The 72089-nt window shown below is 39.1% G+C and overlaps 1 pseudogene; it reads left to right on the top strand.

The window, feature by feature from the left end:
• Window positions 1–57460: 57460 nt before the first annotated feature.
• On the top strand, window positions 57461–58557 carry LOC143385977 (OTU domain-containing protein 1-like; annotated as a pseudogene).
• Window positions 58558–72089: the final 13532 nt, after the last annotated feature.

Genomic DNA, 72089 nt, shown 5'->3' with positions numbered 1-72089 from the left:
TCCATGACCCTGGAAAGCTTATTTGGTGTTCTCCCACAGGAGAGGAGAGCTGAACCTGAAAATGTTCTCAAGTGTTCTGGAAGTCTACAACCCAGAGGAGGACGCAGTCTGACTTTTATTTGTTTAAATGTTTGAGTTTAACAATGATATCACCAGGAGCTATTAAGCATAATATGGGATGAGCTAATTTACAAGTTTTATTAACACACGACATTGGACATTCCCCGATTCTGCATCTCATTATGTGGGTGACTTTGGCTAAGGTTTATTTAATGATGTGAGTCTCAGTTTTCTCATCTGTAAAATGGCTGTTATAAACATAGCTTCTCTGATTACCTCACTGGGGAGTTGTGTAAGGATCAAATGACATAATGAATGTGAATATATATATATATATATATATATATATATATATATATATATATATATATATATATATCACATTGAAACTACTCTCTAAAAATAAAGTACACGGCATGAGTCACTTTTGAAAAATATCTTCATCCCAATTGTGAGCTAAATAGGAAGATTCTATCCACAATAGAGTTACCAGACCAACTACTGACATAGGAAAAAGCCCTTGACAGTATGGGAGAGAAACAGTTTATTTTTCAACAAATAACTATTAAAAGTGCAATGACTGCAAAATGTTCATTAAAGGTCTGAGCTCGGGAATTGAATCATTTGGATTCAAATCCCAGCTCTGCCACTTGTCACCTGAGGATCTTAGTCAAGTTGCCTGGCTTCTCTGTGGTTTGGTTTGTATACTATGAGGGATGTGGTCATTATGAGGATTTAATGAGTTAATATTTAGAAAACACTTGAAATTGTGTCTGACACATGTGAGTGCTACATAAACACTTATTTTAAAAGTTATATGGCAGGTGATAGGTTATAAGTCAGATTCTGGAATTAAACCTCTATACTTGCTAATTGGAGAAGGTGAGTACTATTGATGCCATACCAAATGTAAGTTTTAAAAAGTCTTTGGGTTTACAGACCTAAGTGTAAATATTTTCGCTTTCAGCATTTAGTATAAAACTCACACATAAGTCCATTGCAAATACTTCCTTTAGACAACATCCAAGCCAATGTTTAGGTCTGTGATCACAGATTTGACCTCGGACTGGGCAATCCACTTAACCTCTTCATCCTTCAGCTGCTCTCTGCAGAAGTGCAATAAAAAATGCTGGCTTCACAAGGGTGTCCTAAGATGAAAACAAGATAACATTTGTAAAACTTTGACTGCTTGCTGGGAGAGGCGCCACCTAAATGCAGATTATAATTATTAACATCATCTCATATTCCACTGGAGACTGGTTCAAATGCCATTATCCTATTAAATGACTAAAGCCAATCTTAAAAATTACAATGTCAGGGGCTTGAAGAGCTAGGAACATGGTGCCAGACATCTTCCTGTGTGAAAGTAGTTGAGATGGTGCCACCAGACTCTGCTGTGTTGAAAGTCACTTGGAGCACTACCCAGGTTCCCCTTGGGTGGAGCCTAAGAGGGGTGCTTAAGCACTTTGCAAGGATAGCTCTCTTGGGGTTCCCATCTGTAGCTCACAAATGTTAGCAAGTCCACAGGAATCTGGAGCGGAAAGATTTGGAGCATGAGCTTCCTACCTGAAGCTCATTAGACACTTACAAAGCTCTTTAGAGAGGTTTAAAATTTTGTGGAACTCAGTGACTTTAATCTTCTCTCACCTATCCCAGGTTTTCATGGGAGAGACAGTAGCTGACATGTTCAACAAGTAAATGAATAAACTGAAAGAGGTAGAAATAAGCAAAGTGACTTTAGGTGGTACACAGATGTAATTACATACACACACACAGTGTGTGTGTGTGTGTGTCTGTGTCTGTGTGTGTGTGTGTGTGTGTGTGTGTGTGAGTATGTGCGCGTGCATGCACATTTATGAAAGTTAATACAGGACATGAAACCTGTACATTCATGAATATTATTGCTTTGGACAAAGATAAAGTTGGTATTGAAAAAGATGGCTGGTAGAAAAGAAAAAATGTATTTGACTTAAAGAGAAAACTTAGGTAATTAATAGTAATAGAAAATAATAATGCCGTTTTTAAAGCAAAAATCACAACAAAAGTTAAAGAAACATCCGAGAAGAAAGATGAGAACGTTTGTTTCTTGTTTTCAAATTTCCAAGTATGGGATTTAGATCCCAGGACAGAAGTTAGAGAAAAATGATTTCTTCCATCTGGATTGATCACCACTGTTTGGGAAGCCTTTTTACATGCTTTTAGTCATTTTCCGGTCAAGCATGATTGTTTCTGTTTAATGGGTGAGGAAACAGACTTAGTATCCTTGAAAAGTTGTGCAATAGCAAACTGGCAAGTGAATAAAAATCTGCATATATTGAAATACTGTTTAGGGAATGGAATCATATGTTAAGTGCTTTTTACAAAATAAAGAACTATTTACTGAAACTAGTGGATACCCATTTAACTTCTCTGAAACCGGCAAATATAACGGTGTTCCCATTTGTTATGGGTCTCTCATCTACCCTGTTGCTGAGCACTGTGCTGGATGAGGGGAACCTGGTGGGGGTCACCTGGTTCGTTCTTTCAGGGACTTAAATCTGGACAGAGGGAACACATAGCCAGCCCATTCAGGCCCCCCAGTCACATTTTGCTTGAATAATGGGGGTATGAAAGTGGTTTTAAAATGTTATCATTTAAGTATCTGAATATTTCACCTAAAAATCTGATGCCTGACTTCTCTTAAAATTAGGCATGACCAAGTCTGAATTCCTGCCTAACAAGACTTCTGCTGGGGCTCTGTGCTCTCTCTCAAGTCTGATAGAGCCCTTCCCATCTCTCATATCTCCTTTACTTATTTGCTTTGAAGGCTCAGTTGCAAAAAGCAGGCAGACAAACTCTCACCAATGAGCTCTCCCTGGGGAATGATCAAATGAGCCCAGGCAGCAGTCTCCTAACATGTGAGACACCCAGGTGGGGTGAGTCAACCATAGAGCTTAAGGTTAAATATTAAAACAAATATAATTTTGTAGGCTATCTGAAACAGGTTTTCACTTCTTTGTTGACAAAATTCTTGTGCATTATTTGCCATTCATATCACAACTTTGAGAAGTAGAAGAGGCAGGAATCATCATCCACATTTTACTGATTAGGGAATTGAAATCCAAAATGGAAAGAAGTTTCCTGGAGGTGAAGCCTGGGACTAGAGTTGGGTACCAGAGATTTCTTAAGAAATTTCTCTACAGGAAAATCCTGGCAGGGCAGAGAGCAGCAGGAGAGGGAAGGCAAGAATGTAGCCTCAGGGAAAGGCCACTCTGGCCTGAACCCTTGAGTGGGCTCTGAAGTATAACTGCACCACAGAATTGCTCTTGATGAGCCCAAGTGCCAACTTTCTGTACCCCTTATCAATCATTTGCTGGCTGTGGCCTCCCCTCATTAACTTCCTGGGTGAGATGACTCCTCTGTTAGCCCAGGGCAATTTCCCCAGAAATAGGGGCATCCCTGGGCTTTCAGCAGCCCAAACTGAAGCAGCTGCAGAAAGGTTCACCAGCCCAGTTAATAGGATCTGGGAGGGGGCGCCACCACAGCATCTTCCACAAACACTCAACACATGGTTAGAGTGAGATCCACCCAAAGGCATTCTCCTCCAGCATGGTGTGCTTCAGGGGGTGGAACTTTAAGAAAACTCACAAGGGTTCCTTTCCAAACAGAAAAGGTCTCAGTCTACATTTTGAGCATCCATGAGGACAGTAGGCGTCTAGATATATATATATATATATATATATATATATATATATATATATATATATATGTATTTCACATGTGTATACACATATAAAATATCTTCTGCAGCAAATATAGATACAAGGTATGACGGTTCATGTTTGTCTGGAAAAAAATCTCTTGCCCCAGAAATGGAAAAGCTTTGTGTTCAAAGGGTTTAGAAAGTAAATCCTTCTTCAACAGAGCCTACCCACTTGGGCTTTGTCATAAGAAGGAAGAAAGAATTTTCAAGAAATATCAGGTCATCCTTCTGGCATATTCCTACTTTGTTCTGAGCTCAGAAGTGCATTTAATCAAGTAGAGAAGTATGGGTTTTGCTAAGTGTGAATAGAAGAGAAAAAGGGGGGAATTAATCTAAGGTAGTATAAAACAGAGTTGCATTTTTAACCTTTAACAAATTTTTAGGTAGTTTACATAATTCTCCTTATTAAAGGATACTAATTGTATGTATATCCCTCATGGTGGGAGAAGTTCAATATTAGCAATTATGTCTGACTAAGGAGAAAATAAACAGGGAAACGTCCAAGGTAAGACAGCTTATTTTATTTCTTCCCTGATTTCTGTCCACAACACCTTCAAGATACCATTCCAAAGCTATTATGATAACTGAAATATTTTACATAATGGAAAGCACGGGCACCTCAGATCTCCTATTGCATGACAAATGTTTAATTAGAAAAATAATAGGATGGAAATGAAATTGGTATTTACTATGACTGGAACAGAGAATTGTCCTACAGAAGAAAATTCAGTTTTAATTCACCAAAGGCCAAAAGAAAAGGGGGTGGAGGGGGGAATCAAATTAGAAAGAAAAGAGTCTTAAGTGAATGCTGGAGAGAAACCAGAGACTAAAGTGTGTGGCTTGTGCCTGTAATTGGGGTGGAATCAATCTTCCAGTGACTCTGTGTCTGTGAAACACACACACACACACACACACACACACACACACACACACACACAAACACACATATACACAGCCCAACACAATTATAATAGTAATTATAAGAGAAGAATGTGGTAGTTGAAGAAGTCCTTTTAATTGCTTCTTTAAAAAAAATTCAGGTCCACTAAATGTTGCATCTCCATCAGATTAGATAAACTGTATACCAAATTAGCATATGGTCCAATTCTGCACTGCATTAGCAACTTAATTATAACTGTGAAATAATTCAGTGTGGAACCATATGCTAAAATGTGGTAATTGATATTGTATGGTTTGGGAAGAACTCGTTGTGTTTTCCCCTGTCTTTTTGAGTCACTATTGATAACTGTTTCCTTTGGTCAGCGAGTCAGAGGCCATGAGATTCTTCCTTATCACAGAACACCAATGAACCGCTGGCAAAATCCCTCCTTTTGCCATTTCTTTGTAGTTTTCCATTTCCTTAACAGGAATAATCTTGTCATAGTAAAAGTGATCAAGGCTCTGCACAAGATGGGTCCCTGAATCCTTTGTTTATCTCAGCTCTACTCTCTTGGGTGCTGGGTACTGGGTTGGGCTTCTGACTACTTCCTGTGCAGTAATTACCCAGGTGCTTTGTGTGAGAAGGGCTGTCCCTGTTCTTATGAGCTATTGTCCTCAAGCAGTGACAGCTGTCACTGGTGGCTGGTACAAGAAAGGCAGCCCGTGGGAGGGGAGGAGGAACAGGCAGGTAGGATGCGGCTGGAGGAGGTAGGTCTCTCTCTGAGGCCTATATTTTGTCTCTGGTGAGCAGAGCTTTCTCTCTTCTCCCTGATGGTTGTGACTTAAGCCACTTTCCTCCCACACCCTTCCAGCAAGATGTGCTGCCCCATCTCAGGTCCAGAACAATGAAGTTGGCTGCCTATGGACTGAGACCATAGAAAGTATAAGCCCCAAAGAAACTGTCCCTCCTCTGTATTGTTCTTGTCAAGTCTTCTGACCACAGAAATGAAAAAAGTTGACTAAAATATGAGATAATAGCAGAATGTGTGGGAAGGTAGGTGACCTCCACAAGACTGGAAAATACAAGTTCAGCAGGAACCATCACTTTGGAAACAAGAGTGTCAGGGAGGAGCCGCATGACCCTGGAGCCTGAGCTGCAGGCACAGTGGTGGCAGGAGCCCTCTGGCAGATGTACTACCTTGTGGGAGGTCCCTTCCTCTCAGTCTCTATTGCTAATACCCGAATCCAAGCCAATATCACTTCATATCAGGACTATTAACTGCAAGGGGCTTTTAACTGATCTTCTTGTTGTATCCCCTCAAATCCACCCTCCTCACAATTACCAGAATGATCTTTCCAAATGAAAATCAGACAATTTCCTCATAGTGATTAAACCCCTTCACATCAAGAACCAAAGACAAGCTCATCAACAAGACCTCCATGAGCTAGCCCTGCCTGCCTCTGCCCCATACCTCATGCCCTGGCAAGAGTCAACTGCTTGTGTGCCCATTCCACCAGAGTGCTTTGGATGCATTGTCACTCAGCTGGGGTCTAAGATCCTAGGTGTTGCTGTCAGCCAGATCTGGGTTTGACTGCTGGCCCTGGCATGTGACTAAGTTTGCCTCCTGGCCCTGGCATGTGACTAAGTTTGCCTCCTGGCCCTGGCATGTGACTACGTTTGCCTCCTGAGTCTCAGGTGTGGAGCGAGGATGATCTGCTTCACAGGACTATTGTGTGAATGAAATAGCTAATTTACAACACGTGTCATAGTTCCCAGTGTGTAGTAAGCGTTGGGTGTTTTTTGCCTATTCCTCCTGTTATTATGATGATGTAAGTTTTAAGACTGAGCATGGTCATCTCCTGGAGGTTTTCCCTGTTCTGCCTTCGTTTTCATAGGCAGTATTAAACATTCCTCTTGAGTGCTTCTTATTCCTTGGGCAACACTCCTGTTGTACAACATTGTAATTATTATCTTGTCCTCAAATATTACTTCAGACTGTGAATCTCCTGAAGGCAAGGACTGTGTTGTCACAATCATTGCCAGATCCTGGATGTCTGGCACCATCCCTATCACCCATAGGTGCTCTGTTTGGGTTAGTGCTCTGAGGGGACATAGCTGAGTCAAGAAGGAGTAGGCTTGTAATTTCCATGCAAAAGGAAAACATGTACAGACACCAGAATGAATCCAGGTGAAGAGGGAGAGTTACAGAGGGTCACACACCCTGGTGGTCAGATGGCAGGATCAACTGACATAATCTGGATCACGGGTTCAGGAGGGTGCAAGGGCAGGACAGTAAGTCCTTGATTCCCAAGGAAGTATGTTCTTTATCTTCCTCTGGGAAGGGAAGTCCCTTGTATTCCTCCTGACTAGGGTTGGGAAGAAAGGCAGGAAGCAATTTACAATAGCCAAAATATGGAACCAACTTAGGTACCCTTCAACAGATGAATGGGTAAAGAAAGTGTGGTAAAGATACACAATAGAATATTACTCAGCCTTAAAGAAGAATGAAATTATGGCATTTGCCAGTAAATGGATGAAGATGGAGAATATCATGCTAAGCAAAATCAGCCAAGCCCCATAAAACCAAAGGTTGAATGTTTTCTCTGATATGTAGATGCTAATTCATAATAGTGGGTGGGGCTCAGTAAAAATGGAGGTACTTTGGATTAGGCAGAGGGGAGTAAAGGGAGAGGAGGAGATCTGGGGTTGGGAATGATTGTAGAATGAATCAGACACTATTACCCTATGTGCAGATATGATTCCACAACCAGTGTGATTCTACATCATGTACAACCAGAAGAATGAGAAGTTATACTCCATTTATGTATGAAAAAGAAAGGCAGGACGCAGGGCAATTTCTCATAACAAAAAGACAGTAACTTTTTAAAAACCTGAAAAATCAGCCAATCAATCTCAACATGTTCTTTTCCTAATTCAAGATGTTGTAGAAATAATGTGTTCTTTTTCGGAAATTCCACCTTGGTGGTCCACAGTGAAAGAGACATCTCCTTGATGTGTTCTACATTATAGTTTTGTCATTTCAGATTTTGACTCCAAAGAAAGCAAACAAGCCTGAGATGGCCTACAGACCACTGAAGGTGCCCCAGCTTAGTTCGAATCACACAGAACAGAGCAGCGTGTTGAAAAGAAAAATATAAAATCAGCAGAGATAAGCCTCCTTTCTGCTTGTGGGTCACAAGATTTATGTGCATTCTTTATGGGAAAGCCTGGTTTGGGCATTTTTCCATGTGACCAAAAGAAAGAAAACAAAGTCGGATGGACAGAAAGGCAGGAAGTTCTGAGAGCTGCTTCATGGTTATTGTTACTAGGGAAACCAATTCTTTTGTATTCATGTGTTCGGCAGACGGCCATACTGCGTCTCCAAGGCTGAGGCAGAATGGCAGGAGGGAGAGGAAGGGATGAAAACAGCCAGACAGACAAATACAGAAGCTGTGTCAAAGTATGTTGTTGATTTAGTCATCAACCGTACTTTCTAGTGACGTTAAAAACGAGATCGTTGCCAGCATCCAATGATTCAAAGAGCTATTGGGGGTTTGTGTTCCTTTCTATTATCATATTCACATACTGTCCACTCACTGCAGAGCAAAGCTTCTCCAGAGGAGACAAAGATTCCTGAAATCTAGTTCCATTTTGAGAAAATATTACGGTATGAAAAGAGCCTCTAGAATTGATCTCTGTTTTCCCTATTCCCAAAGCCTCTTTCATTTAGTATCGAAAGATGGTGGTGGCAAATGACTTCAAAGGTGACATTCTCTCTAGCAGAGAGTGGGAGCATTTAACAAATTCTCTGAGTATCTGTCCTAAAATATAAAAGAAATCCATTCCACACAGAAATCAGAATCCTACAAAGATACCCATCATCCCACAGACCTGTTTATAGTTTACAGGTGGTGATCAATTAATGGGTAGACAAGTTCTTCAGCACATGAAAATGCAAAGTCAAGAAATATGAAACTTTTAGTCACTGATCAGAGACTCAGAGTGAAAGCAAACTGGAAGGGGCTGGAGAAGAGGATCTAATCTAATTCTCATATCCCCTCTCCTTCCAATCCCCCATCCCCATACAATCATTAGCACAGGACTCAAAAAATTGCAATTGAGATGGTGTCTGACTAGTTCTTCTCCTAGTAAGGATCTGGACAAAGGGGTAGGTAAGAACTCTCTTTTCCAGAAAAGTTATCTAAATTATAATGTTTCTTAAGTGAAAAATCAGAATGTCCTGGCCCTGTTCCCTCTGATCTGCATAGCTGAGAGGAACTCAGTGGGGCTTCGAGGGGTGGCTCCTGGTCTGGAGGTACTAGTATCCACCCAACTGGATTGCTCACTATAACAGCCCAGCACGAGTTCATGTCACTGACATCCTTTCCACATAATCAGTCAGTATTAATTGGACACCAACTGTATTCAAACCCCTCTACTCGATATGGTGAAAGAGGTAAAAATGAGTAATGATCAGCTGCAGAACTCAAAGAACCCACCATTTAGTGAATGATAAACAGAGTGAAAAATTTAAGTCTAAGCCCATCACATCCTTCCTTGGCATTCTTTAAAATTTGTCATCTGACCTGAATTTCCCTGGCTCCTGGCCACCCTCCAGCTTCATCGCCATGGACCTCTGGCTTGTTCCCATGTGCCTTCACCTTCTCCTTCGCTCAACCTCCAGATCTCAGTTAAAAAATCACTTCTTAAGGAAGCTTTTTAAAATTCCTCAGGTCAGGCCTCCTGCTTTATCTTTTAATTGCACCCTCTTTTTTTTCCCCCGTTGTTGCAGTAGTTGCACTTTGATCACGTATTTGGGGGATTGTTTGATACCACTTGTCTTCCCCTCTAGACTCCAAGCTTCATGGGAACAGAGACTGAGAAGCTTTTGCTCATCCCTCCATCCTCTGTGCATTGTAGGTCCTGGTATAGAGCTGACTCTTGGTAGGTGTTTTTTAAGTAACTAAATATACGTCCACATGGCATGTTAGAAGGAAGAGGATCAAAATCCTCAAGAGCTTTTAAACAGCCAGGCTGCAAGACAGTGGTTTCTTTTCTTTAAAAAATTGCTATTCATACATACAGGGCCTTATGAGAATGTTTCTGGGATGAATAAAAGAATGAGTGAGTGAATGGATGATAGGCAAAATCATCTCTCATTCTCTTTTTTGTTTGTTTACATGATTATTCATTACATAAGTAGCAATGTTCATAATGTGTGTGTGTGTGTGTGTGTGTGTGTGTGTGTGTGTGTGTGTAGCACAACTTGTGAAAGATGAGCAAAGAGAAAAAGAAAAAAAATAGCCAATCAAAAATTCAAGATGCAACTGAGGGACTCTTCTTTGTCATTTATAGGAAAAATAAATTCTGACCTGCACACTTCTATAATAAAACACTGGAAAACTTTAATTTTCTCAAAATGAGCTCTTGGTAGCTTTGGTTATAAATGCTGGCCTGATAAACTTGTGTCTCACGTATCTTTAGAGTTGCAGCTTTAGTCTCCATGTACCAGTTACTGAAAGGCCTCTCCCAGTTTACTTGGGAATCTACATCTATAAAGAGATGATTCCAATCTCCCATGACAGCTGGAAAGCAGACACCTTTAGCACTCAGTACTTCATGATTTGTAGTGCTTGTCACAGTCCTCCTTGAACTTTTCAGTGGCTGGGAGCTCTGAGAGGGCAACCCTACTCTTATTTTATCCACCTTTCTTTTATCAGCAACTAGCACTATGCCTGGCAAAGTGTAGGCTCTTGGTAAATATTTACCTATTGACTAACTGCAACTAGCATTCATTATGAGCTAAGCCTTGTGTCCTGCATTGCAACATGGATTGCTTCCCTGAATCCTCACACGACCTCTATGAGGTAGTTGCTATTGAGAAAAAGTGGGCACCATCAGGAATGGGCCCTGGTGCTTGCTAAGGATGCTATGGATGATCCTGAATGCAGAAGACACCAGAGCCGGGAGTAGAGCAGGAAAGGACCTACAAAGATACCCTTGGCGACATCATGGCAGGATTTGGAGAGGGATGAATGGGAGTCAGGAAGAATCACTAGACGTTATTTAGATGGAAATGCTAAAAGGTGGAGTCTCACAGTAGCAGTGGAAATACCAGTGCTAATCACTGTCTAGAGCTAACTAAACTGTGAGAATTATCAGTTACCCAAGGTATTCTGTGTTTTGATTTAATTGGTTTAATCTTTAGAAAGCTCCAATTATCTTTCTCCACAAAGGATTCTGTATGCAGGTACTTCTCTGTGTGAGGGTCCTTTCTTGAAATCTCTCTTTGGATACATGTAAATTCTACTAGTGCTCCTCAGCTGTTAGACATTTAGCATTTCTTTTCATGGAGGAAGAGATTTTAATCAAAAATTGTAAAACTCTATCTTCTCTTTGTTTCTCAGTCCCATGTTTCCCTCAAGTGTCAGGCATCTACTCTGGCCCTTCATATGTGCCATAGGATTCTGAAATTGATGGTTTCATGTTTCCTCTGATCCCTCTCCTAAGACAGACATTGGCCAATGGTGATCCCATTGCCATTCAAATAAGATGAAGCATCCCATGTACCAGAGACGATACCATGGAGTCACTTCAGAGTAATGACACAGTTTTGTTGCCTTTCCTAACAGGCCAATTGTAGTGAAAGCCATTAACAATTACTGAGGACAAGCAAACTTTGATATCTAAAATTAGTCACAAAAATATTTTTAAATAAAAATGTCTAAATTCTAGGTGTATCTTAAAATGTGTTAATGTTATAATGCCTTTAGAAAGGTTTAATCAACCTTGGGAAAAGGTTGTCATAAAATAAGAGAAATAGGACATTGAAGAATTAAAGGCAAGTCAGCCAAAGGCCATATTCTGCTTAAGTATATGATCATAAATTCAAAATGTTCTTTGAGATTTTCTGATCAAAAAAAAAAAAGACTTCCTCTTGCTGCTATAGTTAAGGCAGTCTGTTCGCCTGCCCACTCTGTATGGACATGAATAAAGTTTTTGGAGAGAGGCAGCTGGCAGCTCTAACAACTTCATCTCTTTTCTTGGGAGGCTGAGAACAGAGGAAGTTGTGCAGTTGCTAATTGGTGACTTTTCTTCAGGTATTAGTTTTCTCTTGCTCATGTAATTCTCAGGATCTTAGCTAACAAAAATTCCCCCAATGAAGCATCTTTACTTCCTGAAGGTGAATCTAAACAAACACCCTCGTGGGCAATGGTTACCACTCACATTTTGTTTGCCACAGACAGCGGCCTCCTGGCAGTCCTGGAGACAGCAACAAAGGAGATTCATGTGGCCATCTGTCTCCAGTGGACAAAAATGTTTATGTCACTCTTAGCTGTAGGATTTTGGCAGTAATATTGTTGATACCCAGGAAGGAAAGATGTGACTAAAATTAAGAGACCCAGAGCTGGAAGTTGACATGATTCAATAAGAATAGCTGTCACCACAGCCTCCTGTCCAGCACTCATCAACAGCAGGGAAGAGAAAGTGAATGCGATGGATGTGGAGGAGTGTTCTGGAACAATAGATGGCTCTCAGCATTCACAAAAAGAACAGTATTAAGCCCCTCAAAATTGAATGTACATTCCCTTCACAGCTCTTTCCAAAGCTTTGTGTGTTTCAATCATTTCTTTTCTGGACAAAATACAGTACTCTAGGATTACTCAAAGTTCTTTCGCGTTTTCTGCACAATTTATTTTATATAGTATAAATTATTCACTGAATCAAAAATGTATACAAAATCTCTACTGTTTTTCTCTTGAGTAACACTCTCCCTAAGGATGCAAACAATGGGATTTGTGTTTGAGCATGTTGTGAAAAATAAGTCTTAATCTTTAGGAATGAATCACATGTGACTCAGTTATTTTTAAACATAAATAAGTAAAGCCCAGAGAGAGGGGGGCAGAGAGAGGATGGTGTAAGGGGAGAAGAACAAGCAATGCATATTCATGAACCGTAAGACATAGTCTAAATATAGAAAAGGAGATGCCAGTCATCTTTGAGGGCTGCATATCTCATTCCTCTGCACCACCCCCACACCCCTATATGCACCTTCATTTGTCAGTCTGCATATAAAATCGCTGCACACCTAGAGTTCCTTTACATTTGGAATATTGATTGCATACTGTCCTAGCTACAGCCACAACACTGACATGCCACAGAATCAAAACCTGGTAGGGCAGAGATTTTACAGCCTTCAATGTGGTGGGGTTGAAAACTTGATGGTCTGTCCCCAAACATGTTATTTTAGTTCCCTGTGAAACACTTAAAGCTAGATGATTGCTTACTTAATTCTTCGGCACAGCAGGGCTTTTGAAAATTAGTATTAAAATGCTACTTACCTACGCTAAGTCAGATCCAAGCATTAACAGGTCTTAGAGACTAGAGGTGGGGAGAGTGCTGCTTGTTGGCTTCCTGATGAGGATTACTTCTCCTCTGGGACAGTGACACAGTGACTGCCTGGCTTTGGGAAGCAGGAAGCTAATGACAGAGTGCCAAAGTCTCCCATAGCAGGCAGTTTCCTGTGAGGCAAATGGGACTCTGGGCAGTTATCACCTCAGGATTCAAAGCAATGGGCTATGCAAAATTTCCCAAGTGGTTACCGGGGATGACATGTAGTTGCAGATATTCATAAAAACAGAAGACCTAGCTCCCAGAATTCCAAGAAAGTTTCCAGCTGGGAAGTTTTCTCCCCTGTCAAACAAGATAACTCTGATGAGCAAACAGCACTTAGTAGTATGAGGCCTCTGTGTTGTTCATTTGCAGATGTGTGGTGGTTTCAAAGTGTCTACAAATTCTTCAAAATGCCTCCTGTCAAGAGATGGCATTTAATTGCCTTCCCATTAAATGTTGGGCTGGGTTTAGTGACTTGATCCTGATTTAGGGAAGGAGCAGCAGTGATTCTATGTGGTTTTCAAGGGATGTTTCATGAAAGACACTGGAGCTCCTGCTGGGGTCTCTCTCCCTCTCTCTCTCTCTCTCTCTCTCTCTCTCTCTCTCTCTCTCTCTCCCCGCCCCTACTCCTTTGCAGAGAAACCACATGCTGGAGAAACCATATATTGAAGGGCCTTGTAGACAACACAACCCCAGCTATTCAAGCTGTCCCAGCCCATATGCCAGATAAGGGAATGAAGATGCTTTTGAATTGACTTCAACCCTAAAATCATCTGCCTGCAAGAGATCTGCAGCCAGAACCACCCAGACAAGCTGATTCAAAATATTGGATCCATAGGAATCACGAAAAACTGAAAGAAAAAAAAATTAATGTTGGGATTTTTAGTCTACCAATTTTTGAGGGTGATGTTTCACAGTGACAGATAATTGGAATTTTTTTGTTATCTAGAAATGAGATATTTCCATTACAAAACTTAAAACATGGGTCATGTGTCCCTTCAGCCCTGTTGACCCAAGGGGCCCTGGATGGAAGGTGAAGATAAGAATGGTTTTGAAGAGTCTGTCCATGAGGGATTAAAGGAAAGTGAACAACATATATCAGCAGCTAGAAGAAAGGAGACCCTAGTTAAGAAAGTCAAGCAATACTGTGATCTGTGATAGCATGGGAAATAGAAAATGTCCTTAAGGAAATAATAAGAGATTGCCAGGCAGACTGTTGAAGATGCTACCTGGTTCTTGCTGCTGTAGGAAAACAAGAGACAGATGAACTGAAGACAGAATGAGAAAATATGAAATAGCCAAGGCTTTTGGGATTCAAAAATTAGAACTAATTAATAATCTTATCCAGGTGGTGAATGGGGCTAAAACTACAATATGTGATTTCCATTAGAAGAAGGAGGCAACAATAGGAGTCCAGAGTCCTTTGTTAAGACCTCTGATGAATTTAGCCTAGTGCCTCATAGGTTCTTTCAGAGTCAAACGTCTCTCTAGAGATCTTAAAGGCATGCCTTTTAGTTGTGTCCATTAAACAAAAATGAGTCTAAGAATCTTAAGGGCACAGTCCCACAGGAGCCTTCCAGGAAGCTAAGGTACAGAAAAACATCCCTGAATAAGATTTGTGGATATGGCTTTTATCTAGTGGAGGAAATCCCAAGAAGATTGATAGGAAACATGAAGTTTTTAAAGAGACTTTTGCTCATGAAAAAACTGCCAATGAGTACTAAAAAGTACAGAAATTGTACAACATGAAAAGATGCATCAGGACCCTGCAATTCTATGAGAAAGAAGCAGGCTGAGAAAAATCATTCCAGCATAAAAATGGGGTCCATTTAAGAGGAGAAGAGAGATAATCCAGAGGGAGAAACCAAGAGCCTGGAGAATGAAGCTAAGAGCCTTGGGAATCATCCCTAGGGAATGCACTAACTCTGACAACTGACAATGTGTGCGGGGCAGGATTTCAGAATTGCTAGATTACTCATTACTGTCCTAGTTTTGAAACATCTCTATAGGCTATCCTTTGCCTATTCCACTAAAATATGTTGGGGCCAGGGAAGAAAATATGAGGATCTGAACCAAAGGAGCCTCATTCTGCAGTACCTGAACTTGATTTAAATGGTGAGACAGAGAACCTTGCACCAGAGAGGGATGTTATAATAGGAGACAATATTTTAAAGTCTTAGGAGGGAGTGAGAGTATTTTGCATTTGAGATCAATATAAATAAAACATGCCAGGGGCAGACTGCCATAGCTTTAGAATATGATCACAGTTCTTTTTAGATTTCTTCCATCAAAATGGGGAATCTAATTCCCTTCCCCTTAAGGATAAGCTGGCCATAGTGACTTTCTTAGAACAAACAGAATGCTAGATCATAAAAATCGATAGAGCTTTCACCTGATGGTCTTGTTCTGTTGGCGCATGGGCTTTGGAGCTCTGAACCACTATAAACAACGTCCAGCTAACCTGAAGCCATAGGCTTAAGGGACCTTGTTGCAAACCATAGTAAGTTAGAAGTGCTTTGCTCCAGGTGTTTCAGCTCCCAATTTATGGAGCCTTCTTCCATAGTCTGGCACCAGATGTATGAGTAACAAAGCTTTAAGGTTGACCCAAACCAACCCTTATCTGATTGCAGCCTCATGAAATATTCCAAGACACAATCACCTTGCTGAACTGCTCCTGAACCCTTAGTGTGAAAGATAATCAAAGATTGTAGTTTTAAGATGCTAAATGTTGGAGGTGATTTGTTATATGGCAATAGGTAATCAGAACAAGAAAACATCACTCACATTGTGTTCTGTATGAATGGAGAACCCTGGAGCTCTGCAGCAAGATGGTGTCATAGGAGCCTGTGCAAATCAGTGTAGGAGACTTCATCCCAGCTACTCTTTCTCAGTTATGATCCTCTCATCCTGACTTACTACCTCCATTAGGATCCATGTCATGATTTCCTCTGACACAAGGCTTTAGTCTAGACCCGGTAACCTGGTGCCTCTCAATATTCTAATCTCTTTTGGATACTCTACTATTTCACTCTGGGATTTCTAATACTGCCCCTAAATCCATTCTGGCACATTGTGTCTCAAAAGTGCACAGAGGCCCTTCTTTTCCCATCCCCAGATCCTCTCTGTATTGTGAGGATGCTCCAGTTCAAGTTCTCTTTCCAACTTATACAAAGAGCTGTACTTCATCTACTCCTTGGGCTTCAGGTTGCGTAAAATGGCAGCAATAGACACTGTCTCCCTTCAGGAAAACAGGAGAGAGGCTCCCACACACTCTACCACCAGTTTTGGAAGATCTGCTTATACTCTTACCCTGAAAACTCTACACTGTGATAGGTAGGGAAGACCAGAGGAAGGCTGGCTCAAGGTCCTTTAAAGCACAGGACCCAGGCTGGGCCACTGATGGTCCTAATTAAGACAACACTAATGCAACACCACCCACTGAGCTTGTGGGTGGGTTACATGTCCAGTGCTTCCTACTTCTCTCCCCAAGAACCAGCAGGATTGCTCAGATATAGCCATCCTGTACCCATGAAGGAGAATGGAGAATGTGATGGAGAATTTTACATGGCTTCTCATTATCACCATGACTTCCAGAAACTGATTCTCATTCTCTACAATTTTGTTATTGTTGTTGTTGTTAAGTTTGGTGGTGTTCCAGTGTCATTGCTGAAAAAAGTTACAATTCTAATGAAGGCCTGGAGGCTTGAAGTGACCTTCATAAGGACAGATAATTTCTTGAGTTAGTTACAAGCACAAAAGTGCTGTCATAGTCTCTGTCACAGGGTTTAAATGTGGTGCTGAAATCTATGTAAAGAGGGGAGACATTAGCTCAAAGATCTACTTTGTGGCTATGGTGGTATAGGGCAACTGCATTGCACTTTTAGGGTTCAATATGACTCCCTATGTGACCAGACTAAGGTCCTAAATTTATCACTCATGGGTAGTGACCTCAAAAATACTGCTTCATCTTTCGGGCCTAAGTGTGAGGTGGAAGAGTGGAGCATGCCCCCAGGCTTCCCAGCGAGCCCTGCCTCCCAACCAAGCTGCGAGCTGCAAGTGACACTCAGAACTTCAGAGAGCTGTCAATGACCTAAATGGAAAGGGGAAAACACTTTACCCAAGATGGAACTGTACTTAAATTGTCTGCTTACTGGTCCACAAAAAGAAGGCCAAAGTATCATAACCAGTTTATGAATTAAAATTTAGTATTAAATGATAGAATGAGCAATAACGAAGATCCTTAAATGACACTTATAAAGCATATGTTGGTTCTCAATTTCGGTAGCAATTGAAAGCAAACTCACATACATACACTCACAGGCACAGTTTTCTTCAGCCTACTGTGAATTCTCTTGTACACTTGGCAAATCATTGACAGAGATTGAAGGATAATTTAGTCCCTCTCCCACAGGGTGTGGCTTTTCTCTGGGATCTCAGTAAGATAAGAATATTAGAACACATGTCATAATTCTGGCATCCATAGTGGAAGTACATGGGTTCAGGAGTGCCCCCACTATTTCACAGAAAAGGGAAAAGAAATGGAAATTTTTTGTTTTGCTTTGTGAAAACACTTTCCTATTGGTTCCTCTCTATTTACTTTCTTTGTGCCTAAAGCAAATCTCTCTGTGCTGAAGCTATCTGGGGAACACTGAATTTTTCTAGGCACAAGCTATACAAATGAGATGAGTAAAACAGGTGTCCATCCTTAGGGAGCTTAGCATTCCGAGGAGCATCCTCAGAAAGGTACTGCCCTGAGAAGTGACAGGAGGAGGTCAAGCTCTGAGGAAAAAAATGTGCAGAATTCCCTGAGGCAATGTGTTATTTGAAAAATGGAGAGATACCTTGAATTAGATCACTTAGCTTTGATAGAGAAAATTCAGAAATTTGACATTTTTATCATGGAATCTGGGAATTGGGGCTGGATTAACAGAGGAGAGTGCATGGTGCCTCATCCTGTCTTTCAGGAAAATGTACCCATTTTTAATACATGATAATAATGTCTACACAGCTATCTCTCCTGTTGGGACTGTGAGGAAAAGGCAGAGTCACACCGATTCTTTACCTGCAGTGCCCAGCTCAGTGGCTGGCACCTGGAAGGCATTAACAGGTGTTTGGTGAAACAAACAGTGGTAAGCAACATGGGCCGGGTTGATTGCTCCCAAAGCAGAGTCCAGATCATGCCATTTCTTTGCTTAACAATCTGAGCTGAGGTTCAGACTTTTGAGGGCCTGGACTCTCTAGTGTGTCCACAGCCTAGGTTTTTTCCTCTCTCAGTCCCTCCTGCCTAAGCTAAGCTCCTTGATGTCTCCCCAAGGCACCCTAAATGTATCACATTTATGTCTTTATTCAGGTGCTTCCTTTAACGTAGTGTGACTTTTTGCTTTACCTCAGTAGATATGTACCAAAAGGTAATCCACTTCCGAAGTTCACTTCGGAGGCACTCCCTCAGAGTCTGTTGGGAGAAACAACTGTGTAGATGTATTTTCATGTATTAAAGATAGATTTTATGTGAGTAAACATACACAAGTGGCACAGGAGGAGGTTGGGAGCTTTGCCTTGGTTCTGGGTCAGGGGTTGGGGTGAGAGTGTGGAGGCTGTCTTGGGAGAGACATGGGAGAGTTTCTCAGGGAACAGGTAGGTTTTCCTGGCAGGTGGAAGAACAAATGCAAACACCAAGTGGGAGGAGACCCCGTGCACTGCCCTGGTGTTAATTCAGCCCTGACTCTGAAGCCTTCTCAGCTGAAGGGGAGTCGCCTTTTTTATTCCCTTACATCGTATTTCACCATCCCTGCCACCTTATGCCTGTGACTTTGGTCATGTGGTCAAGATTTATTGAAGATCCAAGTAGTGATGCAGGACTAGAGATGGAAAGATGAAAAAAGTTTAATAACTACCCTTAAAAACTTGGAATCCAGCATGTAGACACATAAAGAGATAGTTAAAATTAAAAAAGATGTGATGGTGGAGATGCTTAGAAACATTCTCACTATATTTGTCAGTGCTTGAAGTTCTGTTATGTACTATAGTTTTCATTTTATTTTTTGTGGTGCTGGGGACTGAACCTGGGGTGTCAAGCAAGTGCCTGACTATTGTGTTAAATCTTCAGTCCTGTGTTCTGTATTTTTAAACATTCTCTCTCTTTCCCACTATGAGAGAAATGTTGTTTGCCACATCTCCAGCACTGAGAGCAGTCTTCACACAGAACAGGTACTCAATAAATATTTGTCAAATTCTTTGGTATAGAAAAACTTATTTCATTTTGTTTCTTTTTACAATTAAAGCACAATGTAAATTTCTGACTTTTTAAAAAATATATATTTTTAGTTGTAGATAGACACAATACTTTTATTTTTATTTATTTAGTTTTTTTTTTTTTTAATGTAGTGCTGGGAAACAAACCCAGTACCTCACGCATGCTAGGCAAGTGCTCTACCACTGAGCCACAACCCCAGCCTGGAAATTTATGTCTTGCTCATATGAAGTTCCCAAAGGACCTTCTTGATCCTCCAATGGCTCCATTTAAGCAATGACTCTCCCACACTCTGGCCTCATCTTAAACATATGGCTTTCACCTTGACCATATTCACCTGTATGGAGAAGGAGCATGGGAATTGTCACAAGGGCTTTATAGGCCAGTCCAGAAGTAGTGCCGTCATTTCTGTTCAAATTCCAGAACCCAGTCACCTGGTCACATCCACTTGACAAGGGGTGTGGGCTATAAAATCTGGTCTAGTTCAGGAGAAAAACCCTTAGCCAGCCTCTGCCACACTGTATGGATGAAAGGATGGAAGAATAAAGAGAAAATAGAAATGGAAAGACTATAAAGAGCAACCCCACATGGGGAGATGGTTTTGTTTTACTCCACGGAGGAGCTGATAATGGATGCATAGTAGAGGATGAGAAGGACATGGTTATATGAGGGGGTGGGAGAGTAAGCATAAGCCAAGCAAGGGAGAGAGGCAAAACAGGAAACCACTTGGCAACCCTTGAGGCCAGAAGGTAAAATGTAAGCAGAGGAGAGGAGAAAGATGAAAGTAGTAGTAGGGAAGGAGAGACCACCAGAGCATTGTGCCATTCTTCAGAGCTTGGACTTCACTCAGGAAGAAAGAAGGAGCCACTGAAAAGTTTGAAACAAGAATGTAGCTCAGGTGATTTGCAATTTGAGCAGAGTCTTCAGGTGGTGGTGACGGTGGTGGTGGTGGTGGTGGGATTTGAGAGGGAAGCAAACAGACCAGTTAGGAGGTTATGTATCTAAACCTTACAGGGTTCCTACAGGATGGCTCATAGTCATGACTGATCATTGGAACCACTTAAGGAGCTATTGGAACATGCCTGGACTGCACCCCACTACTGCAATTTAGTAGGATTGTTTAAAAAGCTCTTTAGGCCATTCTGGTAGTCAGCCAGGGATAGCAGCCACTGCTTCAGCAAACACCCCAAGCTCCATGGGAACAGAGATCATTCCTCTTTGGTTCTTCCATAGTACCAGGCAGTGCCTTGCATAGAATCCCATATCCTAACATACAGTGTGTGAGTGTATATTATAATTATATTATGATACAATTATGTTCACATTGCTTGAAGGCTTCTAAGGAAGGCTTTCCTTCTCAGAAAGGAAAATGATATTGCCATTTAACTCTTGATTAATCTTCATTATCTTTTAATAATTAATTTTCTTTAAATTACTAAATGTCTACTACATCTTGGGCACCATTTTTAAGCTCACAGACATAGAGATTTTAAGAAAAACAACAACAACAAACAAATCCTGTTTGTATTTTCAAAATGATGTGAAAACCTGGGTGAGGGAGAAACTGTTTTAAGGGGGAGTTCTGGAATATTTTGCAATAGAGATGGTTTTCACGTCTTGAAAGTATTAACAGGAATTTGTCTGCTAGAAAAATGGGAAAGGACATTCCAGCCAGAGAGAACCGTGTTGCAAAAGAACACCAACATGAGGATGTCTGGAATACCCAGGGTCACGGAAGAGTTCGAGTGGCATGGGTGGAGGGCGTGCTCGTGGAGAGATGGGAGATGGGCGGGAAAGGGAAGGGTCTAGAGGTAATGGTGTTGCTGGGAAACTGGTTCTCAAACACAAGATAACAACCCCCCTGCCCCCAAACCAAGAAACAAGACAAACAAAAACAAATTGATTGTAGAGTTTACCAATTTCTGGTTGTAAACATCCCCATCTGATTTCCAGTTATCAATGATTTAAGAACTGGCTCACAAAAGTCCCTAAATATTTAACATCTGATTCCTGGGAACCAATACCAGGTGGTTTCAGCAATCCACTGACAAAAAGCTACTTTAATTACAAGAAATAGTCTAAAAAGTGTTTCCCTTCCCTCAGCATGGATCTGCCTCACATTGAGATGAGGACTGTTCCTGTAAGTTTTGAGTGAAGTGGGCCAGAGAAACTCATAAGAGGCCTCAAAGCTCATTGAAGCTAATTCTCAGATTCTTAATACCCATCAGTATTGCCCTGAGACCAAGATAAGGGAGACATCTGTTTTGATTCCCTTGCTTAAAGGACAGGACTCTGACCACCTGCAGGCATAGCCATTTCCCACAGAAGGATCAATCCATGGCACCATGGCCCAAAGAAACATATCTCCCCCCACTCTACTCCATGTACTCCAGATGTCTGGAACCAGGAATCCTCTCTGCTAATGGAGTCCTGCCTGGCCCAGCCTCCCTGAGGGTATTTAACCTCATCACCAAAGGCTGGTCCAGGAGAGGCTATTTACTGAAGGCATGGATAAAGAGGAATACAGAGACTGGAATATCTGCCCTCCCAACATAGAGCCCCTCACATTGCAGATGGTGCTGGAGGTGGGAAGCAAAAAGAGTAGATCTCAGGCCTAACTCGCTGTCTTCATGCTGTCATGTTTTGGTGAAAAGCTCAATTTTGAGTCCAAGAATTCCAAGCCCAAACCAGGTCATCTTGGTCATTATGAAAGAGAGAGAGAGAGAGAGAGAGAGAGAGAGAGAGAGAGGTGTATATCCTTCTCTCTCTCTCTCACACACCTTCATTATATATATATATATATATATATATATATATATATATATATATGTGTGTGTGTGTGTGTGTGTGTGTGTGTGTGTGTGTAGATAAATCCTATACTCTTACTCTTTTCCTGGCTGATGTTAGGGGTGGCCCTTGCCTACCTTATTACCAGGGCTGAATTCTAAAAGAAGTTATGCAAACTACAACCCCAGGTCAGTTCCTGCCCACTGCATTTTATATGTGGTCCCTGATAGAATGGTTTTATATTTTTAACTAGTTTTTAAAAATCAAAAGAGAGAAAATATTTGATCATGTGAAAATTCTATGAAACCAATTTTACTGTTGACAAATAGTTTTATTGGAACACATCCGTGCTCATTTCATCTATGGATTGTGCTCATTCCGTCTATGGATTGTGCTCATTCATCTATGGGTTGCCATACTTTTTGTACTAGGATGGCAAAGTGCATAGTTGTGACAGAGATCAATCATATGGCCTGGAGAGGGAAAAGTGTGTGCTATCAGTCCCTTGCAGAGAGCCTGGCAGCTGTCACGCTGAAGTAGGAGACAGGCAGGAGGAAGGGAAGAGTGTAGCTGTTCCCACACTGGCTTCATCAGAGAGTCACGTGTGAGTTTCCCAAAACAGACCAGTGCCAGATCCCCTCCCTTGAGAATCACCAGTTCCAGGTCCCCTCTTTTGGTATTCTTACAATGAACTTGTCTGGGGTGGAGGTATTTTGAAAACTTCCCAGTGATTCAAATACAAGTCGGGACTGAGAGCCATTGGACTAAGGGAATGGATGCAGGAGGTCGGAATTTCCTAAATATTAAGCAAGATAATCACAGGACTTTCCCCAAGGAGCCTGCTTTTCCCCAAGGATCTTAGTGGATCATATGCTTTCTTTGGGGGAAGCAGGGTACCTGTTACTACAGTTGGTTAAAGAAGGAGAGAGGAAAAAGAGATTTTTTTCTCCCTGTTGTATGATTTATAAAGTTCGGTTTTATTTCAACCTCTCTAAACCCTCAAACTGCTGCTTCAGATGTGTCCCTGGACTTCCTTGGTATTGTCTGTTATCTGTCCAGCAGGTGCACCTTGGGTTGCATATCACACGCCTTTTCAGGAACCCCTGCTGGTTCATTTCTCAGGATACACCCCAACAGGGAACCCTTACCCCAACTTTGCTATGTGCCCTTCAATAATTATTGGTGGTCTTGCAGGGAAGGAGAAAAAAGACAACTCTATCAGAATCCCATTCTGTACTAGCACAGTTAGCACCATTGGCAGAGGATGCTCCAGGGCTGCAAGTGTGCTCTAAGCTATTATTGTGCCTGGCTCTCTCGCAGCATGACTCAACGCAGACAATATAGCACACCAAGGGCATGGGGGATGAACAGTAAATACGAGGCCTTGGATTTTTTTTTAATCTTGTCAGTTTTCCCCTGATTTGTGTCCTTTATCCTAGCCCCCTGTGCTATATAAGCTTCTCAAAGCTAATGCCCATAATGCCACCACCCACCGGTAGCAGCAGGCTGCTGGGCCACTGTGGGGTTCTCATTGCAGAGACTTACAATGCCCACCATTATGCAGCGACTGTACGTGTTAACCCAGTGGCACAAGGTTGCTCCAACACCTTGCCCTCTGGTTTCTCTTTACTCTGGGGGCCAACAGCAACTACAGGAGTGCTGCCCTCCTGACACTAACTTCTTGCCTCAGCCAGCACACGTCACACCCTCCAACCTGCCAGAACCGGAAGAGCCCCTGCAGAAATGTACAGTGATTGTGGAACTTAGAGGATGCTTGACACCTTGACTGACACATTTAAAAAGTAAAAGTATTTCTCAAAGGTTTTTCTTTGGCCTCATGCAGATACCACCCTGTTTCTTTTGAATTCATGTGATTAAATCAATGGAGATGCACAGTTGAGCTCTAAAATCTGAGTTTGCTGCTGAGGCTGCAGGAGTAACTCAACAATGGGCAGATAGCTGTTTAGAAGTAAAATGGCCATTCCGTTCCCTTGAAAAGCCTCCTTGGAACAAGTTACTCTTTCTACACTTGTATAACTTTAGTCAGTTTCCAGGGTAATTTATGGTTCCCATTTAACTAAATTTGTATATTATCCCTACCTTGGCTACTGTAAAGTGCACTTCTTTTTCTTTTTTAATTTTATTTACTTGTTTTAATTAGTCATGCATGACAATAGAATGTATTTATGCACTTTGATATATCATACATTGGTAGGATATAATTTCTCATTTTTCTGAGTGTACATGTTGTAGAATCACCTTGAAGTTATATATATATATATATATATATATATATATATATATATATACACACATAAAGTAATAATACCTGTTTTGTTCTACTATCCTTCCTCTCCCCACGTCTCTCTCCTCCCCTCCTTTCACTTCCCTTTACCTAATCTAAGGTAACGTTATGTTTCCCTAGTGTCTTCCCCTTATTGTGAAATAGCCTTTGTTTTTTTTTTGGGGGGGGGATTGGCTTATTTCACTTAGCATAATATTCTCCAAGTCTATCCATTTACCAGGAAATGCCATAATTTCATTCTTCTTTAAAGTTGAGTAATATTCCATTGAATATATATACCACATTTTCTTTTTCCATTCATCTATTGAAGGACAGCTCGGTTGGTTCTATTGGTTAAACTATTGTTAATTGGGCTGCTATGAAGTGCACATCTCTGCAGTTTCCTGTTGTGAAATTCATTGGTGGTGGCAGTGACCAAAAATGCACTAGACTTTGGCATAGATGACTCAGTGATTTGGGAGGAAAAACAGCAGCAGCTGAGGTCGGAATGAGTAGTGTCTTTCATAAGCTGCTTATTAGCACTTTTAAAACACCAAATAGCCAATCTATAAAATGACTATATTTGGCATGACCATCATAAGCAATTTGTCAGATCATGGGGGTTTGTCTGGAATTGTGACAGATCTGACAAGAAGGTGATGATAGAAAAGGTAATGGACAACCAATGTGTCCCTGTCAATCCACATGTGGGCTCCCAACATTGCCCTGCACACTCAGGTGCAGACACCCTGGGGGGGTGTACAGGGAAGTGTGCTAAGCTCAGTAAGAGAACAGTAATGTTTCTGAGTATGTGCTTTCTAAAGCTTTGATTTGTATTCCATGGAGGGTAACCTACTTACCTTATCTCAGGATATGTACAAAAAAAAAAACAGAGAAAAGACAATAAAAGATAAACAGGATTTGTCATTAAACAAAACCAGATAGGCTCCAGATGCATCTGAGATGGGTAGAACATATGGTGAACATCATGGAGGGGCCAGGGGAATTCCTGCAGCTCACTGATTTGTTCTGCACTGCCCCTAGTCTTCTACCTAAATTTGGCATAGCAAATCAAGGAAAGGGGAGGATTTGCAAGATTCTTGGAACATTCTGGTTAACTCACTCTTTCTCACATATTCTGTGTTTGACTCTTATTTCATTCTTTGAGAATGGTGTGTCCAAGAGTTTAAGACAATGTTTGTTTGATACTGTCTATGGTCTTATTGAGTACTCATGAAGAAGATGTACCAGAGAGAGGTATGGAGATTTTGCTATACTTTTATTCCATATCATGTTACAAGGAAACAACAGTGACAGCTGACAAACCATTACATCCTTCATAATACAGACAAATTACAATTGGTAACAAATATGCAACATGTATTATTCCATTATCCTTACTACGTGTCATTTTGAAGTATAATAGTTTTCTGAATGATGCTAGCACATTTCTTAGGTACCAACTTCATTAGAAAGTACACATCTCAGTGCACCATACAAAAAATAAAAACAAAACGATAAAAACAAATTTTTTCAAGTCCACTCCTGAACAGAGAATTTAGATTTTGTATGTCCCTCTAAAATATGCTGCTGTGGGAACGGGAATGAGAATAAAAAATTGCTTATGTTATTTGAGATTCTTAAATTTTTCTTTTGGTGTATGAGAAAACTGCAAGGCAGTAACCATAAGTAACATACATAGTTTCTTCTGCCTACAAGCCAGTAAAGGAGATGGAAGTTATGTGAAATTATGAGCATATTCTTATGTATAGAGGGCAGGCAATAATCTGCCCCAGTATGTACAGCCTAAACATCCTCTTATATAACAAATATTACAAACCCATTAATATTCACAGATGAGTATCTTATTTGGATGCATACCTAGGGTACTAGCTGTCATATACACAGAGAGGAAAAGATACTAAGAGGCTTTGCTTTTTTTTTTTTTTTTTTTTTTTTTTTTTTTTTTTTTTGCAAACCTGGAGGCTCCCCTGGAAACTTTTTAATCACTCTTGGGAGATAGAATTAGCTTCTCATCCCTGCTTCATGGATGGACAGCCACTCTACCTTGGACCTTTTTTTTTTTTGGCTGAGCATTTAAATAGGTTTTTTCATGTCCTATGTATCTTGTATTTTTAAGTCAGTCAAACTCTACCTGTAAGAAAATGGAATTTAAGTCCCCAACCTCCTTTCAGAACACTGTGTGCAGTGATGTCATGGCGATACCATCACTGTGTTAAGGTATTTGTAACTCTTCTTACCAGCTCTTCAAATTCAAGCTATTCCTTCATATGAAAATAATCTCACAAAACATTCCAGTGCTTTCTCAATAGTATAATAATCTGTTAATGAACAGTCTGTATTAATTTTCATGACTGCCCTCAGAGAAGGCAGAAATGAAATGCAGGGGAGGGAGAATGTGTTTGCAAATAGAAAAGGAGAGAGACAAACAGAATTTTGGATTTCGTGTATCAGTGGCAAGAATGGGGAACTCAAAACCTTCCAACTTCTGATCATCACATTTCTGTAATGACAGATTCCCCTTACACGCACACTGAGTAGTATTGTATTACTTCCCAGAAGAAGTTGTCTGTGACAAGAGCACGGATCTCTAATCACCCTAACATTCCTATTGAAGACTTCCAACAGTGAATATTTTCAAAATTCCAAGTTAGAAACTTATTTAATACTAAGATTTAATCATCAAACTCTTAATGTAAACTTAGTAAAATATAAAAATTATGACTCTACCCCAAATGAATGACTTAAAACAAATCACAAGGAAGTCTGCTTTTCATTTAATGTCAACTTTTCTCCCCATATTTCCTTTAAGAAATCCTAATTTTAAGTATACTTTAAATTGAAATACTTCTAAAGACTTCTGGTGAGTTGGAATGAATGAAAGAGGAATGAAAAGTATTTCTAGGTAGCAAACAGAAAAACACTCTAGCTTTGGGTGTCTTTTGCTCTCTTTCAAACCAATCTGTAAATGATTCTTTGCTTGGCATTTGTAAGTTTAAAAGAAGGCTACGTTTGGATGAGTTATGACCCTTGACATATCTACTTGCACCTTACTCCAGAGATAATACCATGTTAGGGTTTAGGAATGCTGAGTCCACTTCCGTAGGGATTTCAGGTTTGACTGTAGAAATGATTTTCCCTCACCCAACTCTCAGGAAGCCCTTGTCTTTTTGGATCATAATTCCTAGTTTTGATTCTAAAAATGTGTGACACATTTCAAGCTTGTAGTTTCTCCATCCTTCTGACTAACAGGAAAGTGTAAAACAATGTATGTGGAGGTATTTTCATGGGAATTTGCTTAGAGGAGCTAAGTTCATGCTTTAGATGAAGTTTAATTGCCCTGTGGCCTCAGTATTACTGGGATTCAGCAGGAAGGTCCACCCCATGTGAGCTGGCCTACATCAGGAGAACCCCTCCATATCAGAGCACTTCGTACCCTGAGAACTTTTTCCCCAGGTTCCCAGACTCACCTTCATCCTCCAAGGTCCTCAACTCCTTAAATAATGGAAGTGAAGCCTTTCTTTCTTTTCTTTATCCACCCCCCCCCTATTTTCACCTTTAAAGCAAGAATTCTGCATTGTTTCTAAAACCTGCATTTGAACAGTTATTCCAGGAGCCTGTTTAAAGTCAGGTACTCTACGATGCCTTTCAATCAGCTTGGAATGTTTTTTAAAAATGTAATTCAGCAATCTGTATACAGGGTAAAAATGTGATTCTGCAATCTGTATATGGGGTAAAAATGGGAGTTCATATCCCACTTGAATCAAAGGGTGAAATATGATATATCAAGAACTATGTAATGTTTTGAACAACCAACAATAAAAATTAATTAAAAAAAGATGAAAGGTAAAGACATTTTATGTGCATTATAGAAATTACTTATCATTAATAAAAATATTGCAATCTAAAAAAAATGTAATTCAAAGGTGCATTGCTGTAATTGAACAAACTTCTGACTCTGGGTAATTCTGTAATTTGTTTTGCAAGTGTTCATTAACCAAGACTGCTTTCAGGGCCCATCTATACAGCCTTTTGCATCCAAGTTTTAAACATTCTGTTCCTTATTATTTTCTCCATTTAGAAGATACAAAGTGTAACAGAATGGATGGGGGAAAAATGAGATGTTGACAAGACTCAGGACATATGTAAAAAGTTACCACAATTTGTAGAGGTTGAAAAATAAGCAATTTCCCCTAACTTTCTTCTAAATGCTTGGTACTTGCTGCTTCATCTTCAACCTGCTTGGAAAACAGTCACGTTATGTGGCTTGAAAATGCTAAGCAGATTCAGTATCCTATACAAATGCACAGTTATTTCCAAGGGGGGAAAAAACCCACACACATTTGCAAACATCCTTAAAAGGTGAGCGACAGGTGGGGTCCCACAGTCTGGGACCATGCTGTCTTGTCAGTCAGTGAACACGGGTTTGCTTTAGCGAAAAATGTCCTTCCTAGTGGTTTCAAAATGTGCACTGCTCTCAAAGAAAACACACATTGTTTTATGCCACTGTGTGGCTTTCAAGTACAGACATTACTGAAGAAGTGTGAACGCCAAATGTGTTGTCTTAATGTATTTAAGACATGGCTGGTGAAAGCATAAAAACCTTTACAGAGATGCTGGGCTGCAGAGGGAAATCAAACAAAATCAAACACAAAAAAATGAAAAGAATACATGTCATGTATCAGGAAGCCAAGCTTAATCTTCACATAGTTCTTGGAAATCACAAGGTATCCAAATGCGTGCAAGGTTTTAAATAAATTGCAGAGAAAACAGGGTCTTGCCAGCTTCAATTTTCTCGTAAGTGAAATCCACCACAAGGAGTGAAAGGAAACTGATCCATGATTCCCTTCACATTATTGGCCACTTCATTATTGTTTTTTTTTTTCTTCCCAGATTTATGACAACTTAATCCTGGGAGGAAGAAGAGAGAAAATTGTTTTATATGTATAAAAAAAACTTTCATTTTTCCTAAATTACACTAGATATCAAAATTGGTCAGGCCACAGTGAGCTCACCAGGCTTTTTCACAGCCAACCCAAGCACATATATTTGAGGTAGAACAGTTTCTTTAACCAAAAAAATTCTAATAAAATAAACAAATGTTCTGATTGCATTTTCTTCCCTTAAAATAATTTAACTCCATGAATTTAAGTGGTCTAACTTCCTTTAGATAAAGAAACAGAAACTCAACATATTTCCTTTCCCAAATCATTAGTAGTACCACTGGTCTTAATTAAGGCCCTGTAGCATCATATACACCATTAAAAGGACATAACATTATGTTCACTTTTATGAACATGAAATAGAAAAATGGATCACATACATGCTTTTAAAACAAAGCAGCTGGATAGAATTCCTGAGCTGCCTATTACCTGTTACTTTAGTCTCAGTAAAATAAGAAGTGACCAGTGTGACCTGAGCTGGCAGACCCAACATCCTGCACAGGATGGTAACTTTCTCATGACGTCTGCCTAAAACTTGATAAGTGATTGGTTCAAGAAGCAAGAAGGAATGTTCCCTGAGTTTCTCTCTACCCTTCTTTTTAGCCCTTAAACATCTTTGTTTAATCTCTAGGATGGGAAAAGAACATGTGGCCAGGTTAGGGTGGGAATCCAGGGTTCAAGTCACACAGCCTTAAGAATTGATCCATCAGCTCCACTGTGTCTCAGAACCCACCCACCAGGTTTAAAAGCTAGTTCCTGGTCACTGAGTCCTGGCCAGGCCTGCCTGTCTCCATCTACATGGCCATGCTGCCATCCCCCCTGACACAGAGGCAACCTGGGAGAGAGTCTAATCTCACAGGTTGTCACCTTGTTTGGAGACTTCATAGTGCAGGTGCCCTGCTGTTCCTCCAGTGGCCGCACCATTAAGGTCACCCTCCTGCATGGCAGTAACCTGGCAATATCTTGACCAAGAAAGTCAAAAGTTTCACTCGTACATTAAGAGCCATCAAAACAGCATATCCCTACCCTCACCCATTTCTCCCACTTATCATTATAATTTTTCAGAAGGTTAACCTTCATTTTTTTATTGAGATGAAATTTATACAACATAAAATTAACCATTTTAAAGTGTATAATTTAGTGACATTTTGTACACTCACAATGTTGTACAACCATTGTTCCTTTCTAATTCCGAAACATTTTCATCACTCCCAAAGGAGACTCCATATTGTTTAAGCAGTCATTCCCCAGTCTTCCTTTACCCCATCGCCTGGAAACCACTAACCATCTTTCTGTCTTTATGGATTTACCTATTCTGGATATTTTATATAAATGGAATCATAGAATATGTGACCTGGCTGCTTTCACTTAGCATAACATTTTTGAAGTTTATTCATATTGTAGTATGTATCAGTTCTGCATTATTTTATATGGCTGAATAACATTGTGTGGATAGACCACATTTTTTCATTCATTCATCAGTTAATGTATATTGGATTGTATCAATTTTTGGCCATTGTGAATAGTGATGCTATGAACATTCAAGTACAAATGTCTGTTCCAATGCCTAGTTCCAATTCTTTGGGGTATATACCTAGGAGTGGAATTTCTTGGTCATATGGCATTTCCATTTTAACTTTTTGATAAACTGCCAAACTATTTTAAAACTGTTTTCCACATTCACTGCACCATTTTACATTGCTATCAGCAATGCAGAAGAGTTCCAATTTCTCCACACCCTTGTCAATCCTTGTTGTTTTCTGCTTTGTTTTGTTTTTAAAATTATAGCCATCCTAGTGTCATGAACTGGTTTGCATTTCATTTGCATCGATTTACATTTCTCTAATGACTAGTGATATTGAACATCTTTTTATGTGGTTATTTATTAATTTTTTTGCCATATATGTGAGTATCTGTTTTGGATAAACATCTATTCAAGTCTTGCTTTTTTTAAAATCAGAGTGTTTGTCTTTTGGTTGAGTTGTAGGTTTTCTTTATGTGTTTTGGATATTAATCCCTTATCACGTATATGATTTGCAGATATTGTCTCCTATTCCATGGCCTGCCTTTTCTGTTGATTTTGTCCTTTGATGCAAAGAAATTTTAATTTCAAAGTCCATTTTATAATTTTTTTCTTTGTTGTTTGTACTTTTGGTGCCATATCTAAAATCTCATTGTGAAATTAAATGTCATAAAGATTTACCCCTATATTTTCTTCTATGATTCTTAGTAGTTTAGGCCCTTACATTTAGATCTTTACTCCATTTTGAGTTAATTTTTGCATATGGTGTGAGGTAGGGACAACCTTCTATTCCTGAGAGTTCTATATGTATAGTGACTGTATCAGTAAACAAAAGCCTTTCTCTTTGGTTTCTGAGAGAGGCCTGGGTATGAATGGAAACCATATACAAGCCCTTTGCTATCATTAAATCCATACTTCTCAGTTGTTATCTCAAATACTTGCTGTTTTGTGGACATTTCTTTATGTGGCTCACTTGGACATCCCTCACCCCTGCCTGGTTGCCCAGATATGCTTTTGTCAAGTCATTTCTTTCTTTCAGGCTTTTTTGGGGGGGTGGTACTGCAAATCGAACTTGGGGTGCTTAACCACTGAGTCACATTCCTACTCCTTTTTTATTTTCTTTATTTTGAGACAGGGTCTCACCAAGTTGCCTCATTAAGTTGCTGAAGCTGGCTTTGAACTTGTGATCCTTCTGCCTCAGCCTCCTGAGTTGCTGGGATTACAGGCGTGTGCCATCGTACCTGTCTATCAAATCATAAAGAATCTACTACTGTAGAAAATAATTCCATGGAACAACCATCTCACCCTTGTTCTCCCAGGGAAATGGAGAACATTTACCCTTCCTGTACCTGCTGCTCCCATATTAGCACACAGTCTGATTGGGCCCCATCTTTCTTGAGGCCGATGACATCAAGGAGAGAGAGCACTTGGCCCCACAGTATTTCAGGTCCACTAGTCAATAGACACTTTATCCAGTTCCAACCCCACTACCAATCTCGACACATTTTATTCAGAAGATGACAAAAACGTCCTTTTCCTTCTGTGATACTTAAGCAGAAGGCTGCCTAACTCAGACATCTACTCTCTAGGCATAGAGTTCCTACAACAACACCAAAATGACAGGTTTGGTGTCATTTAATTTGGTGTCAAATAATCAACACAATGGAGAACTGGTGCCCAATTGACCTCTTGACCAGGATTTGGTTTAGTCCCTTCCAAGACACTTCCTCTTAAGAAGCAGTAAGAGGGCAGATGGCATCTTTAGGTTCTTAAGTTTAGGTTCTTTTTGATTTTGTTGGCCTATGTTTCCCAGATCACAGCTCAGGCTTGGCTTAAGCACTCAATAAATAGTTGTTGAACAAACAGGAAGGGGAAAAGGTATAATTTGAAAATATGATAGTGGAAGATGTTCTCAGATTTGAAGTTAGTTCCTTCATGGTGCATTTACTGAGGGTGAGCACCGAGTTTCTGTTCCTGTGCGTTGCTGAAATTGCTCATACAAAGCAGCTATTTATTGTAGCAACAGTGCCCAGTGACAGTGTTGGGTACAGAGCAGGCCATCCATAGATGACACGCCACCAGTGGAGAATGGTGGATAAGATTGACACCTTCCTGTAGGCCACACTTCTTTGTGGTTGTTGTTTTTTACTCTAATGTTCTGTTTGAAAGAAATGATTAGATTTCCAATATATTTGATTTCATGAAATAGTAAACTATGTTGTCACCATAGTCAATACCATGTTATTATCTGTTGGATTGATTTAGGACTGTTTTTTGCTACCAATGATATTCGGACTTGCCTTCTTCCTGATTCTTTTGAGTATAATTGCTGGGTTAAATAATGGCTAACTTAGGGTGAAAGCAGAATTGGATAATAAAGGATAATAGATAATAACAGTAATTGGATAACAAACAGTGAATGCAGTGATTATGGTAAGTCCATTACTTAGGTTTGGTTCTGACATTAATGGAAGAAACCAATAATAAGAAAATGAAGGAGGTGCCAACCAGAGTAAGACTGCTGTCTCTGTGAGATGACTGAATAGACCACATTGTGCCACCTACCCTACTTAATACTGTTCACCAGAGCATGGGATGTCCCTCATCCTTTCTTGGGCAGCATCAGCTTCAATTTTTGAGGAACACATATGAGGTAGATCAGTTTATTGCTAGAAAAAGTATTTTTAAAATGTAAATGTAATTATGCATTTGATGGGTAGGGAATTAGGTGAAAGGAAAGAAGTTATACTACTATCACAGGGAGGTAAAATACATCAGGGTAAATCTTTCCCTTATGTTTGATTGATAATTAAAATACATTGCCTGCACAATACAAATGATAGTGACTATGAATTATAAGCTTAACTATGTGCACATACACTCATAGGTATATGATCATAAGATTAATGGATGCCATTTTTATCTTGCTTTCAGCTTTTACAATGTTCTTTCTCTGGAAATGAATGTTTTAAACCCAAAATTGAATTCGATTGATAAAATCCTTATTCAGAAATATCTACATAGAGCTTCTCAGCTATAAATATTAATTAATTGGATTGCTGGTACCCATAATGCAACTTTGTTCTGACCCATGTGCCCTATGAACTAAATATTTTTTGGATTCAATTTTCTTAAAACCAACTGTCAGCATCATGTGATGGAGGAGATGAAAAATGAAAATGAGAAGTCCCGCTGTGCAGGTGGGTGACCTGTGGGAGACAGTCTGCCTGGTAGGATTTTAACACGAACCATCAGGCACAGACCAATTGATTAGATCATCTCATACCCGCCACCAACTAGGCTCAAGAGACTAATTAGAGAGAGTACTGCCTGCACAGGCACCCCATTGACACCTAATTTGCTCAGCCAAAGCCTTTGGGGAAAATGTATTATCTCTGCAGCTTCACTTCATGCATTTCTGATTTGAGGCACAAGCAAGGAGTGCTTCATCACTCTTTTGAGCAAACTGAATGTAGAAGCCCTTAAGTGCAAAATGCAAGCAAACAGACCCAAATTAAAAATGGGCCAGGCTCTTTCTAATTCCCTCTGAGTTCCCTGATAAGTCTTTGTGTGTACACACACACACACACACACACACACCCCTACACAAATGAGTGTGTGCATACACACACACACACACACACACACACACACAGAGTTAACATACCAGAGGGACACCACAGCCAAGTACCCAGCTCAGGGCGCTCGGCATGATCAGATGCCTGTTTTGCGCTGGCCTGTTTACCCTGGCCAAGGGATTGTGTTTATTGTATTTATTTATTTTTGCTGCTCACTACCCCTCCTCAAAGTATTCTTTTTTTCTACAGGAAGACTCTGGCACATTCCCTCCTCTAAGACTCACTGGAGAGAAGTGATTATTTTGATTCCAAATTAAAACAACTGTAGGGTTTCCTTTCCTTGCCTAAATTGTGAACAGGATATTCTTCAGGATGTATGTGAAGCTGTAGGGTAATCCACTCATTTCTATTGCAGAGACTTCTTTGTAAAGAAGGGAGAAACACAATTTGAGAAAAAGGAAGCTCCCTCACAGCAGCACATGTGGTTTAGAATTATAAAACTATTAGGTTCTCTTCTAGAAATAAGTGAATATCACTTGACCAAGTTTATCTGTTTCTGGCTTTATCTGTTTCTGTCCTACAGTAAAACTAATTCTTACCCTTTCTCAAATGTAGAATTCAAAATACTGGTACATAGGAGGCATTTAAATACAGGTATGTAGATAATTACATGCTTTAAAAAAATAAATATTCCAAGTAATGTGGAAAAATTACGATGGCTTCATGCCAAATCTAGAGGATATGGGGAATGAATTTCCATAGTGCTAGAATAAAAGAAAAATCAAAATTTGCTGAGGATTTTCCATGCTGGTATTTTGTAGAGAACATACTGATTTTGTGCCTTTCCACTCACATGTTGGATGAATTAGTTTACCCATGTGTTCTGGTAAATTAAAATTTTGTTTTGTTGTCTTTCACATTTACTCTCTTCTTAAGAATCCAATGAAGAATTTTAAAAACTCATTTTAGCAGTTTGTTTTTAAACCCAGCATTCAAAATTGGATTTATTTGGGCACCAGACAGATAGGGCCCAGCAGGCAGCAGGGTCAGTGTCTTTCTGAGGGTATGTGGAGAGTGACTGTAGGACAGATATTTTAAAATAGTTAGCAAATCAGGGTCTCCAAACATGTTCTGCAGAAATCCACATTCTCTCTCAAATCCACCTCCTCTGCCTCCCAAAATACTCTCTGAATCCCGGGAGAGACTCAAGGGGAACTCAGGCAGCAGGATACGCCCTATTCCCAACAGGAATAATCTTAAACCTGGAACCGCCCTAAACCCAGATTGTCCTAAACCGGGAATGCCCTAAATCCTTGAGCAAGGTCACCTTACATGCAATGTCACTGCAAAATGTCTAATGCAAGTCCTATTTCCACGAGTCCTTCCACTAAGCAACATGGGGTACGCTGGCAAGGAAATTGTCATACCTACTTGGCTAATGGCCCTAAGCACCCTCCATCTGGCTGCCTCACTACAATGTCAGTGAACAACTTCTCCATCAAGAACAAATCAGTGAACCATAGAAGTGAAGGCTTTATTCACAGGTAAAGTCCTCTGGCATGCATTCCACACAAATAATAACTGGTTGTTTTAAAGTATTTTGATATTAGTTGTCCCACCAATAGATGCTATATTTTTATAATACCCAATATGAATTCTAAAAGTTGTAATTACAGAATGCTATATATATGGTTATGAGAAATAAATACTAGCATTTTGTGCTCATGTGGTGTTTTTCCCTATCAAGAGGCCTCTCTCATTTATGTTAACAAAAGTGCCTGAAAAATAGGACCATAGAAGAGAACAGGTTTTATAAACCAGAAAAAAAAAGTTAAGGTTCAAGTCTTTTTAGTCATTGACTAGATGTCATCTGGAACATCAGTGATAGGAAGTCGATTATAGTAACACCCGGATCGTGCACATAGGACCCACAACCTTTATGGGAACTCAGGTGATCAACAGTCCCAGGTTGCCCAGATTGAGGGACTTCCTAAACATGAGGGAGCTTTGGTTTTAAAACAGAGAGGCAAATCAGAATGAGTTGGAAACTCTATCAGAAACAACAGGATTTCTATGGGGTGACTTCCATAGAGGCAGTAAGATTGGCACTTTATTACACGAAGTGAAATATATGCTAACATCTCAACCTCAAAATGTGAGTTGTGAAAGTGTTACAGATGGGAAACTCCAAAATGGGCAACAGGTTCAGCGGTGGGAAGACAGGAACAGGACCTGCAGCCTTTTCACCTTTCAACTCACCACACTGTGCTGGGATTTTTCTTTTCTCTTCTTGGGAGGGACACAATCTTGACTCTGTGTTTTGACTTTTATTTCTGTTTCTTATTTATTTATTTATTTATTTATTTACTTACTTACTTACTTACTTAAAGTCACAGTGACTCACATTCTGCTCTAATGATTAGGTTGTAGAAGTCAAGACCACCAACCATTCCTCACTGTAACTCTTGAGTGTATTTAACAATGTATCCATCAATTCACATGCCTTTGGTGCGCTGAGAGGAGCCAGCTAAGGCCACCTCTATGAATGGACCATAAATGCAGATGTTGTACAGATCACTGCAGGAAATGAGCCTGTAGGAGCAGTGATGGAGGAGCAACACCATCAAGGTCCTCTCTAAATCAATTCAGGAAACATTTACTGAGAATCTATTTTTTTAAACATAGCCCAGTGTTCAGGGTGGATGAGGATTAATAATAACAGGACTCATAAAGTGAGGTCCCAGTAGTGTTTAAGAGTTGAATTTTAAAATTTTTGGAAAATTTTGCAAGCCAGCTGATAAACCCATCAGCCAGCATGGGAGTGTTTATACCACAACACACACAAAAAGAACCAATCAGGGCTTTTCTACTTTCTGAAGAGCTGAGAGTTGAACATTGACCAGCATGTCCTTAAAGAGCTCAAGTGTTTGGAGGGAAGATGGCCAGGACAACTAGTCAAAATTAAAAATATAAATGCTATCTTAGAGGTGCCAGCAAAGTGAGGAAAAGCTGGGCTTTGACTAAGTAAAAGTATAGAGAGGGACAGAGGAGGCCATCTTGCACAGCCAGGGACCATGAGAGGTAGTGAAGGTCAGTGTCTCAGGCACATGCCTGCAAGTCATGTTGGGATATGATGCAGGTGGACGCAGGGAGGATGGAAAGCAGGTGAGCAGGACAGAGGGGAGAGCCTTAAGTACTCTGGGCAGGAGTTTATGCCTTATTCTGTCTGCAGTGAAGAGGTGCCTGAAGTTGTGAGCCAGGGAGTCCCAGGTTCCAACCTAAGAAAGTCACATACTTTTCACACACAGGACATTTTGAGCTGCTTCTGTGAAAGCTGTGGGTAAATATATGCCATGAAATCAGATAATGCAGTTGGTTCTCCAAATGACTCTTGCAATTGCTCACAAAGTACAAGATTTTGAAACATTTAATGCTGAAATGTTTCATTCCACCCTTGTGGAAATATTCAGTGTTCAGGACAAATGATGACATAGAAACTAAGCTTCTTCCCAAAGACTGTAATTTTAAAACATAGCCCCTGGGAATAACTGAGACATTTTCATATGTCAGAAAGATACCCTAGGTATTTGGTGAGTAGTTTGTTCACTTGTGTCTTCACAGTTGTCTACGTGGTTAAAAGGAAAAACTATGCAAGAATAATTCCAACCTTTAGTACTCTGCTGTCCTTTATAAGTCAAACACAATTTGCTGTTTTTGATTAACACACAACCTCAGACAGACTTTGTAATTGCAGTGTTTAGAGTTCTGAAATACCATCAAACCCTTTAAAGAGCAATTGCACTAAATTAGAAAATGTCGTCACTATATCACTTGATTTGATTCACTGTGGCTGCATGTCTTGGACTAGGAGTTTCAGCTCATTAAAACTGTGAAGCCTGTAATGTCTGATGAATAAGACATTCACATCAACACAGTTGGTTTCCTCCTGGTATAAAACAATCAAAGTGCCAACAGCTCAGTGGTTTAGTGGCAGAGCAAAGAACAGTGGCTGAGGCCTGGGGTCAATCCCTCACTTCCATTGGCAACAGAGCTGGAGAATGCAGGGAGAGTAGCCAGCACACCCCAGGCTCATGGGATTAAGGGATGCTTCATGCTTTTTTACTGTCCACTTGTGGCAGACTGAAACAAAATCACCAACTGAGTTAAGTGAATTGAGCTTTTATTCTAAGAAGTGATGTAGTGCCCCTTTGCCTTGCCCCAAGTCACAATCCCACACACAATGCAGTAAGTTGAGAATGTGATTTCTTTTTTTTTTTACACAACTGTGAGAGGGGAGCACATCCCAGAAAGATCTGATTTCCTCTTCACATGGATGCTAAAGAACAAAGTCACATCTTGTCTGGGTTATGCTGTTTGTTTTCCAGTCTGTTGGCATTTAACTAGCACCCTAAGTACCTACCATGGTTCATGTCTCTTAGTTAAGTCCTTTTCAAAAGTTCTGACTTTGCAATCCTGGTATCATTTGGAATAATAATCATAAAAAAATCTAGGGATTTAGTTGTTTCATGGTATCATGGGGAAAAACAATCACTATAGGTCCATTTAAACATAATATTTAAATAAATTATATTTTATTTAATGCATATAAATTTTAAAAAAATCAGTCCAAGTTGCTTCAATAGCTATTTTAGTTTTGTTTCTTTTGCAATTATTAGATTCAGTTTCTCTGTATGAGATGTCATGCGTAATGAGCCCAGGCCTGAAATACTAAAATGGAAAAGATCTTTCATTTTTTAATTACCCATATCCCAAGTTTCAGTGCTAGAGCTTGCATAATTCTCATAATCAATTATTGGATATTTTAATCCAAATAGGATATAAAACACTTGTGATTGGATTAACAAAATAAAGCTCAAATTGTCTCTCTCAGCACTTCCTTATTAAAAGAAATTTTAACGGGATGATTTTTTTAGGGGATTGATGTGCATTTGGTAAAATGTAAAGGAGAACATAGCAACTCTCCCCTTAGCTCTCTGTGATACTATGGTTAGGACTGACTATGTAATACAGATGGATGATTCAAATAAGATAGGACACACTGTCCAGATATACGGGAATTTCTCTGATTAATGGTGTGTATAATCAAGCAAGGAAAATATTTAGAAAGACTTAGAAATCAATTAATGGCAAGAACAACTTTATGTTAGAAGAACCTCCAAGTCAAACTGCAAACTATACAGAATCTGACAAAATACACAATCATGGTCACTGTTTGGAAAGCTATCTTGCTAAGCACTGTGCATATGCTATAAAAATTTTACTTGGCTGTAAAGTATTTGCAACTGAAATTCAAACATATGTAGAATTATTTCTATGTACTCAAGAATTGCCTCCAAATTGAATCAATAAATATCCATTTTAGGCAACCAACTTTTATCACTTCCTTCCACTAATCTGCTGTGTCATACATAGTTGCATGTATTTTAAATGTTATGATTGCCTATTTTTCCAATATTTTATTACATTTTTCAAGCACAGAAAAAATAAAAGAATTACACAGTGAACATCCATGTTCTCAATATACATACTTTATAGTTAACATACTGAAATATTTGCTTTTTTATCATATCCATCCTTCCTTGTATCCATCCTATTATTTAGATGAATTTCAAAATAAGTTGCAGATATCACTATATTTCATCCCTAAACCTGAAGTCATTAATTAAAATTCAATATATAAATTTTGTGTGTATTACTTCATTAGTGTTTAATGGTATTCCAGAGGATATGTCATATTACTGTATATTTGAAAGGTCAGTTTTCAGACTCTGACGGGGAGGGGGGACCCAAAAAACACTTTAATGGGGACTCGGGTTGTGGCTCAGTGGTAGAGTGCTCACCTGGTGTGTGTGAGGCCTTGGGTTCTATCCTCAGCACCACATAAAAATAAATAAAATAAAGGCATTGTGTTCAACTACAACTTTTTTTTTAAACTCAATTACTTTTTTTTAAGAGAGAGAAATAATTTTTAATATTTATTTCTTAGTTATTGGTGGACACAATATCTTTTGTTTGTATGTGGTGCTGAGGATCGAACCCGGGGCACACGCATGCCAGGCGAGCTCGCTACTGCTTGAGCCACATCCCCAGTCCCTTCAACTACAACTTTAAAAACAAAAACAAAAACACTTTAATGTCTCCTGTTTCCTACTCTGACCAAATTCTCAGCGGGTAATACACTGAAAACACAACTACAGTAAGAAAACAGATATAGGGCACCCAGATGGTGGTAATTCTTCAGAAAACTACATATGTTTAACAATATGCAGATTTTTCCCCAAATACAATTTCAGTTGGTTTACAGGTCTGAATTCTGTTTATAGATTCAGGGACAGTAGGTCAAAAACCTCTGGATTATGATGTCAGGATGCTGAAGTACCAGCCAGCATTTTCACCCTCTCCCCCTTAATTCAGATCAGACCCAAGGATATAACTTTCATGAAAATTAGGTACTCGGAGAAAATTATTTTTGAACAAAGGGCAGTTTAGGTATGCCTATGTTAAGGGGTAATAAGGCTTAGGTGATTTCCTACACACTCCTTGAGAAATAAAAATACAACCAAACAAGCTAAACCAAAACAAACCAAACATCTCTGTCTACGGTGCAGGTTTTTTTCAAGAAAAGTGAACCCTGGAACATTGTATATGATGAAGGTGACAGTCAACAGGGGGTGACACGTGGGCAGTGTGGGCACCTATTTAGAGGATCGCAAGAATGTGAGGAGCAGAGATTGTATTCATCATGAATACAATCCTTCACTCTCTTTTCTTCTCAATTAACATCATTATCAGTGATACACCAGTATTAATGAAGGATAAAAGATAAATGGAAATTAATTCTATGTTGCCCATTCTTACTAATGCTATTAAATGTCATTAATAGTCACTTTATTGGGCATGTTATCTTTAATATTTTATTGTTATGAAAATAAAAATTACCATGAGAGTTTCTTATAACTTTGCCAATGACTCTGATCTCTTATTTTCCCCTTTAAGGTAAAAACAAGATCAGCCAGGAACTTGAGATTGTTCTGAATTTGGCCATCCATGTTCTCCCTCTCAGAAAAGATTGCAGGCACAGAATCTGAGGAGCCGGGAGAGTCCCCTGTGCCTAAGCTCCTCATAGCTGCCTTTCGAGACAGGTGTTTCTGTGGTCCTATAGATGAGGAATCTGAAGCTCAGAAATACAAGTTTGAGAACTACTTTCCATTCCTGCCCTAGACAAAGCTTTGTTTCAAATTTTGTAAATATTAGCATTTTTTCCTGACCTTCAGAAGACTTCTCACAGACTCATTTAGCTTCTATGGTCTCACATTGGTTCCATCCTTTCAGAGCTGTGACATGCCAGCATGTGGCCTAGAATCTTGGCATTTGGATGAGTCTTGCTTACTTTCACCTCCCTGGTTAAACCTTATCTATCTTTGTACCCTATTCCACCCAGGTGTCTGAGCCACCTGTGCCCTGCTAGAAGACCACCACCTCTAGTTCCATGATGTCTCTCTGGGAGCTGACTTCGTTGCACCAAGAACCCCAAGAACTGCAAATCTCCAGGAACCAGATCAGAAGGGAAAAAGAAAGGCAGGAATCCACAATCATTTCAATCAGCATGAGGTTGCCATAGCAACCATACCCAAATCCTCCTCTCCCTTTCTCCCATCCCCCCATCCTTACCCTCATCTGCTTGCTGGCTTGGGTATTCAGGCAATTTGCCTTAGTTCTCTGATTCACACAATTTAAATTTTATATCACTTGATTTTATACCTTCCTTCCCTTGAGCCTAAGAGGAGATGAAGGGTTTCAAAATCAGAACATACGTAACATTCTGACCACACTTTTCCACTTAATCAAATGCAAAAAATCCATTTCTCATTTCATTCTGGAAACTTCACATTTCCCTTTTCCTTATTTGCCTTTCCCTCAAAACACCCCCATCTCCCAACATACAACCACCATACACTCCTAATATTTGAACATCAGTTTATGATATTTTAAAGAAATACTTTTCAGAGAAATTCTGGTGACCCCTCCATGAAATTGAACCCAGAGGGACTTAACCAACTGAGCCATATCCCCAGCCCCTTTTTAATATTTTATTTAGGGACAGGGTCTTCCTGAGTTGCTTAGTGCCTCACTTAGTTGTTGAGACTGGCTTTGAACTTGTGATCCTCCTGTCTCAGCCTCCCAAGCCTCTGGGATCTCAAGTGTGAGCCACGACCCCAGCTTCTCCTTTTACTTTTAAGCACCAAGAAAACAGGATGCTCTTTAGACGCTTAGAGGAGACAAAGCACTTTGCTGTGATTGTTTCAGCCCAGTTTGTGAAGCCCGGTGGCCATGGTATTGCTGACCCTTGATTGCTGAGCCATCTTGCTTGGTAAGGAGGCACCAGGAGCTGTAGAAGGCCAAAAGCTGCACCACAGGGCTGATGATGAGACCAGACAGGGGAGAAATACCAAGAACTGAGAAAGAAAATGGGGTCAGGAGGCTTTGAGGACACTTGTGTGTCATCCCACATCCAAAGGACAGAGGTAACTGAGGATGAAGTCACTTGGGCAGCAGTTTGCTACCGTCTTCTGGTCTAAAAGTATGAGACTGTCTCTGGTCATACAGGAGCCCCAGCTTTTTCTAGTTTGGGGCCTCCCTTCACCTTCTCTTCTTGGTGATGTCTTTGGGGACATTCCTATACCTGGATGGACACAAATCTTCCATTTGTGTGCCCTGACTTGTTTGTTTTTTTCCCTTGAAAGTTTTTAACTCTTTAGGATCAAAGAAAGTAACAAAGAATGACTTTTCACCCTTTCCTAGAAACGCAAAACACTCTGAGAGTATTTGCTAACTTTTCTGTGGTTGTCCATTAATGCTATTCACTAATTTCCAGCTCTGACTTCTGGCCCCTGGTGGAAAGTCTTCTCCAGCCGTCTTGGAAATTAGGCAGGGCAAAGGTGGAATCTGCACTCAAGATTTCATTACTCCAAATCCCATAACTCTTACAACAGAGAAGATTTCATTTCTGTTAAAGAGCAGAACAGAATTTGATAAAGTCTTGAGAAAAATACCACAAGCTGTATAAGAAAATTCACACATTTAATGGTGAAAAATGCACAGTAGTACTGGATACATTTTTTAATAAGCACCAAGATAGAAGACTTGGACTTGGTAATTTTAATTTAAAACTGAAAATCTCTAATATCTTTAGAGATTCTAAAATCTCTACATGAACATATTAGTGGCATTTTAAAACTATCAACTATCTATCTATTCATCCATCTATCCATCCATCCATACATCCATCCATCCATCCATCCATTCTATGTATTTATTTATACATTGTAATCCATTGATGGACACAGAAGCCAGGGGAAGAAATTGAGTATACTCTAGGGCATTTCACTAACATGGAGGGCTCTGTTTTGACTGGGCCTGCTTAGTATTGGAGGAGATAAGCACTATGTTTCTGTACTACTTCGGTTCTCTCAACACCATTGAGTTGATCAAAACATACAATTTGTTACAATGTTCATCATGAATAAAGGGTATTGGTTAACATATATAAGGAATGTTTAAATGATATCCCTAAAAATATTCATGTAAATATATAAAATCAAATTTTAAAAAAGATGTAATACTGAATCATATTTCTTAGCACTCAAATTATTCAATAAACTTAGTTCCCTTTCTAACCTAAAAATTGCTACAGCCTTTGTCTTAGACCATTTTAGGTTTACACAAGACTGAGTAACTTATAAAGAACAGAGATTTATTTCTCAAAGTTCTGGAGGTTGGTAAGCCCAAGAGTATGGAAATGGTACATGGTGAGGCCCCAGCTGCATAATGTGGTAGAAACAAACGTTACAAAAGCATCACTGTGGCGAGAGAGCAGGAGGATGGGAGAGAGCTCGGGAGTGCAGGAAGCTGAGCTCACTCCTTGGAGAGCTAACACACCCCCTTGACAATGTCCTAATCACCTCTTAAAGAACACCTTCCCCCACATATGACCAGTAACAAATAAATTTTAACATGGATTTTGGAAGAGACATTAAAACCATAACAATCCTCAACAAGTAAAAGTAATACTTCATAATTAAAAAGAAAGAGACTAGTGGGATTAATGATGCAAAGAGGACTGCTATGTTCAGAAGTTATGTTTGGAAGAAGTCACTGACCATTTGTCCTGAGAGATTCCCACATAACCTCTGTGATATTTGCCCTAGCTAAAGTGGTGCTTTAAAGCTAACATTTCAGTGACTGTTCATTGATTCCCATGTGTCTTTACGGCAATATAAAAAAAATAATGTCTTCATTATGGCATGTAGTAAAAAACTCTCAAAAGGAATACTCAGTAGTACTTAACCATATTTGTTTAAAATAAAAATACAAGGACAAAAAATAATTATATTTAAATAAATGAGAGCAATACTTAAAGAAATATGATGATATAGACATAATTATGTACAGCTTTCAATAATTTAACAGTTCTCAATCACTGCTTTATTTCATCCTGATTTGATTCTCGATTCTCATTCCTTAATTAAGCTAATATCTTACTTTCAACCTAATCTTGGAAGTATTTCCTCCTTCAGATTTATGATATTACCAAGTGTTATGGTCTAGATATAAGGTGTTCCTCCAAATGTACTGTGTCAGTGCAGGAATGTTTGGAGAAAAAATTACCAGATTCTGAAAGTAGTAACCTCTGAATCAATCCTAGTTCGAATGGATTGTCTGGGTGGGAGATATAGGCAGGTGAGGTGTGGCTGGAGGAGGTGGGTCTCTGATGATGTGCCCTGGAAGGGTTCATCTTCTTTGTGTCCCCTTCCTACCACCTTCTCTCTCTCTGCTTCCTGGCTGCCATAAATGGAGGAGCTTCCCTACTCCACATTATTCCCCCATGATGTACTGCCTCTCCTTGGGTCCAGAACAATGGACTCTGTTGACTCTGGAACCATGAACCAAAATAAACTTTTCCTCCACTAAGTTGTTCTTGTCAGGTGTTTTGGTCACAGCAACAAAAAACAGACTAACACACCAAGGATAAAATTTCATGTGTGCTTCCCTCAAAGAATATATTTTAATTGTTGGATTCTATATGGTCAGCAATAGTCCAGAATTTGATGTCTGAACTCAAGTTCTTTCTCTGTCCCAGACTTTAAAGAAAAAACAAATAAAAACCCCAACATTTTTTGGAACCATGTGATTGCTGGAAGAAAAAGATTATATTCATTCATTCATTATATTCTTTGGTGAAGAACCTTAATCAGTATAAATATTATTTTTCTCAAAGAGAAGGGTTCACTTTGAAGCAGCTTTTCAGACTTTGCCATGAACTTGGAAGACAAAGCTTTGGAATTTGCACATATACAATGAATGGACCACTGAAGCCACCTGGCCATCTAAGATGGTTCCATTTCAGAGTAGAGACTATCTTTCAAAAGAACCCCATAATCATGCAAAGAAACTGGAATCCTCATTCATTGATGGTGTGGAGGTGAAATGGTGCAGCCACTTTTATGTTCATAGAAACATTATTTACACTAGCCTTAAAGTGAAAATCACCTAGATGTCAACTGAAGAATGGATAATAAAATGTGGTATGTCCACCTAATGGACTATTTGAGAAAGCAAGGAAGAAAGGGAGGAAAAGAGGGAGGGAGAGAGACAAGGTAAGCAGGCAGGCAGACAATACAGAAGCTTGCTACAACACCAAGGAAGCTTGGAAACATTAAGAGAAAGAAGCCAGTCACGAAAGGTCACATACACATGATCCCATTATGCAAAATATCCAGAAATGACCCATCAGAAAAATAGAAAGTAGACAAGTAGTTAGCTGATGCTGTAGGGACCCTGGTGCAGGGGGAATAAGGAGTGACTCTAACCACACATCTGATGGATATGTGGTTGCTTTTTAGGGTGATAAAAATGTTCTGGAATTAGATTGTGGTGACATTTGCACAACTCTGTAAATATACCAAAACCCATTCAAATTACACACTTTAAATAGGCTAATTTTATGGTATGTGAAATATATCTCAATAAGGTTGTAAAAATACAAGAGTTCTATACTTTCTCTAGTCATTAAGTCTAAAACCATAAGTTTGGGAATAAGTTCCCATTTTGTTATGATGCTCATAAACATGCAATAATGACAATGATATCATAGCTAGAAATAAATTATTCAAGGAATACGTGTTAATGGAAAGTGGTTATACATGGTAAAGTGAAATTATAGGGTATGTTCTCTTTATATTTTGTACTTATTTTGGTTTTGAACCTATGTACGGAATATGTATAATCAGAAAAAAGTTAATTATCATAGTTTTTTAAAAAAATTTTTGATGTAGAAGATTTGGGGAAGAAGATCAATAGATGTTTTAGACTAAGCAGGGAGAGATGGTTGGAATGAAGCTGGATTTTGTATAGTGGGTACACTTGGACAGAGAAAGCCCAAGACAAGGGAAACAGATTTCTTAAACAGTGCTTTGAATTCTAGTATCACTGCTTACTTTCTTTTCATTCTGTCAGTAGAGATGTATCTGTCTTATATGCCACTGAGTCCCTGGGGTCTAGAATGATATCTGAACACAGGAGGTGCTCAGCAAGCATTAACTCAACACATAAATAAGCACTTTTTGCCAGAATCCTTTCTGAAAAAACAAAATGACAACTGGGGGTACCACTGGTAAGATGTGTGTCTTCACACACCTTAGAAAATGGTGTTCCGTTCACCCAGGTTGAAGTAGTTCTTTTCCATGATTTGGGCCTGGGAAAGTCAATCTTGAGTTCACTCATGACCCAGCTCAATCCCACAGCCTGGCAGTCTCACTTCTGAGGGTCCCACCTGCCTACAGATGAAGCCCATGATCCTCTGTCTGGCAGGCAAAGTCACCCTCAACCTGACCCTGGCATTCCTGTCCCATCAATCATTTATAACTACTATTTTGTGCTGAAACTACAGTAATTCTATGCTTTGATGAGCTAGTTTCCACTTCTGGGAATCCAGCACATGGAAGTTCAGGGTCTTTAAATCAAATGTCTCCCATTTAATAAAGATGAGCCATTCTTATTCTCATATGCTTCTATGGTTTAGGGTTCTCACTCTTGTCCTTGCATGATCCCCTTCTGACTCTGCTTTTTCCTGCCTTTGATTAAATAGTTCACAGTGTTATTTTTAGTTACATATTGGTACCAGGCATCAAACCAGGGGCACTTAATCACTGAGCTGCATCTCCAGCCCTTTTTAAATTAATTTATTAATTTTTTGAGACAGAGTCTTGCTAAGTTGCTGAGGCTGTAATCCTCCAGCCTCAGTCTCCCCAGTTCTGGGATTATAGACATGAGCTACCATGCCTGGCGGACACACAGTCTTTGACTTTCAACTTTCTCTTTCTTTCGCTTGGCCGTGGCCCACTTTGGACAATTTCTGTGGCTCCTTTAGATGAAAGAATCAGTCTGCCTCATTGGCCCTCAGGTGGAATCAACAGCCATTCTCTTTTCTGAACCTACTCAGTATGTTGTACAAACTTTTGTCATATTATGTTGTTTCCTTACATATTTTTACCTAAGACTCCTGGAGCTTCTTTTTTTAAAAATTTTTATTGTTGGTTGTTCAAAACATTACATAGTTCTTGATATATCATAATTCACACTTTGATTCAAGTGGGTTATGAACTCCCATTTTTACCCTGTATACAGATTGCAGAATCACATCGGTTACACATCCATTGATTTACCTATTGCCATACTAGTGTCTGTTGTATTCTGCTGCCTTTCCTATCCTCTACTGGAGGGAATCATCCTATTCTCAGGCAGGCAGCACTGTGCCTGGAATATGGCAGGTGCACAGTGAATTCCTATGGAGAAAACCAATAAATGACACATGGCAAAGGAAGCTGGTCTGTGCACAGAAATTAGGACTTTTGGGGCGGACTACAGTGGGATGAATTCAGATAGCAGAAGGTATTGAAATGCTAACAAACAGGCTAGATTCCACGTGGAAAGAAAAGAGAGGTCACTTCAGACCCTAAGAAGGGAATGGTGTGATGTAAACAGCACTCTGGAAGACTCCTGTGTCATCATCCAGGGTAGAGGAGAAGACCAAGGGAGAGCCTGCCATCAAGGTGAGTGCTCCATCAACTATTTATTGCTGGTTGAACCTGCAGAAACTTAGGGAAACAGGCGTGTGAGAGAGAATGAAGAAATGGGCAGGGCTTCAAGGGACTGTTGGAGGAGACAAGAATGTCTAAGAGACTGATGGGAAATGCAGATGATGGAGCTCCAGAGCCACTGCGGGTAGTGGGACCAGGGCCAGCCAGGAAAAGTTAGAGGGGAAGCAGACCTGTAGGGGCACAAGGGACCAGCTTCAGTGTACCCAGTTACAGCGCTGTCCATGAGCAAGTGAGACTGGAGAATAAGGTGTCTCTGTGGCACGAACTGTTCTGTCTCCATCGCGCTCCCTCCCACTATGCTCCACCCCCACCCTGGTTTAGTTTCAGACAACAAAAACAAAATTACTCATAAAATCAATGGAAACAAACTACTTTTTTTGCCATAGAAAGGATTTCTCTTAATTACTTTTTTTTGGAGCTTTGAATACTAAATCTTGTAACTTGATAAAATCCCTTAGAAGTCAACTTAGCATTAGGAGCTCACAGAGGGAATCTCAGAGCCGGTGTTCACAGGAGCTGTATGAGAAAGGGATATGCCCTGACTCCACCTCAGCTGGGGCAATGAGCACATGCTGCCCCTCTCTGGGACAAAATGTATTCCTCCATATTTTCAAGCAAATAGGAGCTATTGAAAATGTTAATAAAAACTGGGTCTCTGGGTAGTCTCTCAATGTACAGTTTTGAATATGAATCTTAATATTTGTATAGGCTTCTTTCTTTCTTTCTAAAGTGCTTCCCATTCAGTTTTGAATATGAATCTTAATATTTGTTTAGATTTCTTTCTTTCTTTCTAAAGTGCTTCCCATTCATTTTTGTTCCTTTTGTACTTTCAAATTCTTAAAGGAGCTATGCAGGTATGTACTGTGGTATATGTAAGAAAGAACAGGTTCATGAATATGACATCTACTTACATTATAAAGAAGTGTAATTTTTATCCCTGCCCTTCTCTTTCTTATATAAGTTTTTAAAAAATTATGGTTTATTGAAAGACAAAACATAAACTGATGCTTAATAGAAAGTATATCATAAAATTAGAAATATATAAGAGGGAAGGCAAGAATAGAAGGTAGACTTCTATACCTGATTTTATAGATATGACTTTAGAACTACGGTGGTCACCCTTCTCCCAAGCTGGACAGTTTGCAAGACCCCTACTGAATACTTGAAATAATGGATAGTACTGAGCCCTATACATAACAGTGTTTTTTCATATATGCCCTACAGCCTTGCCTCATGATAGCGAATTCACGTCTTTCCATGTTTTATGCTCTAGTATCTACTTTACTTTACTACCCTTGTGCTTTGAGGCCATTATTAAATAAAAATAGAGTTACTTAAATAGAAGCACTTAGATATTGAGACAGGTGATCTGAGAATTGATTTTGCACAACAGCAGTCAGAATATATGGTGTGGATAGGCAGAACAATGTAGATATCCAAGTCCCAGGTGGGAGAGGGTAGGATGGCACAAGACTTCATCATGCTATTCAGCAAGTTAAAACTTATGTACTATTTCTAGAATTTTCCATTTTGGACCATTGTTGAGATCATGGGTAACTGAAACCATGAAAAGGAAAACCACAGATAAGGAGAATTACTGTATTATTAAATGAAAAAATTTAAAAGGCAAAACAAATAGAGTAAACCTGTTTACCTTAGTTGGTGGTATACAAGGGTAATTGCAAATGATTTTAAAACATAGTAACTTGACTATTATTCTATGAAATAATCTACCTATGCAGTTCATTTCTCATTGGATTACCTACATAAAAACAATTGTATAACTAAAAAAAGAAACAAAGAAAAATCCTTCTGTTATTTTCATTAATCTCATACTGTCATTCTGAGGCTATTGCATGTGGAGTGTGGGATAAAGCACAGGAGCAAAATTTGGATACAATTTTCATCATGTACAAAGGAGATACTCTAAAATCAGCAATGTTAAGGAAAATGTCTGTATTCTTAGATTTGAATTCAAACCACTAGTACAAATTTGTGTTTGCATTAGTGTACTTGTATTCTTTAAAAGAAATACATTGTAGAAAATGATGTATTTCTATGATGTATTTTCTAATTCCGGGCCTGAAGTGGGAGAAACTTTAGATGAGTCTGGAACATCTCATCCTATCAGAAATGAAGCTACTAGAAATTGTAAGGAGTCAGAAGCCAAAGTGAAGTCTTCCAATGGCCAAAACCAAACAAACGAAAACCCCCAAAACAACAACAAAAAGAAAGAAACCCCAAAAAGTACTGCAATAAAAACACACCTATAACTTTTGGAGAACATCAGGAAACCATTCATTGTTTTGAAAGAGAAAGAACCAAGTTTTTTTTTTTGTTGTTGTTGTTGTTGTTGTTGTTTTTTGTCTTTTTTGTATAAATGAATCCTCAGGGTAACAAAATAATGAACAAAGTCAAGTTTTTCTTCATGAAAATGTTCCAGATAATAAACTAAGAAAAATGATAGAATATTGTTATTGTGCAATTCCTAATGAATTAGACGATCTTGACGATGATTATTGGCAGCTATGGAAGAACATACCACTATCATGAAGTATCTTGCTTAAACAAAAAAATCTAAGCCTGATGAAGCTCTTAATCCAAGTTTCATTTTACAGAAAACATGAGAGTGGACTATATTAAAGGACACCACAGGAATGTAATAAGCAAATTGACTGGTGAAACTCTAAAGGACTAGTGGATTTGGCTTCTTCAACAAAATGTCAAGGAGAGAGAGAAGGGTGATGAAAAGGAGAAGGGGAGGGAAGGAGAGAAGGGGGAGAAGAGAAGGAATTATGATTCTAAAGAATGATAGGGCACTCAAGTCAGAAAAATAAATACTAATTGAATATTAGTGATATTAATAAAACTGATAGAATTTTGAGTGTGTGTGACCATGGTACTGTGATTAAGTTTTTAAAAAGTAGCCAGGTGCATTGGCGCAAGCCTGTCCTACTAACTCTAGAGGCCAAGGCAGGAGGATCTCAAGTTCAAAGTCAGCCTCAGCAATGTATTGAGGTCCTAAGCAACTCAATGAGACCCTGTCTCTAAATAAAAGTATAAAGAAGGGTTGGGGATGTGACATAGTCGTTAAGTGCCCCTGGGTTCAATCTCCAGTACCAAAAAAAAAAAAAAAAAGTATATACGTACTTAATGTATGTATATATACCTCAATAAACACATACTGAAATAAGAATTTACATAATATATAGATAACTAATATATATTAACATGTATATGTAAATAAATATATATTGATATATTTAAAAAGGAAAAAATATTATCTTGCATTCATTATGAAATAATCTGGGTTATAAAAGGGAGAGAGAGGGAGATAGAGTGAAAGGAATGGCCAGGAGCTGGTAACAGTGGTACATGTTGGTTCAATTTCTCTACTTCTGTATATGTCTAAATTTTTCTTTAATAATGCTGGGAGCCATCAGCCAAGTAGGTATGACAAATTCCTTGCCAGCTTACTCCCATGCTGTCTAGTGGAAGGACTTCTGAAAGGTGACCTTGCTCAAGGACCAGGGCAGGATCCGTGTTTAGGGTGTTCCCCCTTTAGAATAGGGCAGTTTAGCATAATAGGAGAGTAGGGTGTTTCCCCTTTAGAATAGGGTGGTTTAGTAATAGGAGATTAGGGTGTTCCTCTTTTGGAATAGGGCGTATCCTGCTGCTGAGTTCCTCTTGAGTGCTTAGGGTCAGACAGTATTTTTTTGAGAGACAGAAGCCCATGCGGTGTGGATTTAGGCAGGAGAGGATTTGGGCAGAGAACGGAGTGGATTTGGGAAGAGAACGTGGATTCCCCCAGAACGTGTTTGTAGACTGCCGGTGTGAGTTCGGGAATAAAGAATTGCTGTTTGAATCTACAAGCTGTGTGGAGACTCGTGATTTGTGCCCAGCCAGAGACTGCAGCATAATAACACACATAAAAACATGACTTCTCCATCCTTGAATACTCTCCCCTTTTCTTTCTCCAGATACCCAGACAAGCTTCACTTCTTCCTTTAAGGCATTCCCTCATGGGCTCTCCTTCTAGACTTCTTACAGAGCCCTCATCTATTCCAACATCCACAAAAACAAACAAACAAATAAAACACAAAACCCAAAATCACAGACTGTTTTAGTACTTTTAATTAAAGCAACCATGGGCCTTTCCCTTATTATCAAAGGGATCTTCACTGTAGAAGTTACACAAGAGCAAAATGACTATTCTCCTCACCCATAATTTGACTCAAACAAAAAGAGAACCATAGTTAACATGTTGTTTATATGTTTTAGTCTTATTTCCATGTAAATGTGTGTATATTTCAGTTTCAGAAATGGGCTTTTACAGTAGACAGCTGCCTTGCAATCTGCCTTCTTCATTTCAGTTACAGGTATAGTGTGTATTTCAGTATGTCATTGAATATTACTTTAATGACTAATAACCACAGTGTGAAATGCATTATTATATCCATTTTTCTTCAGAACCAGGAAGTCAATTCCTTGAAGGCAGAAGTGATGTGAGTCTGTAATGCATTTTGTGTCCCAAGATTATAACAGAAGTCTCTTTCCTGATAAATGTTAAAGATCCTATTAGCTCAATTGGTAATCTCTGACTGCACTAATCTTGTGGTTGTGTTTCTGCATCTTAGCTGACAAGGTCAATCTGAAGTTTGTGTATCCACTACAAAGTATCCTATTATATACCTAATCCAGTGTCCATGAGCTCCTGGCAATTGAGCGTAAGAAAAAATTCAAGAGCAGAAATCTGCCGATTCAGTGACAGTGGTGGTTGTCACTGATTTCTCAACTATATAATTCTAAATACAAAAAAGAACACCAACCTCTTGATCCAGATTCTTTCATGCTAGATCAGCAGCAAGGACAGAAATCAACAAAGTTGACAAGAGTTGGACATGTACTTTCGTAGAAAACCCAGTAAATTCTCTACCACTAGCAATTAGGCAGGCCTTTTGGCTTAGATCCCACTAGAGATTTAGAGGAGCCCTGCATCATGGGTGGTCATGGATTAGCCTTTGGATATGTGTTGTTTGGCATTTGAGAGGAAAGCAATTTCCCTACTTATCCATCTAAAATAATACCAACATCAAAAGATGAAAGACAGGAACTGTGCTTAGTGGCACAGCACTTGCCTAGTATGTGTGAGGCACTGGGTTCAATCTTCAGCACCACATAAAAATAAATAAATAAAACAAAGATATATTGTATTCATGCACAACTAAAAAAATATTTTAAAAAAAAATAAAAGACATAGGAGGTAAACGTTTCACACATTTGCTCAGCATTTCTATGGTTGAAATCTGATCTTTTTAATAGTCTTCACTCTGTTTTGCTTGACTACTCTGTAAATGTTTTTGTTAAACTGTTAAACTTCTTGTTTTTGTTAAATCCCTTTGCACATTTTGGATTTAAAGTAGAATTTTCTTAGAATCATAAATCCAAATAGTAAAGAATATAATATTTGGCTTACTGATAATATTGACATTATAAAACAAGGATTTTTACATCATTCTTTAAAATGGGTTTAATGGAATATGACCATTTGGTCCACCATCCTCTATTTTTATAAAGTACATGAACAAATTATTTATTTTTCAACTATCGGAAATTTTCCATCATTCTTTACATCATTTCAAATTATTATCTTTTTTATTAGATACATTTCCCTTTCAAATACTTGAATACAAACAAATGGAAATTATTTTTAATTAACAGATCAATATTCCTTGATGGGAGGCGATTTAATCATGCCTCTTAGAAACTATTTTCCTGTAAGGAAAGTAATGCCAATGTGTCTAATATTGTGGCCCTTAAATTACTCTAAATCTTATATTAGAAAACCTGCAACTTACAATGTGCATGTTATTTCCTATCACACACAGAGTCATTTATTTCTGAAGGTTCTGAGAAACAGTGGAATCATTCATGGTACTGAAGTAATAAGATATTTAAAGCAAACCTTTTCCCTCTATATAAAATTAACGTAAATGTGTAGGTTTTCAAAAGAGCCCAAAGTCCAGTATCTTGGGAGAGAGTGCATTCTAACATTAGCATTTTTCATTATTTTTAGGCCTATTATGAAGTTTGGACTCCAGACCTTTCTGGATCTGCGAACACAAGGGAACAACTCGTCACAGCATTGCTGTCGACCTCTGAGGAACAGCTCATGTCATCACTCGGCAAAAGTGCTGGCAAAAACATTTATCTAGATGAAAGACCTCAAGCAGTTAACCTGCTCAGCAGAGGCAATGCAACCAGGCAACAGGATAATGACCTCTATCCAAATGTGGAAGGTACATCAATTTAATACCCTGACAGCTCGACAAAAGATGATGGCAGCTCAACAGGAAAACATTAGCCATGATAATGCAGGGTACTGTATGTGAAAAGAATGAATTATAAAGCACAATGCTATTTCGGCCGAGTAGGGATTTTTTTTTTAAACCAACTTTATATTTAGGACGGTAGCCATGCCTAAAGCCTCCTTCCATTCTTTTCTACCTGAAGAATATCCTGATAAAATTAAAGAGTCAGTGTGGATTAAATTGACAGCTTAAATACAAATGGAGTTTCCTAACTTACCCAGGAAATGCTGCACATCATTTCTGGCAGGCTTGTTACTATTTCAGAGTAGAAAGCCCTCGGCACTGGCTAACTGGCTTAATCCACTAGACAACTGGTAATTCAAGTGTACATAACCAGTCTTACTGTGTGTGTTATTTTGTTTTATTTTTAAAGGGAGAAGGTACTTGATGAACTTTGGGATCCTTCAGATCTTTAGCTGTAACTTATCTTTATGCCAATTCATTTAAAAAATAATTTTAAAGTAGTAGTAATATGATCATGGGTGTATGTTTATCCAAGGACCTTTCCTCTGTGACAGGGTTTCAGCCTGTGAGGTTTTCTCTACACATGGCAGGCAGCTGTCATAACCAGTGTGAGGGGTGAAAGGGCAGCCCGGCTGCTCTGTTAAATCACAGGGTTCCATCAACATCTCAGAATTCCTGCCGAGTGGGAGCTGGGAGACCACAGATTACAGTACACTGGAGTGTGTATATTAGGTCACTCAGTGTCTATCAAAGCAATATCATGCCAGTGAGTTGTACAATAGATTTTACTGTGTTCTGTTCAAAGAAAATGTAAGGAAAGTGGACATGTGTGTAGCAGACCACAACCAAACACTGAATTCTCCATGTCTTAAATGGACGAATTTATTATCCACATGAAGAACAGGAGCAAAATAAATAGCTTTGGAAAACATGTAAGGCTGGTGGTTTTATGCTGTTCTTGGAAATAACTGGTGAGCAGATGCATGATGCAGAGAATAGAGTCCAGGGCCCTGCAGTGGAGGGGAAGAGAGCCTGATCATGGCTATAGTCTCGGACCATGACCATGGACAGTCACTGCACCTCAGTCTCACAGAACTTCCATGTCCTCATTAATAAATTAGAAATAATATATGCCCCTCTATCTCCACAGATGGGAAAATAAAAAATGAATTCCTAAATGAGAAGAGACTTTTAAAAGGTTGGAAGGAAAGCAGCATGATGTGTGTAATGGGTATAACTTGTGATACTTAAGGAATATTAAGAAATGAGAGTAACTTGTGTTAGTCGGTATTTGGTCCATGTATAAAAATAGAAAATCTCTCTTCTTTCAATACTTTGCTGTTTGATTTCTTTTTAGCAGATTACAGTTCACGTTGCCCAAGGTATAATATAATCTTCAGCCAGACAATATGTATAAGGTGAATAACACCATGCCTGACAAGTGAAGTCAAATTTTAAAAAGTTGTAAGAATTTGTTTTGTATTTTAATTTTTTATCATAACTTCTGCAAAGGTCTCCTTGACTTTGATTAAATATATACCTGAATTTATATTAATAACAATGGCAAACAGTAATGAAATTATTACTATTCCCCAGGCACTGTTCTAATCAATTTACAAAAGTTAAATTAACTTACATAACAATATATAAAGTTGTTCCAGTTAGGCTAGATCATCATCTTACAAAAAATATAAGTCTTTGCATTATAATATCATTTTGGGTTAAATACATTTTCTAATTTTGTAAAATGTGAACAAGCCTTTAAAAAAATAATTTTGTTTTATGCCCTGTGGGGTAAATACTGCTCCTTTTCCATTTTTACTGGATGAGAACATTATCTCCCTAGAGGTTAAGTGATTTGCATAGCAAACAAGTGGTAGACCTAGGATTCACCCTCAGGAAGTCTGGCTCTTACCATATCAGATGGCTTTCTGCCATTAGAAGTTTGAGAAAGATCTGTTATCTGTGGGCAATGTCATGGTATCCATTTGACTGATGTGGAACCCAAAAATGAGATACCAGATTTAGACATAATGAGTAACCTAGAAAATAGCTCAAACAAGCAAATGAGTAGTCAATGGAATGAGATTAGATTCCAGCTCCAAGCGCCCTGCACTCCTGCTCGCCGGCGGGACGCGCTCCAGCAGCGCGGGTGGCTTTCTCCGACAGTCCCCAGCGGCTGCCTAGGGCCAGAACAGAGGCAGCGGGCGCGGCGCCCCGGGCCTGCGAGCCGAGCTCGCCGGCAGGGGTCGAGCGCGTGTCCCCTCCCCGCCCCCACCGCGTGCTGTGGCGCAGTAGGAATTTGGCCCCTACCGGTCTCTATTTGCGGCTCTTGACGCTCGGCCGCCGACAGTCCTTGGGTCATTTCTATTCTAGGGACACTGGGTCATCGCGCTCAGCTGGTCCCCTCCTCCAGGCCCTGAGGGTGTGTCCCCTGCACCGGGGCTCGAGGCGCCTATAAGGGGCCGATCGGCAGGCAGGGACATGCAGCTCTACAGCAGCGTCTGCACTCACTACCCAGCTGGGGGACCAGGTCCCACTGCCGCAGCTCCTGCGCCGCCTGCCGCCGCCGCTCCGTTCAAGGTCTCCCTTCAACCCCCGGGACCTGCCAGTGCCGCGCCAGAGCCCGAGACCGGTGAGTGCCAGCCCGCTGCGGCCGCCCAGCCCCGGGAAGCCGCCGCGGCCCCCGCCGCCAAGATGCCCGCCTTCTCCTCCTGCTTTGAGATGGTGTCCGGGGCCGCCGCCCCCGCCTCAGCAGCCACCGCCGGCCGGCGGGAGCTCCTGCAAGCCGCCGCTACCGCCTCACTACACGTCCACGGCGCAGATCACCTTAAGGGCCCTGGGCGCCGACAGGCTCCTGCTGCACGGGCCCGAACCGGGTTCTGGCGCCACGGCCAGCGCCAACCCGCGCGGTCGCTGCCTCCTGCTGGCCCAAGCTCCCGGGGCCCTGGTGCCGCCGCGGCGGGGCTCCTATGCCTGGCTCACTGGAGGAGCTGCTGAGGCACGACTGTCCCGAGCCCGCGGGGCTGGACGCAGCCCGGGAGGGACCCGATAGATACTTCTGACTGAGCGAGCACCGCCAGGTCCTGGCCGCAGCCAAGTACCGAGGCTCTGCGCCGCCCGCGGGGAGCCCGGAGCCCAGCCCCAGCCCGTGGGGCGAGGAACACCGAGCGGAGAGGATTCCCCGGGGGTGGGAGAGAGGTGGCGACCGCAGCGACTCTCCCGATGCCGCCGCGGCACGACGGCTGGACCTGGAGACCGAAGCTCCCCCTGCAAGGAGCAGCGAGGTGACCCAGAGTAGCGGAGCCGAGATGGTGGTGGTCTCCAGGTCGGATCCCAAAGATGAGAAGCTAGCCCTATATCTGGCCGAGGAGGAGAAGCAGGACAAGTACCTGCGAAAGAGGAACAAGTACCGATTCCATATCATTCCCGACGGGAACTGCCTCTACTGAGCTGTCAGCAAGACCGTGTACGGGGATCAGAGTCTACACCGGGAACTGAGGGAGCAGACGGTGCACTACATTGCCGATCATCTGGAGCACTTTAGCCCTCTGATTGAGGGCGACGTCGGGGAGTATTGAACAAAATGCATGCTCTTGAAATGTCTGAAAACCTTACACCCTGGGGAAATTGCGTATATAACTTGTGTTTGGAAAATCATATGAACTCTAAATCAGGGTAACAGCACTTTTAAACTTCCTAGTAGATTTACTGTAGGTGTAAAGCCTTAATCATTTTTTGAATGTTTTCTCAGAGCTGAAGGTTGCTGGGCACCTAAATGATTTGTTTCATGATAGCTTTGGGTGATCTGCTATTTATAATTTGCTGTATAAAGTGAGCACTACTTAATTTGCAAGTTAATTTCTCACAGTGTAAATTTGTTCATTCCTGGTAGTCTATTTTCTATAAAAACGTATTTTTGCACAACATTTTTAAAAATGGTGTTACCTTCATCTATGATGTGTTCCATTTTGACAAACAGCTTTCAAGCATAAATCCAGAGAAATGCTTTATATAAAATGTATTACTTTGAAGTGAGTTTGTGGTTTAGTAGTTATTTTATGTTGTTGAAATGTGAATTTCACAATTCTTAGATAATTATTTCAAATTGATATTGATGCATTCATGTTACCAGATGATTGGCCCATTCCATTTTGATGAAATAGATTTTTTTAATTGTTATTTTTCTACAAATGGTCAGTCTTTATAAAGAAAAATGCTTAAGGGATGGCTGTGGGGAGATTTTTTTTTTTTAACCTTTAAGGGATAGTACCAGGTCTTACTTGAATGAAAGTCTGATATTTGCTGATGGCAGAAGGATGATTCTGTACTCTTGTTGATGTTTAGAGTATATTGTCTGGTGCTCTCCATTGTTTTTATTTACGTGTGTCATTTTGTTACAAAATAATTTAACATGGTATAAAATTTTGGGACAAGATAGGCCTCCTGATTTATATACTTTCTTTTATATCTACTTGGATTCAACTAAGAAAAAAAAATAATAGCAAAATGTCTGGATCCAACCTTGGCAGTTATTTTATAGCAGGAGAATACTCTTAATATTGTGTTCTTTTTAAGTTCTTTCAAAAGCCTAAGTAGGATTGCTGTGTATTATGTAAAAATGTCTGCAAACAGAGCTTACAAGGTTTGCTGGGTCAAACGGTGTTTCCAACCTAAAATCTATCTCATTGCAACTTTAACTACTTTTAGTCATATTTATTAAGTAATGCAGTTTGTACTTTTTTATTTTGTAACATTTTGTGATTTTTTTTGTACAATACTGTATTTGTACATTAGAGCAATTCTCAGCTGATGGAATGAATGAATAAAATGCACACTTTTACAATGTCAAAAAAAAAAAGAGATTAGATTCCAGTGGATTCATGGCCCTGTGTACATTATAGCAATTGGCTAAGCAGTTATTTTCATGTGGATTCAGCAATGGCTGCCATGTCAGAAATGCGCCTCTCAGAAAAGGGAGCTGAATGTTGGCTCAGGTCTACATTGATCCAGGTGAATTGCAACTTGAAATGTGCTTCTATAACACTTACCACTGTGAGTGCAGAAAAGACATCATTTAATAAAGCAAATGTGGGGGGTCTTTGTCTTTTCTTCTTATAAATTAGAAGTATTTCTCATTGTTGTTTGTAAATAAGTCCTTGAAAATCTTTAAAGGACAGGAAGAACTCTTAGTTTGAATTCCACTTTGTCTATTTGTTATTGGCTGACAAAAGAGAGTGAAATATAAATAGGCATAGATAGAGCTGAATATATCAGCTTTGTAGCTTTCCCTTCAATAAATTCAGAGATTGTCTTTGTATTCAGTGACCTTTTAGGGGGATTTAAAATAAAAAATCAGAAGACAGTACGATTTGTATATACCAAAGACCCAATTATAATTCTCAGTCTCATCTTTGACGATTACTTCTCAAAATTCAGCTTAGGTGAGCAAGAGCCGAAGAATATTCCTCTTTTCCGGATAACATTATTAAGTGAAGTGAGGTCTGGATGCTCCTTCCAGCCCTTGTGGATGGTTGCTCTCTTTGGTGACTGATTCCTTAATGAGCTTCAGGAGCAGGCCCAGCAGCAAAGACTGCCTAGCTCTCTGTAATAGTGATCAATTCAGACATAGATTGAGCTGGGTTGTTGGGACCATTATGTGTACTCTATGAATAACAAAAACTGAAATTGAGATGCATTTACAAAAGCATTTGCAAACATTCAGACCTTATGAATAAAAAGCAAAGATGCCAAATTACTTGGATAACCAGTAACCAGCCCCAACAATGTGCTTCTGGGATGGATCATCATTTTAAGAGAAATGTAAGGCTCTAAATTATAATCCCATTATAGTTTAATTTCTTTTCCCACGTAAAATTAGACAAAATGCTAAATTTTAGTGTTTTAAAATTTTTATTATTAATGTCATTTTTGGTTAACAAATCAAAGTGGTATACATTTCTGTAGCGCAATATGATGTTTTGATATATATGCATATAATGTCTTGAGAGTAAAGCAAACTAATTAATATATCTATAATCTCATACATCATTTTGAGACATTTGAAATTTACTCTCTTATCCTGAAACCTATAATACATTATTGACTGTAGTCACCTGCTGAGCAATAGCCATCAAAAACTATTCCTCATGTCTACCTGAAACTTTGGACCCTTTGACCAATGACTTCCCATTTCTGCCCTTCCCACTCCCCACCTCTGGTGACCATTGCACTGCTATTTCCATGGGTTCAATTTCATTAGACTGCACATATAAACGAGACCACAGAGTTTGACTTTCTGAAATTGGGTTATTTCACTTAGTATAATGTTATTTAGATTCATTTATATCAAAATGTCCTTCAGATTCGTCAAATGCCAGGGTTTCCCTTTTAAGGTTGAAGAGTATTTATTATGTAAGCATATGGCATTTTCTTTATTCATCAGTTGATGGGCACTTAGGTTGATTGTATATCTTGGCTATTGTGAACAATGCTAAAATGAACATGGGAGTGCAGGTATCACATTGGCAGTGATTTCAGGTGCTTTGGATACACACCTAGAAATGGGACTAATGGGTTCTATGGTACTTTTACTTCTACATTTCTGAAGAGCCACCATTTTTATATTTCCACCAACAGGTACAAAGGTTCCCTTTTCTCCAACACTTACCCTTTACTTTTTTGACAAAAAATCATTCTAATTGGTTTGAGGTGATAGGCAATTATGGTGTCAATGTGCATTTCCCTAATAATTAGTGATGCCAAGCACTTTTTCAGGTACCTGTTGGCCATTTGAATGTCTTAAGAAATGTCTACTCTGGTCCTCTTTTAAATTAGGTTATTTGTTTTCTTGCTGTTAAATTACTTGAGCTCCTTACACATTTTGAATATCAACCAGATGAGTGATTTACAAATATTTTCTTCCATTCTGTGGGTTGTCTCTTCGCTTTGTTATCTGTTTCCTTTGCTATGAAGAATTTTTCTTAATTTAATGCAATTCCATTTTCCTCTTTTTGCATTTGTTGCCTGTGCTTTCAGGATCATATTCAAAAAAAATTAATGCCCAGAACAGTGTTGGGGATCTTTTCCCTTATGTTTTCTTCTAATAGTTGCATAGTTTTAGGTCTTACATTTAAATTTAAGTCTTTAGTCCATTTTAAATGTATTTTTGTATATGATGAGGAATAATAGTCTAGTTTCATTGTTTGCATATGGATACTCAGTTTTACCAACACCATTTATTAAAAACCCTGTTCTTTTCCTATTGTGTTTTTGGAAAATTTGTCAGAAATCAGTTGACCATAAGAGCATGCATTTATTTCTGGAATTTCTATCTTATTTCATTGGGTGATATGTGTGTGTGTGTGTGTGTGTGTGTGTGTGTGTGTGTGTGTTTGAAGATCTGATCTTATTTTTTTGTTACTTTTAAAAATTCTTATTTTTGACTAGACTCAGACTTAGAAGTAGAAACTCTCAGAGAGGACAGCCTGCATCTCTTGGCAATCTATTCCTGGCATTTTTCTTTGGCTTCTCTCATTCTCTTGGCCAAAAGTTTGGCATATTCTGCAGCCTCTTCCTTATTCTTCTTAGTATGCTGTTTCTTCAGTGCAATACACTGACCCTTGTGTTGCAGGACACATGGAGTAACACCTTCAGTGCTTTGGTCCTGAGGTTTTTTACCTTCCTTGTTAAGGGTTTTCTGACAACATATCAGTCATCATCTTCCTTAGGAGACTAAAAAGTCTGTGGATTCTATTAGCTCTTTTGGGTCCCAGTCAACAAGGCATCTATAAATCCAGAAACATCTTTCTCTCCTTTTTTTTTATGATAAACAAGTTGAGAATGCTCAGATTGATATTTAATAAAATCTCAAACAGATTTGCTTTATCTCTCCAGTTTGCCTCCATCTATAAATAGGAATGCCCCTTACACAGTAACAGGTGAATGTGACCATGGGTCAAGACACCCTGCTTTATGGGGAAATCTTGTTTGGGTGAAGAATGGAAGGGTTATGTGCAGGAAGGGCAGAGTGTCAGCAGCAACTTCTGTCGCCATACGTTTCTCATAAAAAGTACAAACTTTGTGTTTATTGTCCACTTCTGGCAGCCAGTGGCTGGGAAGGAGATATTCAGCTTCATCTTGGTGCCTGGTGTATTTGTTTTCATACCAGTACCATGCTGCTTTAATTACTATCACTTTTTAATATATTTTGGGAGTGTGCGATCCCTACTTTGTTCTCTTTGCTCAAAATTATTTTGGATATTTGGACTCATTTGTGGTTCTATGTGAATTTAAGTATTTCCTTTTCCATTTCTTTTGAAAAAGGACAATGGATTCTTTCCACATTCTTTTATTAGAGCATTACATTTGTATATAATGGTGGTATTTGTTGTTACATGTTCATATGTGCATACAATATAACTTGGCCAATACCTATAGCAATTGAAACGAATCTGTAGACCACTTTGGGTGCTATAGACATTTTCACTTTTAGTTATCCCAGTCCTTGAAGACAGGACATCTTTGCATTTATTTGTATTTTCTTCAATTTCTTTTATAGTACTCAGCATAAAATTCTTTTATCTCTATGGTTAAATTTACAATAAATATTTAAATATTTTTTTGTTGCTATCATAAATGGGTTCATTTTCTTTATTTCTTTTTTGGATAGTTTGTTAGCATAGAGAAACATTACTGAGATTTGTACATTGTTTTGCATGCTGCAACTTCACTGAATTTATTTATCAGTTCTAATAGTTTTTTTTTTTTGGTGGAGTCTTTAAGGTTTTCCATATACAAGATTGTGTCATCAGCAAATAGAGATAATATTACTTCTTTTGTTCCTACTGAGATTTTTAAAAATATCTTCTTGCTCAATTCCATTATAAGTTAAATACATTTTCTAATCTTGCAAAATATGAATAATTCAATTGCCTTCTACAAAACAATTTCAGTTCACGGATCAGTATGGCAGTTAAAGGCTGCTGCACAGCTTTTAAAAAAAATTAATTAAAAGACACTTCAAGTTTAGCCTCTTCACAAGGCCATCCAATTTATTTATAACTTTTATTAATTCTGAAGCCAGCTGCTCCTCAATGGTGCATTTATGTTCAACTAGGTCAGTTCCACTGGGGTGATATTTGGTCTTTCACAGAAGACACACAGAGCCTGTCAGGACAGCCAGCTCAAGCTACCAAATACACATCCGCCCCCATGATTTGACTACATGAATTTGTTACATTTCTATGAAAAAAATTTATATATATAGAAATCAAGAAATGCATTTCATAAGTCTTTCTATATGGGACTTTGTACACATAAGGCTGTCACTATTAGGAAAACAGGCATTTGGCAAACAGTCCACATTTATGATAGCTGGTTTTCTGGAGCTCGGTTTAAGCAACAGTGAAGGGCACCCACAAACACAAGTAGAAGGAAACACAAAACTGCTCTTTAACACTCTGTTAGGTTGCTTAAGAAGTCTACAGTTACTAAACAAGCCTACAAATTACTCACTTTTAAGTATGCAGCAATTAAATAAAATTCAGTATACCAAAGACTGAGGTGAGATTTAAAAAAAATTCATGTTTATATTTCTCAATAATGCTATAAAGACAAACTCTGATAGTGATAATGACAGAGATGACTATAAATAAAAATATTACAAAGGCGTTTGGCATTTAAAATAGTCAAATATAGGTTAACATTCTCCTTTCCCTTTCAGAAAACTTAATCATGGCTTAGATGCAGAAAGAACTACGTGAGTCAGTCCCAGTTGACAGGTAAACATTAAATACATCTGAGACGTGTCCTTTCTAGTCTTCTCTGACTTTACTCTGTGGAATGTGAAAAGCGCTACACCTTTTAGAGACTATTATTAGCCAGAACTCACTGATGATGACTGGGCATAGAATATTGAAGTTAAAAGGGGTCCTGGCGACCCAAATCTCCAGTCTTATTTCACATGAAGGGAAACAGAGGTTTCATAGAGATTAGGTGACATGTTCAAGGTCACAGCTAGTTGGTGACAAGGTTAAATTTAGTCCAAAATTCATGTCTTTGGACTCCTAATAAGGTTCTCATCCACTCTATCACCCTAAATGTGATGAAAGACAGGTAACTTGTACCGATGCCTCCCCGTTTCTATGTCAGCACATGATTATTAGGTGTATGCTATTGAGTCTGTGAGTTGTCTGAGGTTAGAAGAAATGTGTAGCAATCTAAATGTCACAGGCCTGGAAGTAATCAAACGGAAGCTGAATGTTAGTTACAACTGTGCATAATGCTTGTAACATAACTGTGGTTGGTTGCAATGTATTATTAGAGCTCGGGTTTCTGTTGTGACTGTATGAACCAGCTGCATAGGGAACTCTGAAGAGCGATCACAAAAATACCTTTCTTTCCCTACTGTCCCTCAAGCAGCAGGGATAAAATAACTGTTTCTCAGCTGTCTGTCTTTTAAACAAAAATATCTCCTTCACTCTACACATATCTGTGGCAAGTTGGTGTCTGCTTCCTCTTCTCTGTTCTGTTCTATTTTTTAGACCCCAACCTTGAATCACCAGGGGATACTGGGACTAGAAAGGGCCTGACATGATGTTTTACAAATTTATCTTGGATTCCTTCAGTATGTCACAGTTTGTGTTCAATAAAGGCAGGCAGCGAAGAACAGGCAGGCGGAAATAGTCTGCAATTGGATACTGGATGTGCAGAATCATTTGCCTCCAGTCGTTGTATCTGAAGCCTTTCCACTCTGAGGGTAGAGGTTTCCATTTGCATTTTGGGCCAGCTGCTATTATGCCAACAGTATGATGATGGTGTATTTTAATCATCTGCAACACAGGCAAGCCTCTATACCTTTGGCTAGGAAAGCACAGAGCTTGGTGGGAGTTGGAGGAGCCATCTTTCATCTACCCGACTCACAAACTGCAAACATATTCCCAAGTTCCTTTATCATGCCTCTGAGGGTGGCTACTTACTAAGTGGACATACTTTTTCTTCTTCTTTTATTTCTTTTGTGGTGCTGAGGATTGAAGTCAGGGCCTTGTGCATGCAAATAAACCAACTGAGCTATATCCCCTGGACATACTTCTTAATTTACTTAATTTTACTTTTCCCTAGTAGCCTCTTATAAAATGAAAATAATAATACTAACTCTTTTAGGGTTGTTGTGAGGTTGAATAATATGTACAAATAGTGTGGCAAATAAACTATATATATATATATACACAAACATATATATATATGTGTGTGTGTGTGTCTGTGTGTGTATGCATGTATGTTTGTGTGTGTCTTCTATGTGTGTGTAAGCATGTATGTGTGTGGGTATATATATATATATATATATATATATATATATATATATATATATATTTATTTATTTATTTATTTACAATAATATATATATATTTATTTACATATATTTATTTATTTGTTTACAATTTTTATCACCACTCCACAAAGCTAAGAATTTCTCATACCTTTGGATCTCAATTGACTATAGTCACTTTTACACCAGTGAAGGAATGGTTTATTAAGCTAATGAACATCATATGGCTATTTTGTAATTTATTCAACCATTTCCCTTTTATTGGACACAGTATGTTTTGAATATTCTGCTATGTAAATAATGCCATACTCTATCTGCCACTTTTATTAATCTATCCTTCTGTCTTCCCCATGAGGTGGATTATTTTAATTTACCTAATAATTCCTAAATGAGAGAAATTAAGACTTAGACAATAGAAGTAAAATATAGTAGCTGTTATATGCAATACTTAAGCTAATCCTTTTGCAACCCAAAACCTTAAGCAGTTCCCTACTATCCATCTTTTTTAAAAAATGATTGCAACTAACAAGTGGTTTGTGCACCTAAAGTTGCAAGCTCCATTTATCTAAAATTTTTATCATATGAATCCCTTTACTCCTCATTAATTCAGAATATTATCAGAAGGTAAGGGAGGGGAGGGAATGGGGAGTTTTTGATGAAAGGATACAAATTTTCAACCAGACAATTAGTAAGTGTAGAGATCTATTGCATAGTAGGGTGACTACAGTCAATAACAATGTGTTGTATATTTCAAAATAAGAGTAAGTTTCAAATGTCACACTATAAGCAATGATGGATGAGGAAGAATTAGCTTAATATAATCACACCACACTGTGTATGTGTATATATGTGTGTGTGTGTGTGTGTGTGTGTGTATTTATACATATAAATATAAATATAAAATCATGGTATACCTCATAAATGTGTATGATTATAATTTGGCACTTAAAATAATTTAAAAAAATAATTTTTTCTTTTAATAAAAATTTTAATAAAAATAATTCAGAATAACTAAAGTGGTATTGTCCTCCATTTAAAGTCCATGACTGGGTATCAGGAACAATAATTCCAATACTGCTGGCAGTTTCATCAAACTGCACTGATTTTTAAAGGACCTGGGTACTTCCTTTTCTCAATTCATTCCAGATTGACTGGATCAGCAAGAGAAAGACCGTGAAGAAGAAGGGGATAACATGCCAGCAAAAAGACTTTTTTTTCTGTTTTCACCTATTGTTGGCTTGTATAACACATTTATTAAAATCTGACTAAACACCTTGTTGGTTAGGGAGAAATTCCTGTCATCACTTTTGGGAGCTGTGTGAATGAGACACAAAGGTTCTAATTTAGAGACAGGCAAGTTTTTTGTTTTTTGTTGTTTTTTTTTTTTTAAGATAGAGATACCTGAGAAGCCACTATGTAAATACCCTGAATGCATGATTTATAGCATTTTGCACTCAAGGACCACAACAGCTCCAAGAGAAAGGAGTCTGGAATAGCACTGGCAGCCCTGCACATCCAAAACTGAGGTTATCCCCTCTTGATTCCTATGTATTAATTAAATCCATTTAATTTAATCCTCACAATGATCCTATGAGGTAGATATAATTATCATTATTATTACTTTCTTCTCTCCATTTGATAAAGGAGAGGGTGAGCAAGCTCTCCAGGTTACAGTCAGTGGTACAGCTGGGACTTGACCTGAAGAGCCCTAAGCTGCAGGTGGGCCTGGTTTCTGCTCGCTCCTGCCCCTGCCCGGTGCAGTTTCTCCCCCTCAGTCTCCCATTTGCTCTTTAACCAGCACCTCCCTGGAGCATTCCCCAAGCTTGGTTTCTGGGTCAGTCAGTCTCCAACCTTCCAACTCTCCCTTCTACTCCAAAAAGGCCTTTCTGCCTGCCATGAAGCCTTTAAAGAAAGTGAATGAAATTTAGTTCTATCACTCTAACGGTCACTTCCCTTCAACAGAAGGCTTCAACAATTACTAGGAATAACTGAAGAAGAAATATTTAATATAAAAAATGAAAAGTACTCATTAACACAAAAAGTTATTTTGAGAGAAATCGGTACTGAAAGAAATCAATTAACTTCAATGCAATGTCTTTTGCAAAAGAGGCAAAGAATAAAAATGTATAAAGGGACTGCCTGAGCAAGGTTAGCTCTGGGCTGTGGAATATGAACAAAGGTTTTGGAAATATTGATTCTGGATGTTGTTGGGCTGCTTTGAGAAGATACTCTTATGAAAGAAGACTGGGGTTGTTTGCATTTATATAATCCTGTGTTCTTTGTGGCATGCAGTCCTCCACAGAGAGTCTTGCAGCAAACCTGTCACACTGATGCCACTGTCCTTCCAAAGAAGGCAGTGATCTCTTTTTTGTGCCCATCTTTTATGGGTTTAAAAAATAGGAAACATTTGAGATACCAAGAGAAAAGTTCATCTTTCCTAAGTATGAAGCTTAAAAGAGGAAGAATAATAGTTCTTTTGCTTTATTGACTTCTGTGTAGATTTTATGATGTTAGTGTCATATTAAAATGTAGTTAAACTTCATGTTGACATGCCATTTTTATGAACTGTTAATAGAAATTATTGACTCACAAATTGAGGGGAAAAACTGAGACAAATATTTTATTTATTATGTTGTAGCCATGTGGTGAATACCAAGTAGAATTTAGCAGTGACATAGCCTTTAGTTTCAATATTCAGTAATGTTTAATTTTAGAATTACATCTTATATTTTTAAAAGTCATTTTAGACTCATTGGGTTTTAATTATTACATAGAAGTTGTCTGACTTAAAATTGTTTTTGAAACAGTTAAAATTAGTATTTTAAATAAAAGAGTATAATTATAATAATGAGTTTGATGATTTATTATAGAAGCATGATTTGTGTACCATCACATCATAGTTTTATAGGATCCTATTGTGGAAACAGTGTGTGCCATAACCTAAAATAGAGACATAAAGTTCTGTCTCACTTTGCTCTGGCATTGTAAACAATGTGCCACTCTGAGAAAGACACCTTGAATTTCAGGAACCTCCACAGGTAAAAGTTTTCTCAGGATATATTGTAAATTATACAGAAAATATATTGATTTCTAAAAGAAGAAAATTAGGTTTTGCTGGTTTACACTGAGTCTTTCTAAGAAAACCCAGCCAGTGCTGCCCTTGAGACCAGCTCTGATTGTCTCAGCACTGATTCTGTACCAGATCACTCATGCCTGAATCCTTTCTGTACACCATGTCATTCATAATTTTACCAACTGGCTATGAACCAGATAAAATGCCACCAACACCCTGAGTCTTTCAAGTCAGAAGAATTGTCTCCCATTCAGAATTTCAACATGAGCTGACCACATCTCTTCATGTTGTTTTTCTTGTGCCTTGTCTTTCTGTGGTTTATTCCCATATCACCCTCCCCAAGAAGACTGTGAACTCTTTGGAGATCAGTGATTTTGGAGACAGATGATAATTTGTCTTTAGTATTATATATGGATTTGTGAGATCACCTGAACCACACGATAAATGAACTGTGGCCTAAACACATAAAACGTGTGATACAGTTACAAAATAAAGAAGTGTGGATGTCTTCTATATGGTCTGTAAGAAAAATCACATTATTTTGTAGTGACACCTTGTACTCTGTGAAGCCCACAACATTTATGCATACAAGCAGATGTTAAATACACTGTAATACGGTAAATGAAGAAAGGAAACACCAAATACAGAATATAGTAGAAGAAGTTTGACATAAACAAAAGAAATTTTTTAAAAATAGGTCTGATGTACAATGAATATTTGATTTCCTTTAAAACTGAACAAGTCAAGTCAATTGATAATTTCAAACTAAAGTTAGGCAACACTTTTCAATCACCTGTTGAACTTAACCATCTCAGCACATGTATTCTGCAAGTTGCTTATTTTAAGAATGGAGTTTTTCTCCTTTTTATAACACAACCTGTAACCATACATTACCCTGGCATTTTTCTCCTTTTTCAGTCTGGGTAAGACTAGTAAGGACTCTGCCAATTTATCAGCCCACAGCAATCCACAGTACCCAAAATTCCAGTAAATTATAGGGTGAGGGTGGTATTTGTACCCTCAGGATCCTGAGCTCTGGTGCTTTCCCCACCTGCTGGAAGGAGCCACCTTCAGCTGAATTTCAGCTCACAACAGATGGCTTCAGTGGAATTTGCTGAAGATTTGAAGAAGGCAGAAGGCCCCTTTCTCTCTATTACCTTTAATTTCATTTTTGTCTTTATTCTCCCCCGTTTGGGCAAATTCAGATTTTCTAGAGGAAATCTTGGCATCATCTAACTTTCCCATTATAGGGTAGATGTCATTTCTAAATGTCATCAATATTTCTTCAGGAGTAGCCTTATTGAGATGAATTCTGATCTTGGCTGTTAAATAGGGTAAAAATAAAAATGTCTTCCTACTAAGCTCATGGATTTAAATAGAGCTATAGGGTCAAGAAGCTGGAAACCAGAGGAAAACCAGAGCTTATCAGAGTTCTCCTGGCCTACTGCTGGACTGCTAAGCTGCCTCACACAGTGGCCGAAGCTGCTCGACAGCACCACCAGCATTCTCCAGGCTCCGCCTTCAAGCTGCACTAGGAACCTGCTGAACTGGGCTGCTTATCCAGGTTTGGTCCCCCGTCTGTCTCTGGAAGACCCTTCAATGTGATGCACAGCTGTGACTTCTGTCTTCTGCCTGATATTTTTTTCCTTCCTTCTCTCTGCAGTTTCTGTGTTCTTGAGCCCATAGGCTTGTTCCACTTCTCCTCTGTCCCCACCTGTCTAGACAGTGAGGTTGGGACAATGATTTAGATAACATGGACTCTGAACATGAGTAGTTGATGATTAGATCAATTTTAGGTTTCAGATATCAAATTTCTGAGGGTTCATTGATTCTCATCCTGCTAAATATTCCTCTCTTTAGAATGATTTATTTTTCACCACTGAGGCAATAGGCAGAAAGGGGATGTTACCTTAAAACATAACAATAGACAGTAGCAGGGTCTTGTTGGGCCCCTCAGTTGGTAGACTAAGCTGTGGCTATGATGCTGTTAAATGTGATCAGTCAGAAGTAACTCAGATTTGCATCTTCTAACCACCTTCCCTTTTCTTGGTAAAACTATCTCCATAATTAGTTTTCAGTTAAAAAAAAACACACAATTCCCATGCCATGATACCAAGCCATCATTTTCTCTGTTTTCAGTGGAAAGAAATATAAAGATGTCAGAAAATATATTTTTTTTTCAAGCAGTGCTGTTTTTCATTAGAAGGGTGCTTTTAGGACTTAGTTCTGAAGTATTGGCTCTGTACTCTTCCATTACCATGAAACACAAAATTGAAATAGGTCTTTTTCTAACAACAGCACATTACATTTTCTAGTATTAAAAAAGTGCTCACAAGTATTAATAGTTTTCTTCTCCTAGGAAAGGACACCAGGACAACATGTCGGAACTTCCAGTTTCTTTTGGAGACCTTAAGTTTAAGAACCTATTTTTTTCTAAGTTGACCCCAGACAGCCAGGGCATTAAACACCCACTGTGACCTGACTGTAACTGGGTTGGAGAAACGTGCCCACTCTCTGCCTTTCAGTTCTTCACATCTGTCAGGGCAGAAGGGTCATTTGCCCACACACTTGCTCTAGGATAGCCTCTTATATACTTCCTTTTCCATGGCAATATTCAGTATGATTTAATTTATCATTGAAAGGACACTTTCAGGGAAAACTTCTTGGAAATTAGAAAATGGGAATCATTTCATGTCCCATTAATGTAAAAA

The sequence above is a fragment of the Callospermophilus lateralis genome (genome assembly GCF_048772815.1).
Source record: "Callospermophilus lateralis isolate mCalLat2 chromosome 11 unlocalized genomic scaffold, mCalLat2.hap1 SUPER_11_unloc_3, whole genome shotgun sequence".
NCBI lineage: Eukaryota > Metazoa > Chordata > Mammalia > Rodentia > Sciuridae > Callospermophilus > Callospermophilus lateralis.
The sequence above is the reverse complement of the archived record's forward strand: the minus strand, read 5'-3'. Positions and strand labels throughout refer to the sequence as shown.